This window comes from Lynx canadensis, chromosome D2 (genome assembly GCF_007474595.2).
Source record: "Lynx canadensis isolate LIC74 chromosome D2, mLynCan4.pri.v2, whole genome shotgun sequence".
NCBI lineage: Eukaryota > Metazoa > Chordata > Mammalia > Carnivora > Felidae > Lynx > Lynx canadensis.
The window spans coordinates 38,772,855-38,843,702 of record NC_044313.2 but is presented as its reverse complement, the minus strand read 5'-3'; the positions used below and the strand labels follow the sequence as shown (position 1 = coordinate 38,843,702).

Here is a 70,848-nt window from a genome sequence, read left to right as displayed (position 1 = left end):
CAATGAACAACAGTAACTACTCAATAAAAGGTGCCCCTGTTTTCTGTCATTAAGATGATGGTGAGGGTGGAGAGAGAAATCAGAGACCCTCTGTAGGGAGTCCTCATGGTAATTCAACCCCAGGGGACACTTAGCCCTCTCTCCCTGGTGCCAGAGGGGAGCTCTGGAGTCCAAGAGAATGTGTGTGGACTGTTTGGAAAGCAGTATACCCTGAGAGACCAGAGGTGACTGTCCTGAACCCCAACGGAACCCCACTCCTTTGTCCTGCCTGGTTTGTCAGGCAGGTGCCCAGGCTCCATCTAGGTAACAGTCAAGCCCACGCTGGTAGCTCCATGGGGTAGGCATCTCGAAAGAAGTGAAAGAGAGAGAGGTGACTGGAAGCGAGCTCACAAAAGGATCCAGTGAGTGGGATGGGGGAGCATGAAGTTTTGAAGTAAAGAGGGTTTGGGGAAGGAAGAGAAAGCAAGGCACCCAAGCAACTGTGCGCTGACTCTGAAGCTTTTATTTGGATATCTTTGGAAATGTCTGCGGGAGGCCCACAAAGCACAATAAACTGCCCAGTGTCTTTGAGAACTGGGAGGTCCTTATTTTAATTCCAGTGGGAATTTTTATTGGCCTCGGGAGGTCTTTAAGCCTGATGTCATGAACCAGATGCTGAAGGACGTGACTCTAGTCCTGCCCTGGCATTCTGTAGCTGACTGATCTCGATCAGCACCTCCACCTTAGGGGTTCCAGCCCCTTCTCTGTGAGGGGTAGGTTGGAGAATTGGGTCTCTTGGCTTCCTGGTGACATTTTGTAACGTTTAATTTCAGATTCCCGATCTCCCGTTCCGATTTTTTTTTTTTTTAGTTGGAAACTACAACTTAGAAAAGAATATTCTTGCCTTCACTTTCTACATCATTTCCTAGATACCAGGCTCTGCATCACAAAATTGCCCAGGAAGCCGATTAAAAACATCCTCCAGTGGGAGGGGACCCAGGAACATCTGTCAGTTTAACAAGTTCCATAGGTGATTTTTTATGATCACACAACATTAACCTATACCGTCTGAAAATATAACCTCATAAGGCAGCTGCTGAAAATTGAACGTGATTCAATCCTCAAAAGGTGTATCATTAAGCTGTGCTAAATGCCAAGGTCTGTGCTAGCAAAGTGAAGTCAAAACTTGAGAGACAGGACCTGGGTGGCTCAGTCGGTTCAGCATCCAACTCTTGGTTTCGGTTCAGGTCATGATCTCCAGATTCATGGGTTTGAGCCCCGCCTCGGGCTCTAGGCTGACAGTGTGGAGAATGCTTGGGATTCTCTCTCTCTTCCTCTCTGTCTGCCCCTCCCTTGCTCGTGCTCTCTCTCTCCCTCTGTCTCTCAAAAATAAATAAATAAACATGAAAAAATTAAAAAAACAAAAAAAACACAAAACTTGAGAGACAAATACCAGCCTTCACCAGTGGGGTCTGAAGATGTCTGTGAACCACTGAGGCTGAGCAGTGTGTCTGGGCCACAAGGGTGCAGCTTGTCAAAATGGCCTCTGGACTTGGACAAATTCTCCTCTCATTGTGCACCTGATGTGGCCATCCACGCTATAGGCCACACGGCCTTTGGCTTGGGCTCAACACACAGGGCACGTATGTTGAGTTGCTTTAGAAGAACAGGAAAGAATTTGTGCAGCTACCACCATTTCATAGCCCTCGTGGGAAGGCGTGTGGTCGTGGGATCTGGGTGTCCTCTGTGGCCATGGTTACAGCAACACCAAGGGGCTCACCATAGATCTGACCTTCAACCATGGCTGCCCAAGAAGAAGCTCTACTGTGACTGGCTCCCGGGAGGCCACAGGCTAGACAGAGGGCAGAAGCTCAGACCCCGGTGGCCCCCTTTGAAGAAGTGGAGGCAGGAAGTACAGGTCCTTTCATCTACTGGGGCTGCTACAGGGGTCCTGACATTTGGCTCAGATTGCACAGGAGGCAGCACTGGCCCCTTGGTAGGTTTGGTTGGCCTCTTTTACTTCTGGGGACTTACAGGCTCACCCACCCCATCCTCCGCCAGGATAGGGCCCTTCCCCAACAGCACCAGGACGACAGGCAGATGTTGCCAGTTGAAAACATATGCTGGCTTGTGCTTCTTTAGTTGAGAAATTTTCCATTGAAAGAAAAGGCAGTTGAATACGATTTACATTTTAAAGAGCAGTGGCATTAAGTAGCATACAATTCCTTTTGCCTTCACTCTTACAGTCCACGTTCATTTCTGACGTTGCTGAGGTCAGCACCACTTTCCTCTATCGTGTTCAGTGAATTTAACTAATACATTTTTAATACAGTTACGTTAGTTACATTTTTATTTGCCATAATGTACAGTCCATCCTGACATCCACTGACCTCCTAGTTGATTTCTTACAATTTACTTACATTAAAGTCCACTTTTAATTCTGTAAAGTTCTATGGGTTTTGATAAATGCATCGTGTTGTATACCCCTCAATCATTATGGTATCATAAAGAGTAGTTTCACTACCCTACAAATTCCCCTATGTTCCATCTATTCAATCCTCCTGCCTCCCCAAACTCTGGCACTTAACTGATCTTTGTCTCCACTCTTATCATCTTTCCTGTCCCAGAATGTCATAAAAATGGAAATGAAACATTGCAGACAATAATAGAGAGAAACTGTGGCCAAACATGGGTTATACCCAGAGCCTTACCCATGCCTGATTTAGATGAGAAGGTTGGAGAATGTTGATTTGATGAGACTTGAGTGAAGTTTTGTACTTGAGGGCTGTAATGGATTGAGACTGTGGGGACTTGGCATGGGGCGCCTGTATTTTGCATGTGGGATGGAGATGATTTGGAGCCAGAGGGTAGACTGATAGGCAAAAATAGTATCTCCTGAAGACCCTGGAATCTGTAAATATGTTACCTGGCATGGAATTAGGGACTTTGTGGGTGTGGTTGGGTGAAGGACCTTGCGATGGGGAGATTATTACGGATTATCAGGCTATCAGGGTGGGCCTACTGTAATCTCAATGGTTCTTATAAGTGAAAGAAGGAAGCAGGAGAATCAGATCAGAGTGATGCGATACAAGGATAACTATTGCTGGCCTTGAAGACAGAAGAGGGCCATGAGCCAAAGAATTAGGGCAATCCAGAAAGCTGGAAACGGAAAAAATAAAATTCTCCCCCAGAGCCTCTAGAAAGGAATGAAGCTCTGCCAGCACCTTGATTTTATCCCAAGAAGTCTCCTTTTGGGTTTCTAACATCCAGAACTGTAAGGTCATAAATTTGCATGTGTTAAGTTTGTGGTAATTTGCTACAGCAGCGATAAAAAGTAATACAAGATCTCCGATCCGTTTGAGTTCGTTCTTATTCAAGGCATAAGGTGTGCGTCTAGGTTCATTCTTCACATACAGACATTTGATTGCATCAAATGTCAGGATCGGTTGTTAAAAAGACTACCCTTTTCCACTGAACTGCCTTCATCGAAGATCTGTTGACTGTATTTGTCGGATCTGTTTCTGGGCTCTTTACCATGTTCCTCTATGTGTGCTTGTTTTGCCAATATTGAATTGTCTTGATTGCTGTAGCTTTAGAGTAAGGCTTGAAATAAGGTAGCACGAGCCCCAAGTTTGCTCTTCTGTAATACTGTCTTGGCTCTCTTGAATCTTCTGTCTTTCTACGTTTCAGAATTAGTTTGTTGACATCTACAAAATAGATGGCTGGAATTTGCGTGCAGATTATGCTGAATCTAAACACCCAGTCGGGAAGAATTGACAATCTTCACCATATCAAGTCTCCCAAATCATGAACTTGGACTATTCCTCCCTTACGTACATCTTCTTTTATTTCTTTCGTAAAAGTTTTATGGTTTTCCACATACAGATTCTGCGCATATTTGCTAGAATACTTCACATTTTATGTTATTGTAAAGAGTACTTTTATTTCAAGTTCCAGTTGTTCATTGCTGGTATATAGGAAAGAAATTGACTTTTGTATATTGGCCTCATATTCTGCTTCCCTCTTACGCTTACTTTTTCATTCCAAGGCCTTTTTCATTTTGTTTCTGGAGATTCTTTGGTGATGTCTACCTAGACAACTCACCATGTATGAAGAGAGCTTGTTTTATTTCTACTTTTCAAACCTGTGTACAATGTGCTTATTTTCCTTGTCTTACTGCACTAGCTGGAAATTCTCATATGATAATTGAACAGGAATGTTGAGACATTTTGCCTTGTTTCCAATCTTGGAGGAAAACATCAGGCTCTCCACAATCAGTATGGTATTAGATGTAGGTTTTTCTTTCTTTTTAATGTGTATTTGTTTATTTATTTATTCATTCATTCATTTATTTATTTTTGAGAGAGAGAGAGAGAGAGAGCATGCATGAGCACATGAGAGGGGGGAGGGACAAAGAGAGAGAGAGAGACAGAGAATTTGAAGCGGGCTCCGTGCTGTCAGCACAGAGCCCAAGGCTGGGCTTGAACTCACAGACTGTGAGCTCATGACCTGACCCAAAGTTGAACGCTTAACTGACTGAGCCACCCAGGTACCCCTAGATGTAGATTTTTCATATATACCCTCTAAGTTTCTTCTATTCCTAGTTTTCTGAGAGTATTTTTTTTTTTAATCATGAATGGCTATTGAATTTTGTCATATGATTTTTTTGCTTTGTTTTTCTAGAGAGAGAGAGAGAAAAAGAGAGAGTGAGAGTGGGGGAAGGGCAGAGGGAGAGGGAGAGAGAGAATCTGAAGCAGGCTCCGTGCCCAGCATGGAGCCCACCATGGGGTTCAGTCTCACAACTGTGAGATCATAACGTGAGCCAAAATCAGGAGTCGGATACTTAACCAATTGAGCCACCCAGGCACCCATGTCACATGGATTTCTGCATCAGTCGATATGCTTACATGTTTCTCTTATTCAGTCTGTTAATATCATTAACTCCACTGATGGATTGATTGATTGATGAATATCAGACCAGCCTTGCATCTACTAAGTGGCTCACACTTTGGCCGCCACTTGAAAAGCTTTGGCACTCAAGGCATTTGTAGATTGGGGGGAGAAGAAAATGTAATGTTTTCGTATCATCATAAAACAGTGGACGGATGCCCCTAAAATATGTACTGGGAAGTGACTAATATTTCCCCTAATGGACTAAAAGAGTAGTGATACTAGGGAAGCTGTTGCTTATTAGCTGTGTGGCTTGCGATGCTCTGGAATATTCTGATACCTTATTCATTTAGTTAGTTATTTTACAAGGTTATTTTGTACTCAGTCGAGGAGGCACTGAGGTATTGAGATTGTGGTCTTGGGAGAAAAGCAGACAGTGATGAGAGGGGGCGGGAGGAATGGGGAGAAGGCGGCAAGGTTCCACACAGCCCTTCAGCTGCTGCACGGGCCCCCAGGTAAGGGCAGGCAGGGGTACTTGGTAGTGTGCTGGGGCTCATGAGCAACTGGGCTGAGACCTGCCTGGCATCTGAGACTGTCCTATGTCCTGTCTGTGGGTCCTCGAGGGCCCCCTCCATCCCACACATCCAGCATCCAAGAGGTGCAGACTGCCTGCTGTCTCCCAGGCATCGCTGGACAGCCCCCCAGGCTGGTTCAAGGTGCCAGGTACAGCCCTTGGATGGACCTTCCATGCAGGGCTGGGATTCCTGCCTCATGGGTGGTCTAATAAATTGTGATAAGTTGTCCCCCGGCTGCTGTTTGAGCCAACTGCACCTACTTCCATCTGATGTTTCTGGCAGAGGAATTCTTGAGACCTCTGGACGTCATTAGCTCTCAGAACGGGAAGCGCTAGGCCCAAATACGGGTTATTACTTGGATCCATGAGATGGTTGCTGAGGCCCTGGGACCCCCACCCAGGTGGCTCAGATGCAGGGAGCTTGGAAAGCTCCAGGCCTGGCAGGAGGCTGGAGCTGGGACTCTCTGCTCCTCCCCTGATTGGAAGGGATATGATAGCAATTATTTCAAGCCTGCTGCACGAGGAGAGGCACAGCGTCAGATTCTGGAGGTAGGCAGGCTGGCTGCAGGTCTCATCTTTTCCAAAAGTCTGTGGCCTTGGCAAGACCTCCGCGAGCCTCAGTCTCCTTGATCACGTGAGGATAGAGCCTAAGTCAACGGAAAGGCCCGAGGACTCACTGAGCACCACGCCAGACAAAACTGAATCCTTGGTAAATCAGAGCTCATATGAGGGGTTACTGTGGAATCAGAGCATAGAAAACAGGACAGACGCATTCGTGAATTTGAGCCTAGCAAACTAAAAACGCACAGACAGCGACAACAAATAGCCCCTGTTTTGCCAACCAGACCGTATTTTTCCTGTTGTAAACCATGTGTCATAGGCCCCTCACTGAGACATTTACTGCCCCGGAGGGGTGGGTTGTTTTATTTACTGAGCATTTGCTATGTGCCGGGCACTGTGCTGAGTACTCCTTCAATGTCCTGGGGTTCTGGCAATCTTGGTCCCTATCAGTTATATGACCCAGGGAGCGAATTCAACTTCTCTAAGCCTCAGTTTCGTCTTCTGTCAAAGAGATGTCATGATTGGCTGTCAGAGCTGCTGCGAGAATTCAAATAATATTGCACGTGCAGCGCACTTTGCACAGTGCCTGGCACAGGCTGGGCCTGAAGGGACAGGACAGAAGAGTTGAGAATATCCTGTTATGAGCCCCCCGCACTGCACACAAACCAGTAGGGTGTTATAGGAACGTGGACTCGGGTTATTGAAAGACGTGTATCGTAACCTCCGGGGAAGTCATAAGAAGAAATTTCAAAAAGTAGCATTGATGATATGGTAAGAAAAGATTTTAAGTGGACTCATAGGAAATGCACAATTAAGAACAACGGAGCGAGGAGACACCTTGATAATACTAACCAGAAGGCAGATGGAGTCGCTGAGTCGATTTCCGATGAAACTAAACTCAAAACAAGGAAGTTTATAGGAATAAAGAGGGAATTTAAATAATTATACAGGGGCCAGTTATCCAAGAAGACATAATAGTCCTGAATGTGCATGCACCTAAAAAGAGCCTGCCTGAGATTCTTTCTGTCCCTCTCTCTCTTGCCCTCCCCAACTCGCACACGCACTCTCTCTCTCTCTAAAAAAGAAAAAAGGCTGCTCTGTTGAAAGTATCAAGAAGATTGATAAGCCTCTAGCCAAGCTAACCAAGAAATAAATAGAGAAGTTGCAAATTATAAATGTCAGAAATTAAAGAGAGGCCATCACTCTCCCTGGGATCCCCTTGTCTTGACTCAGAAAGATAGAAATGAAAGGAGGTGTAGGCCCAAGTGCTTTGCCCACTCAAGGCCAAGGCAGGAGGGCCTCCCCCATGGGCTCCGGAGAGTCCCAACCACCCACTCATCACGCTCCTGCCAAGACCAGCCACACCCACAAGACAACTCTGACATTGGGGTGCCCCCCAGGGCCACTCTGACTGCCTTCCCCTACTATTCCCACCACCCCAGTCTGGGAGGCAGCTGGGTGTCCCTGGGACAGGGGGCAGGGCCAGCCTGGGGGTGGGGGCTCTCAGAGGAGGTCCACATGGTCTGGAAAAGACACACAAATCAGACACCCAAGAGGATGGACGATGTGAGCACAGGAAGAAGGGGCTGGCTAGAGGTGAATGCCAGGAAGGGAGGCTGGCATTTATCTGCACTTCCTGCGTGCCAGAACTGTGCTGGGCGGCACGTTTAACCCCTGCGTCCTCTTCAGGGTGGGCAACGCCCCCGCCCTGTTCCTGCAGGAGTTTGAATGCCTTGCCCAAGAGCATTCATCTGATAAGAAGCCGTGGCTCACCACCCCCTGCCCCCACCCCTGCACACAGCCACAAGGCCTCCGGCCACCTTCCTCTCCCCCCACCTCACATGCCCGATGAGGGGCCCTGCCCTTTGTGGCCTTACTGGGTGGAGTGATCCCCCTTTTCACATCCCTGGGAAACCCTCTGTGTGCTGTCGTGTTCAGTCTGGGGGAGGGCCCTCCCCTGGGACACCGTCTCGGGGGACGGAGGGGGCCACATAAACCTCTCTCGCGGTGTCCTTTCCGAGCCCTGTGAAAGGAGAGTTCAGGTCTGCAACCAGGTTCTTTTGTGTCTACAGTGTCCCTTTTATCAAGCTGCAGCATCTAGGGTGAAGAAGTAATAACAGACTTGGGCCTGTGGCCTGTTCCTGGACAAAAGCCATATTTGTCACTGGGCTTTTGGCCAAAGTAATAATTTTTTTTTTTTTTAACTGACCCTGATGGAGGGGAGCAGCCGAGGGCCACCAAGGCAGTGGTGGGCGTGCTGAAGAATTCCTCCTCGGCCGATCCGTCAGCACCAAAGCCTGACGGATTCTCCATTCCTGACACGGACACCCAGGCGCCGTGTGCAGCCGACGCCCAGCCTTGTTTTCTTAATAAGCAGTGAGGTCACAATAATGGGTCCTGGGTAAACATTAGGGTCAGATGTCTCAGGGGTCTTTATTGTCAAAATATGAAAGAAAATTGTCTGGGGAGCACAACCAACACAGAGAACTCTTCACTAGCCCTATAGAAGCCGCACTTTATTTAATCATGCCTTCGACGGCGGGCTTTCAAGAGAAGAGAATTTAGAAGACTAAATGAGTTCCCAAAGCAAAGATTCTTCCTCTGTCTCTGTCGCTTGCAATATGCATGTTGAGTGTCCCCCATATCCTGGTCATTTGGGGGCACGTGCAGGGGGCGGCTGGGCTGGTCAAGGGCGGGAAAAGGACATGTAGAGATTTGGGAAGCCCACCTCTCCCCCCCCCAGCTCATGACAGGAGGCAAGAACCAAAGGTGGAAATTTCTAAATCAGCAGCAAAAAAAACACCTAAGGATGAGACAAAATCCAGGAGCCAGGAGGACGGGGCCAAGTGCAGATAAGCAAGAAGGTGTTCTTGTGGCGAGGGGCAGGTCGTCAGGTGAGCCTGAGACAGAAGACCACCTTCCACCAGATGTACTTCCGGAAGGGTGGTGGCATGGGCCGTGGGCGCTGTGGCAGCCTGCTCAGTCCCACCTGACGCCTGCAGCCAGGGCAGTGCGGACCATCCTCCAGGTCTCTCACCAAGTAAGGAGCAAGTCCCTGTCTCCCACCACCTCGTGGGGCCCCAGGTCGGCTTCTTCCCCAGGCCTTTGTTCAGCTGCCACCCCCCAGTGCCCTGTCCCCAGTCTCTTTCTTAGGCAAAACCCAGGTGCCTCATACTGGAGACCTCCAAACAAGCTCCCAGCCCCCTCCCCATGCTCCCTGAGACCTGTGCTTCCCGCCTGGGTACCTTTATCCCAACACGGGGCGGTTGTCTGTCCAGCGGACTTCTGTCCATTCCGCTGAGAGCGCCTCTCGTGGACAGGCATTAATTCGTATTAATTTCTAGATGCGTAGCACTGGGTTCAGGGTAAGTAAGCTCTCAGTCACGCTTGCGGAATGAATGGACTAATGAATGAAGGAGAAAGGAGCGGTGGCTGGAGAGCTGGCCCCAGCAGCTCAGAGGGAGGGTAGCTGTGGGCTCTGACATATGTAACGCCCCCGCCACATCCTCAGAGTCTGATTCGCAACCTCGGAATTAAAGGAAAACAAAGACTTCCAGGTTCCACGTAAACGCTGTCCTGAACTGGCTTAATACATGCATCAGAGGGAAAACAGGCTCAGTGTCTCCCACGTGGAAGGGCAGAGAGAGAAGACAAGCGACAGGAAACGTGAACGTGCCCTTGGATGGGACTTGCACACTGGCGAGTGGAAGATGAGCCCGTCCTCAGCCGGCCCCGCTGCCTTCGCTGGCTGCTAACAAAAATCCTGCAGCAGCCCCTCTGCGGCTCAAGAAGGGAGGATACAGGAGTCCTTGGAAGATTACTCATTAGGGGGAAAAAACCCTTTATTTAAACTTGGTAATGGCTTAGGTTTTAAAACTCAGACAAAAGCTACTGAACTTGAGAAGGTGAACTTTCAACAGACTGTTTGGAGACACGTGATGGGCTTTGCCGTGGGCATGAACCATGCACAGACTTGACGGAAGCATTGGCCTGAGCCCAAGGTCGTCCCACCTCTGGGGGCTCCCCCACCCCCCCACCCACGTGGCAGCCTTTTCAGAACCACAGCAACCCCCTAAGGGGCTGGACTCTGAAAGCCAAGTCCATTTTACTCCTCACAAACCAGGGAAGCACCCGATTATTATCTCTCAAATGTGTAAACCTCTCAGCTGCCTGTTTCCACGCTCCTGTGTGTGTTTGCTAGACTGATGATTTTATTCACTGGGTTACGGCTTTCTGGATTTTCTCTTCCTTTGTAAGGCACTGAGACAGTGACTTATAAATATGCATATCCTTGTGTGTATCCCAGCCAGGAGCAGTGAGAGGGGCAGAATCATATTCCCAAAAGGCCGGCAGAAGAAGGCCGGCAGAAGGGCAAGCACATTTGGCTGATGTGCTCTTCAGGGAATCCTCAACAAACATGACCGAGGGGACCTAGAGCACCTGGGGTTTGGGCTGATTGGCATCTAGAAGGGAAGGGCTTATTCGAACATGAGTGCCTTGACCTATAGGGCAAGTTTTCAAGCAGAAGATCCCAAGGAGCTGTCCAGGTTACTGTCAAAGGTGGGCAGTTATGGGATGTTTTCAGAGGGAAAAGCTGTGTCCTGTGTCCTCAAGGGAGAATGTTCTGAGAGAAACTCAGATAAACAAAGGAAATGCAAAGAGACACAGCCAAGCCTGGAGCACAGAAGTTATTGTGGTCAGGGAGCCAAGCCTGGGCTCTGCAGGGTATCCCGAGGTGTGGACTCTGAGGCCAGTCTACCGACTGGGACTGACTCTTTAGATGCACTGGGCTTGCCTGAGGGCAGGTGACTGGTGAGGCGCTGATAGCTTAGGCTCCAGCTCTGTTATGAAATCCGAAACTGCCTGATATTTTAACTAAACCCAGGTTGGCCCAGGCAGAAGTATTTCTCTTTTCTGACTGTCTTACATGATCAGCTGTCCCAAAGACTGGAAAGCCAGTGGTAGCTTCGTGTCAAACAGCACACATCTATTTTTCTTTATCTTTATCATATCAAGCCAAATCTAACCACATAGACAAGATGTATATACATAAGACATATTAATACATTTTTGTTTTAACATTTTTTAATGTTTATTTATTTTTGAGAGAGAGAGAGAGAGAGAGACAGAGCATGAGCAGGGGAGGGGCACAGAGAGAGGGAGACGCAGAATCTGAAGCAGGCTCCAGGCTCTGAGCTGTCAGCACAGAGCCCGACGTGGGGCTTGAACCCACAAACTGCGACTTCAGGACCTGAGCCCAAGCGGGACGCTCAAGTGACTGAGCCACCCAGGCGCCCCGACATATTAATACATTTTCAAAAGGTAGCTATACTGCAGACAACAGTGGTCCCACCAGTGCAACCAATCAGATAAACTAATCCGTGGAAAGTCAATGTGGAGTTCACATGCCTCCCACTTGGGGATGACCAATGACTGAGGCACACAAAACACACCTGTGTCTCCTAAGAGACGGAGGTGCTCATGGGGGGGCTTGGGTGACCAGCTGTGTGATTCTAAGAAGGTGCTGGTGTTTTTCTGGATGGAGGTGGGTGGCGGGCAGCTTCTCACGGCCACGGAGACCATAGACCAGAAGGGCAGAGGAGACGTCCGGCATCTATAACACAGGGCTTCAAAGCCTCCTGTATCCCAGCATGTGTGTCCTCACCGTGTGTACGGGCACAAATGGAACACTTAACCGTGCGCTTAGGTAATCGGATCCCCGAATCTGTTCTCCCCAGCTCTGCAGAGGGCCAGGCACGGCAGTCATCTGGTTTTGAAACACTGTAGCGCTCTGCACTCTCAAGTCCGTGATTAAATAATCTCTTTCCTTAAAGCTGAGATGGCAGGGGCATTTCTCCGTGTGCACCCCCACCAGCCCTCAGCAACAGCCCTGTGTGGTACCGAGAGAGAGCTCCATGATTATCAGGGCTGGTGGGGAGAGCAGATCCAGCCTGGGCACAAGCCCTAGTTCTGCCAATCACTTAGTAGCTGTGTGATGCCGGGTAACTTGCTTAGCCTCTCTGAGCCTCCGTTTCCTCATCTATAGCATGGGGATAACGCTAGCGCCTATAGTAAAGGGCTACTCCGAGAATTAAGATGATGCACCTAAACGTCACACAGGGTCCACCAAATGGTAGTTTTCGTTAAATGGTAGTCACGCTGACATGCTGACCACACGACACATGTTGACAGGGAACAGTTGGCTTAACAAGTCTGAAAAGACATTCTGGAGAAAACGGAGGCTTCCAGAAAAGCACCAGTGAGTAAGAGGCATGGGAACTGATCGCACCGAAATGGAGTACTGTGTACCTCGGACCCACCTCCCAGATACAGGCACGCTCCGGGGAACACAGCAGTGGATGCAGTTTTCATTAACCCCCACCCTGTGATAGCTATTTTATGTACTGTCGCAAGATGGGACGTGGTCACGAACACCAACGCTCTATCTCCTTGAGAACGTCTGACCGACAGAATAGAGACGCCTCCTGCGCAGTTAGAACGATTGACCACCAGGTACAAGGTGCTACATAATACAGATAGGAAACATTAAATATTTAGGCTTCAGAGTAACTCAACCTCGAGCTGCTCACTTCACCTGAAATCATTTGTCCTTTTCCTCAACAGAAGCATGAACTTCTCTGTGACACCCCTGGCTGTCCCCACAACCCCCACTGTGCCCCCACCCCCCCTCCCCCCGCCGGCCTACTCCACTCTGTTGCACGGGGCAATGAGACGCAGACAGGAGCTCCCACTGCACCGTCTTGGTGAAGCCTAATCTTTCTGCTTCTTCAGATGTATGGGCTGTGGCTTCCTCTCTGCCAGCCTTCCAGAAGCTTCCAACCAAGCCCCACTATCGTTGCCCTTCAACACAAGCCAAGGAGGCAGGGAGTGGCAGGGACCCTCCCCACCTTAGCTGGTGGCCTCTCTCTCAACCACCTCAGCTCTGTTTTTCTAGAACAGAGAGACAGGGGCCTCGGTCACCTCTCCGGTCCCATGTGCACCTGCCCAGACTGTCTCTCTTCATCTACAGAAGAGGTGTTTCCCTGGCCTACACGGCCATGATGCAAGCACCAGTGCCTAGAGCCCCATAACCCCAAAGCAAATTAGCCAGATGTACCTGCCCCATAAGGCAGCCTAAGCAAAACCAGCCTTCTCCAAACCCATGGAAAATTCCTTCCACACCAAACCAACAGTATGCAGCCCAGTCTGAACACGGTAATGCACATCTATCCATGAGGCCACTGGCTTAACTGGCCAGTGACCTACAGACGGGTCCCAGAGGCCTGGTGCTGCTCCCAGAAGCACACAGTGAGACGGGACACAAGGGCCTGTGTCACAGCCCGTGCTCACGGCCCACAGCTCATGGGCTCACCCCTGGAGAGCAAGGCTGCGCCAGCATCGAAGGACAAGGAAGGGGGCCGGAGAACATCTCCTGGCCCGAAGGGGGGGGGGGGGGGCACAGGAAAGGGAAGTTGGCACTTAGACAAGAAGAGGACAAGCACGCTTTGCTCATCCTGTGCTATGTGGCCCCTTCCCCTGGGACCAAGGAGCTGATGCTTGCCTTATTTGGAAATAGGGTCTTTGTGGATGTAATTAGTTAAGGGAACATGAAGAGTAAGATAGGCCCTAATCCAGGGTGTCTAGTGTTCTTACAAAAAGGGGAATCTGGGGGCACCTGGGTGGCTCAGTTGGTTGAGCGTCTGACTTCAGTGCAGCTCATGATCTCACAGTCCGTGAGTTCGAGCCCCTCGTCAGGCTCTGTGCTGACAGCTCGGAGCCCGGAGCCTGCTTCGGATTGTGTCTCCCTCTCTCTCTGCCCCTCCCCTGCTCATGCTCTGTCTCTCTCTGTCTCAAAAATAAATTAAAAAAAAAAAAAAACATTAAAAAATGTTTTTAAAAAAGGGGAATTTGGACACAAATTCAAGGTGATATGAGGACACAGGGAGAAGACAGCCATCTTGAAGCCAGAGAGAGACCTAGAACAGAACCTTCCCTCACAGCCCTGTGAAGGATGACATCTCAATTTCCAACTTATATCCTCCAGAACTACGAGGCAATAAGTTCCTGTTGTCTAAACCACCTAGACTGTACTTTGTCACTGCAGCCTTAGCAAATTAATACAAGGATGTATAAGATGATATCCAAATTGGTCTCCTAGGACCACCCCCCCCCCATCCCATTCCCCTAGATCTAATGGGAAGGGTACTTTCTATCACACCCTTGGGTAGGGTACGTGGCAAACAGTCTCAGATCCCTTCCTGAGCCGCCTTGTTTAACTCTTTAGCAACTGGACATTTTCACTTCCCTCAGGTGAGATTAAATTCCTTGGCTGGACAGCATCCTAATATCCCCACACTGTTCCTTAAATAATATTTGTTCTACCATTCCCTACAAACAACTTGGCTGAGGGAGTTTACAACAGGTCTTAAAAGAGGAAGCTTTTACTTCCTCCCTCAAGCCACTCTGACAAGACCTTCTTCAGGGAGCTTTGAGCCCTTGCCCCAGGGCACTTACAAGTCCCCCCAGGGCTTACCGTGACCGTCCCAAAGGTAAAGCTCGGTTTTGGCCTTGACCGCATTCCATCCATAACGATTCTTCCAGCAGGCACCTCTCACATCAGGATCCATAAGCCCTAGTTAGAGCACAACTCAATCTTCATTCTTACTTTCCAAAGCTTTTTCCAAAAATGGGAAAACTATAGTACTCAGGAGACTCTGGCTGAACAACTTGAGGTTTCTGGCGAACACAAATATGCACAGATGTGTTTTTCAAAACAAGAGCAGGGCCTCACACGCCAGTTCACATGGGTCTCCTCTCCAGGAAAAAGAGGGAATCAGTAGTTCTGGCACACATATCTGAGGGAGTGCTGCTTTCTACATGTTTAGATCTGAGAAAAGGTCCTCCAGTTCCAGCTCAAGAGACAAGGAGAGCTGAAAAAATATCCTCACAACAAGAAAAAAAGCTGGACAAATGGCAAATTAATGGCATCTTTTGAACGGATAAATTGCACATTAATGATATTTCTTGAACTGAGACCATTAAAGAGTGGCGATTACAGATCAACCAACTAGCCCAACATCTGGGGAGAGACAGATGCCTGCAAGGAGACCCGGGATTTGAGTGCTGGCTTGTCCGGGGCAGACACTATCAGGTGTCATGTCAGCTGGTCAGCAGATTCAACTAAAACTTTTTAGTGAATTGGTAAATGCCACATGTGGTCTAGCATGACAAGCTGAAACCCTGGGACGGGGGAAGTGAGTGGCGATCCAGGGGCGTTGGCAGCCTCTTGTGGACTTTTTCTCCACCAGCCCCATGAGAGACTCAAAGGGAAGATTAAGAGAATCGGGGTAGTCACACTCATTGTACCCGAGAGGGAAAGGGGACGGACAACAGACTTAATCTTCAGAACAAGAGCAACCAACAAGTGTTGCCCGGGAGCATTAGTGGAAACCCACTGCAGCCGGGAGAAGCGAACAGCAAGAGTGCATCTGTCTCCCTGGAGAAGGGCAGGAAAATGTGCCGGACCCACCGTGACAGCTGAAGGAGGTAAAGGAGCACTTACTAATGCCAGGCCCCCAGTAGCACTTTCACTCCTCCTGCCTGAGACTGAGCCTTTCCCCTTTCCCTAACACCGGGCTGATAAACACCAAGTGAAAGTAACATTGGACCGTCGCTGGGACAGTTACAGCAGACGGATTCTCTCTGGAGAACGACACAAAGATCTTGCAACAACCAGCTAGATCCCAAGTCAAGCAGAGTGCGGACAGTGGGAAAAACCCTGGGAAAATTAGCCCACACCCTAAACACAAGGCATTACCAGGGGAATCTGAAGTCTCTGGTATACTGCGGTAACCAGAGCAACAACAAACTTCAGTGAAACCCAACTCTTGACTACATTAATACAAACCGCCCCCCTCCCCCCCCCCACACACACTACAGGCTTAGCAGAAGGAAAGGCATGCTCATAGCCAAGCGCAAAATATATATCTCAATATCTACCACCCTGCATAACATGTCCAACCTCAAAAGCAATAACAAAAATAGGAGGCATATGAAAATGTAAGAAAAACACACTGCAGGAGACAAAGCAAGCGTTAGAACCAGAGTCAGATACGACAGGGAAGCTGGAAGCATCAGACAAATTTACAGTAACTATGATCAATATTTTAAAGGTTCTACTGGGAAAAACACAACATGTAACAACAGATGGGTAATTGCAGCAAAGAGAAATTCTAAGAAAGATGGGGCGGGGCACCTGGGTGACTCAGCAGGTTGAAGGTCCGACTTCAGCTCAGGTCATGATTTCATGGTTCGTGAGTTCGAGCCCCACATTGGGCTCACAGCTGTCATCACAGAGCCCACTTCGGATCTTCTGGCCCTCCCCAGCTCATCTCTCTCTCTCTCAAAGAAAATAAAACAAACTTAAAAAAAAAAGAAATTCTGGGGCGCCTGGGTGGCGCAGTCGGTTAAGCGTCCGACTTCAGCCAGGTCATGATCTCGCGGTCCGTGAGTTCGAGCCCCGCGTCGGGCTCTGGGCTGATGGCTCAGAGCCTGGAGCCTGTTTCCGATTCTGTGTCTCCCTCTCTCTCTGCCCCTCCCCCGTTCATGCTCTGTCTCTCTCTGTCCCAAAAATAAATAAACGTTGAAAAAAAAAATTAAAAAAAAAAAAAGAAATTCTAAGAAATAATCCATTAGAAATGATAGAAATGAAAAACACAGTAACAGGCGAAAACTGCCTGCAAAATAGGTATGCAATCAATAGGTATGACACAGATGAAGAAAGAATTAATGAATTTGAAGATGGGTTGGTAGAAGTTAGCTAAACTGAAATGCAAAGTGAAATAGGGGTGAGCATAGTGTAATGTATAGAATTGTTGAATCACTATATTGTACTGATATAACATTGTAGGTCAATTTTACTTCAATTTTTAAAAACTAGAGCTAAAAAATAACTAAAAACTTATAAAAAGAAAGTTCCAGCTAAAAAAAAAGTACATCCAACAGCTGTGGGACAATATCAAATATTGTAAGACTCACATGGATAATTTTCCCAGGGTTTTTCCCACTGTCCGCACTCTGCTTGACTTGGGATCTAGCTGGTTGTTGCAAGGTCTTTGTGTCGTTCTCCAGAGAGAATCCGTCTGTTGTAACTGTCCCAGCGACGGTCCAGTGTTACTTTCACTTGGTGTTTATCAGCCCGGTGTTAGGGAAAGGGGAAAGGCTCAGTCTCAGGCGGGCAGAATGAAAGTGCTACTGGGGGCCTGGCATTAGTAAGTGCTCCTTTACCTCCTTCAGCTGTCACGCTGGGTCTGGCACATGGTCGGGATTCCAGAAAAGAGAAACAATCGAGTAGAAGAAATATTTGAGGAAATAGCATCCAAGAACAAAAATTTTCCAAATTCATGACAGATACTAAACTACAGATCCAAGAATCTCACAGAACACCAAGCAGGATAAATAGAAAACACACACACACACACACACACACACACACACACACGCACACACGCACACACACCAAACAAAAAATATACAACATATATTTAAATCATTGAAAGCCCAAAGAGAAAATCTTTGAGGCAATCAGAGAAAAAAGGCACATTAGCTACAGAAGAACATGGATAAGAATTACAATAGACTTCACATCAGAAACTATTAACAAAAGAGGGATATTTTCTAAATACTGAAAGAAAGAAAAACAAAAACTGTCAGCACAAAATTCTTTAGCCAGTGAAAATAACCCTTCACAAATGAAGAAAAAAAATAAAGACTTTCTTAGATAGAAACTGAGATAAACTGAGATAATTCACCATAGCAGACCTCCTCCATAAGCAATGTTAAAGGAATTTCTTTAGGGAGAAGGAATATGATATAAGTTAGAAAAATGGATCTGCACAAAGAAATTAAGACGTTGAGAATGAAATTAATTCAGGTAAAATAAAATTTAGTTTTTCTTATTTTTAAGTACTCTGAAGATAATGGACTATTTAAAACAGTAATAGTAACAACGTACTGTGCATTTATAGTTTATGTAAAAGTAAAATATGTGACAATAGTAGCATAAAAGATGAAAGAAAAAATTGGAAATAAAGATTTTTATCCAACATGTGAAGTGGCACAATATTATTTGAAAGTGAAGTTGGAAAATTTTAAAATGTGTATTGTAAACCCTAATGCAACCACTAAAATATTTTTAAAGCACACACACACACACACAGATACACACACACACACACACACACACATTTTATTTATTTATTTATTTATTTATTTTTCAATATATGAAACTTATTGTCAGATTGGTTTCCATACATCACCCAGTGCTCATCCCAAAAGGTGCCCTCCTCAATACTCATCACCCACCCTCCCCTCCCTCCCACCCCCCATCAACCCTCAGTTTGTTCTCAGTTTTTAAGAGTCTCTTATGCTTTGGCTCTCTTCCACTGTAACCTCTTTTTTTTTTTTTCCTTCCCCTCCCCCATGGGTTTGTGTTAAGTTTCTCAGGATCCACATAAGAGTGAAACCATATGGTATCTGTCTTTCTCTGTATGGCTTATTTCACTTAGCATCACACTCTCCAGTTCCCTCCACGTTGCTACAAAAGGCCATATTTCATTCTTTCTCATTGCCACGTAGTATTCCATTGTGTATATAAACCACAATTTCTTTATCCATTCATCAGTTGATGGACATTTAGGCTCTTTCCATAATTTGGCTATTGTTGAGGGTGCTACTATAAACATTGGGGTACAAGTGCCCCTATGCATCAGCACTCCTGTATCCCTTGGGTAAATGCCTAGCAGTGCTATTGCTGGGTCATAAGGTAGGTCTATTTTTAATTTTTTGAGGAACCTCCACACTGTTTTCCAGAGTGGCTGCAACCAATCTGCATTCTCACCAACAGTGCAAGAGGGTTCCCGTTTCTCCACATCCTCGCCAGCATCTATAGTCTCCTGATTTGTTCATTTGGGCCACTCTGACTGGCATGAGGTGATATCTGAATGCACACACACACATTTTAATAGGAGAGATAAAATAGAAAAATAGACGAGGTGAAGGTTTCTTTCAACTCAGTCTCAAAAGGCATGGGAGGAACCAGAAGTAGGAGGGAACCACTTGGTTAAATGCAAGTGTGTCCCTTAAAGATCAGTGTCCACGACCACCTTTTTTCCCTTAGCTTATATAAAAATCAGTACTTACTTTTTTTTACTACAGAAGTCATCTACTGATAGAATACTTTTTCTGAACAATTTCCGTGATCTTTCTGTTCTGTAGCTGGTCCTTCAAGTCTATCATGGCCAAGTGCTTATAAAATGCCTGACGTGCTGGGTAAAACTCTGTTGACCAAAACAAACCCTACATGCTGTAGGAGGTTTATTAACAATAAATTAAATCATTCTTAATATTATATGTTAGTTGGTGGCATTTATATTTTTAATCCATCTTTTGCTTCTCATAAATGAAAAACGATAAAACAGGGAAATAGACGTGGACAAAATTATCTTCTTACTGATGCAACATTAAATCCTGTAAATTCATGAACTCATTGATGGTTCATGACCACAGAGAGAGAAGAAAAAGAAAGTTCTTTCTTTGGCAGCGTTTTTCAGGATTATTGAAATAGAATTTAAAAGTCGTCTCTCAAGGGGCGCCTGGGTGGCGCAGTCGGTTAAGCGTCCGACTTCGGCCAGGTCACGATCTCGCGGTCTGTGAGTTCGAGCCCCGCGTCAGGCTCTGGGCTGATGGCTCAGAGCCTGGAGCCTGTTTCCGATTCTGTGTCTCCCTCTCTCTCTGCCCCTCCCCCGTTCATGCTCTGTCTCTCTCTGTCCCAAAAATAAATAAACGTTGAAAAAAAAATTAAAAAAAAATAAATAAATAAAAGTCGTCTCTCAAATGGAGACCATCAATTTATTTTAGAAAAAAATAGATATCCATTTTCAGGAGATTAAATACCATCAAAAGGATGGACCATTTACATGCAGCCAAGACATTGACTGTATCATAATGAGAATCTGGAACTCTGGTCACCATGAAAGCCATACTGAAATTTAAATAACTTCACCAAAAGAAGGAAAGTTCTCATGAGAAACCAAACTGGAAGCACTAAAATACAATCATGCAACTGTAAATTTTCACATGGAAACCACTTCTCCAGATGGTTGAGGCTCTTGAGGACAGCATTATGGCTCCAGAGGCTAATTTACTGTCTATATGAACTTGAAAATGGTTCTTCTTCAGTGAAAGTTAAACTTTCCATTCTGAACATCGGCCATTAATTACTTCTCCCAAGGAATTCCTGGACTTTTTCATAATAAAATCAAGATCACAAGAAAACACACCCTAAATGTTTTTAAATGTTTGTTTTAAAGAAGAAAAACTTTCCTTTTTTTGGAAAAAAAAAAAAAAGCTTTCTTTCTATAGTGAGGTATTTTTAAATTTTTTATTAGTTTTAAATAAACATGATATATATTTAAGGTGTACAACATGATGTTTTAATATACATATACATAATGAAATGATATAGTCACAATAATTAAACACATCCAACTTCTTCGCAGTTACCACTTATTGGATATGTGTGCTAGGAACATCTGAGACCCACGCTCAGTAAATTTCAGGTATACAAGACTGCGATATTGTCACCATGTTGTACATTACATCTCTAAAACTCATTCATCCTACATAACTTGAACGCTGTACCCTTTGACCTAGTTTCCCATTGCCCCCACCTCCCCTGTTCCTGGCAACCACCGTTCTACTCTTGACTTCTACAAATTCAACGATTTAAAAAGATTCCACATACAAGTGAGATCATGCCTGTGTCTCTCTGTGTCTGGCTTATTTCATTTAACATAATGTCCTCCAGGTTCTTTTCCCCAAACAGTACTATTGGCTACAATAAAGATGAAAGTTAAACAAAGGGTCAGAGGGTCCAAATGGGGCATTTATAACAAAGAAAGTGCATGCGGACTGGCAGGTAACAAGTGTGACGGGGATTCAGAACCTGACCGTCAGTTGTCTGTGCTATGGATCAGACAGAGGCTTCCATTTACGAGTCCATCCTGCACCCCAGTGAGGTTTGTACCCCACTAACACTCCTGGCGCCCTTCCTGCCTTGACGGGCACTAGGGCAGGTGCTAGAGCCCCAGACATGAAAAAGACACTCCTCTTGCTTCAAAGAGTCCCATCTTGGAGAAGAAGACTGATTCAGAGGTAATTAAAGATGGCATTTTAAGGAAATTTTGCCAAGCCTCTGGCACCATATTTTTCAAATGAACCAAAGAACCCGATCTAGAAAAAAAGGGGAAATAATCATCCACACAGGACTAGGCAAGTCTCATTTCATTCCACAGTCTCTGCAGACTAGCCCTCAGATACAGCACGGTTGGGACTGAGCTCAGGGACAGAGGGCATCACAAAACAAGCCACCCCAGGATAGCGCTTGTCTGCACAAGGGAAAAGCGCTGTCAACGTCCCTAGTGCTGGAGGCCACAAGGACCGACAGCTGGTGCTCCTTTGAGACTGGAGGGTCAACCCCATTTTGGCTTCTCTTATCTAATGCCAATCTGCGTGGGCAGAGAGGGGCTAAAGACAAACTTGTTACCAAGGAGGGTTTTTATTTTCTGTCATCAGATTTCACAGGAGGGGTGAGGTCAGGAGACACCTAATTTTATAACAATAGATCACAGTTGACTTGCTGGAGAAAAAAAAAAAAAATGCTGAAGTCAAATCATAGAAAGTTCTCGAGCCACAAGGCATTTTTCTAATTTGACTTCACATTGTTTTGAGTCTTATATCATGATAATATATCTACTTTATTATTTTAAATTATACCGTAAGACTAAAAACTAACTATATCCCTTCCTAATTCCTGGCATTGGTTTTGAGGTGGAAGAACACAGACCATTGTTCAAAAGAGAGGAAAAATTAAAAACACCCAGGAAACATTTAAACTGACCACCAAAGTTTTGTCTTACAGCAATAAATAAAATGTATAGACCTAACTCATAAAATAAAAGCTATCAGCACAGAGCCCACTTCAAATCCTGTCTTCCTCTCTCTGCCCCTCCCCTACTTGTTCTCAATCTCTCTCTCTCTCAAAACAAATAAATAAAAACTTCAAAAAAGAAAAAGAAAAAGAAAAGGAAAAGGAAAGAAAAGAAAAGAAAAAGAGAAGAAAAGCTATAAGTCAGGGCCAAAACAAAATAATTCAAAATCACATGCATTCTACAAAAATATATAATTAAAATAAAAGAACTTAGAAAGATTGAAAGTAAAAAGAAGAGCAAAAATATTCCAGTTCAGTGCCCATAAATAGAAATCTGAGTGTTAGCATCATACATAGTTACACTCAGAGGATTATGTCATAGAAATATTGAATTGTATTCAATAAAAAAATGCTGTACTCAACATATGTATTCAACATAAAAATATAAAATATTTTATAATGCTTGGTTGTCCATTTGATTTACAGTAAAAACAGAGCTGTCAAAAACTTACATTTATTAAATATTTAATATTAATAGAAATTAAAATTAAATTAAATTTTAAAATTAAATTAAAAGAGGGGCACCTGGGTGGCGAGTCGGTTAAGCGTCCGACTTCAGCCAGGTCACGATCTCGCGGTCCGTGAGTTCGAGCCCCGCGTCGGGCTCTGGGCTGATGGCTCAGAGCCTGGAGCCTGTTTCCGATTCTGTGTCTCCCTCTCTCTCTGCCCCTCCCCCGTTCATGCTCTGTCTCTCTCTGTCCCAAAAATCAATAAACGTTGAAAAAAAAATTTAATAGAAAACATAAAAAAAATTTAAATTAAATTAAATGAAAAAAAATAATTAAAAGAAATTAAAAGAAAAAGCCAGAATAAACAAAAGAATAAATTTGGCAAAACACAAAATCATTAGAAGACTTTACCGTTGCTCTTACTTAATTCTGTATGTCCAGAAACTAAGGATGAGTAAAATATAGAGAATCCAAATAATGTAATTTATTTAATTGATTATGTGTAACACACATATATTTACATAAACCCACGTACTTAATTTATATATGGCCGTGTCTCCATACCTTGTAAACAGAAAGTTTACCGCCTTTTCTATGGCCCATTTTTCCTATATTATTTCACAAAGAAAATCTCAAATAAAAAATGAAAACTAGCAAAAGCCACCTGCCATAACATCAATAGAGTTGAATTAGAAACACCTATAATGAACATTTAGTCATTACCTGTAACAAGGAACAATTTTGTAATTTTAAAAGCCCCTCCCTAAAATAATACTGTGCTCAAAATAGAACTTAAGGTAGATCAAGAACTTCCTAAAACTAGCACCCCTTGTTAAAATATTTGGGATACAGTTAAAACTGTATCGTAGAAAAACCTGTAGCCATTAACATGTGTAGTAATAAACATGACAATAGAAACAAGTGAATGAAGAATTCTATTTAAAAAATTCCAAAAAAATTAAAGTCGCTAAAAAGAATATTAAACATAGCATCGTAAGCAAATTAAGAAGTTAAAACATAAAAGCAGCATACAATTGATCCTGGTACAAAAGGTGGATCTTTGGGAGAAAGAAGAATAGAAATAGAATAGAATAGGATAGAGTAGAATAGAATAGAATAGAATAGAATAGAATATTGACTAACCCTGTTAAGAAAAACAAAAACTAATTAAAGAAAAGGGAAGAAGGAGGCAAGGGAGGAAAAAGGGCAAGAAACAGTAAGACAAAGCACAAATAACCAACTTTGGGAGTAAAAATGCGCTGCTGTTTCATGCACTGAAGGTATCCCACCTATGGGAAAAGATGGTGGTAAACGAAAAAAAATGGTTATTTCGTAGACTTGCTGCCATGTCTGTATGAGTGCAGGCAACACAGAATTATACAAACATATTCATGACTTGAAAACCTGGATAAAATGTCCTCTTTCCTAGAAAAATACAAGTGATCAACATGGACTCCAGAAGAGATAAGAAAAGCCTAAAGAGCAAACCAGAACAATTGTCAAAGAACCGCACCCTGTAGAGTACCTGGTCCAAACATTTTTCTGGATGCACTGAATTTAAACTGATCCAGAGTTTAGATAGAGGGGGGAAAAAGTCTCTCAATTATTTTCTGGGAAGCTAACATAATTCTGACATCAAAACCTAAAGGAGACAGCCCCAAGAAAGAACACTGCAGAAAATCCCCACAATATTAACGCATAAGCCCTAAATGAAGTATTCATTTAAGTAAGAATGTGTACATGAGAAACGGAACGACACACTAATGCCCAGCCAATTTTGTGAGCATCTTGCTTGGTCATTGGGTCCAAGTCTGTTTCTGATGCTGAGGGCAGGATCTCATCTGAAGGGACTGGGAGGTCGCGCTCACCATCATGAAGCAAGAGTGAGTACTCAAGAGAAGCCCAGGACCGAGGGCCTTCGGGGACAAAACGACAAAGTGTGGCCAAGCTTGGCATGCTTGCAGAGGGTGGGCTGGGAGCAAGAGTTAGGTGCCTAGGCAGGGTCTCTAGGCTAGCGTGGGTCTGAGAGGTTGGATGCCCCTGTGGAGTGGTTTTGGGACTCTGCAGTAAGGCAGAGGTAAGGGCTGAGGCCCTGTCTCAGGTGCAGCGGGGAATGAGGAACGGAGGTACAGGAGGATGTTGGGGACCACAGTGGCCTGGGGTAGACAGAACCCTCCTCCAAGCAGGAAGAGCCAGGGGGCTGGCTCACAGCTCCTGAGCACGCAGATTTATCTTAGACAGCTGCAGGGCACTTGGGAGGGAAAAAAAAAAAAGTATAAAAGGTGAAAACATCAAAGTAGCCTCAAAGGACAAAAAGAACTGTGCCATGTTTCACGGGTTACCAAGTCTCTTTGCAGCTTTCAGTCTGTTTCTTATCAAGGTTTGGACAATGACCGCCCCCAGGGACAGGCCTCAGGCAGGCTGGGAAGTTACTGGAGTACACATCTCCCCTTCTCTGCTTCCTGGCCTTCTCCCCCAAAACCTCCACTATGCCCCCCACGCTGTGACGGGTCACAAAATAAGCCACATGCCAGACCCCAGCCTCCCATCCAGGCCAAGCTGTCCCTGCTGTTGGGGCTTCCCACCCCAAAGTCCAGCCCAGCCTGAGCGCATCCGGCTCAGGAACACCCCAGGGTCCCCCAAACCTATCAAAGCTGTGGTATTGCCTCCCCTCTTTGTCCCTCTGCTTTTTGCCACATTTAACTCCATGGATTCCGCATCCTCCTCAAGGCCCTGGAGAAAGTGATTTGTGTGAATGAAGAGGTAAACCAAGAAGGTTATATGGCAGAGCATGATTGATTCCCTGGGGCTTTATTGTAATAACTTTAATCTTCTGGAACTCATCTGGTATGAATTTAGGAACCGTGCGGCATTTCGCTAAAATTCCCCCTTAATGCAGCCCTCGCTCTGCGAGCCTTGGTGGTTAGAGTTTGCCATGTTTATGATTTGGCCCCAGGCCCCCTTATTAATGGGCCTTGAAAAGAGGGTGTGGAATGTGTAGGCGTCTTTAGTTGTGCTTTTCTTGGGGAGGAAACAAACAGAAATATCTACCTTGAAGCACTTCTGGGCTCTGCCTTCCTTGAAAGAGAAGTAAATCAACTTGTGTTTCCCAGGCCCCATTGGGTAGAAAAGTGTCTGGCACCTGAAAGGTCTCTGAGCTCCTGGTGTTTGCAGATCAGAAGAGGGGGCGAGATTTCTGAAGTCTTTATGGCAAGAAACTTAGGTACTTCCACTGGTTGGTTAAAAAAAAAAAGGCCATAGGTTTTGGGGACCAGTTGCCTCTACTTTATGTATTTCTCGTGGTCAAATCTGACCCAGAAAGGACATCAGGAGATCTGGGTCAGATCCTGTCCCCCAGCAAATCTGTCACCCCATCTCTCTCCCTACATCCATCCCTAAGTCAATTCAACAATGGCCTTACAGAAGGGTCCCCTGTGCAGTGTATCCACTGGGTATTGAGGTATCAAGATCGGGAAAGCAGAGCTGTACCCCGGTAATTGCAAGGTACCTTCTGAGCTTCACATGCAACGCCTCCTCTCCAAAACCGCCTGCCTGCGAATGACAATAGGCGCTGCATTCGTGGGATGAGGGGTCCACGACTTGTTACCCTCTCCAGCCAGAGGGCATTTGTAAATAAGTAGAAAACAAACAAATGAGACCTGCCCTTGTAACCTTGATGAAGCTGTGTGGTGGTCAGCCAAGATGGTAAGAATCGTGACAGCTCAAGGCGCAGCGTGCACACCATTTCACAGTTTACAGGGCACTTTCACATCTACCTACCTATTCCCTGCAGGGAACAGCTTCGGTCAGCTCTGTTTGTGAGGACATGGGCTCAGCACTGTGCAGTGACCTTCCCCGGCACACAGGAGAAGCTGCTGCCTCATAGAGGCAGGGAGTGGGACCCTCACAGGCTTCAGTCAGACAGCCCAGATTTTAATCCCGGCCACTCACCAGCTCTAGGGTCGGGCAAGTTACTAATGTCTCCTAAGCCCGTTTCTTTCTGGGGTTAACAAGTGGCCATAAAATTGCCTGCTTTGTGGAGCTCATGTGTCAATTAAAGTAGATAACGTATGTCTATTTCCCAGGAGGGCGCCCGCCCGCATGTAATAGATGCTCAATAAACCTACAATCAACTCCTCACTTCTTCCCACTGCTGTCTCATGCACTGAAGGTATCCCACCTATGGGAAAAGACAGCGGTGACCGCAAGAAAATGGTTATTTCGTAGACTTGCTGGCCGTGTCGGTATGAGTGCCGGAAACACTCAGAGCTGGCTCTTGGGGCGCCTGGTGGCTGGTGTCATCCGTGCCCTCCTTGTCTGGCACTGTCTCCTGTGTGCTCAGAATTAAGTGGCCCTTTGGAAACTGGAGCTTCCAAACTCCGCAAAGCATACAGGTGAGCTTCTCCCCAACACCACTCTACTCACCCTGGGTCTTGCCAGGCCATTTGGCCCAGAGGAAGGGCATTATTGTCTCTGACCAGACGTGCTGAGTATCCTGTTAGGTTTTGAAGAAATCCAGCAGTGAGGCAACGGGATGGGGGAAAACCAGCGGGGAAAGCCTAAGTCAGATTCTGAACCCGGCCAGCTCTCTGCTTCTGCTTTTGCTGGTGCCTTCTCAGGGCCTGGGTCTCATCTGCTTTGCAGCAGCCGGGGCAGAAAGGGAGTGGGAGGGAGCTAAGAGGCAAGGACCCTCCAGCAGGATCAGGACAGCAGCCACACAACCCGATCTGTTGCTCCCTGGCTGAACCGCTGTCACCGGGATCCCCGGGATCCCCAGGGGCCTGGACCTCCCTCGAGCAGCTGGGGTGGGACCTCAGCAGCTCTCCAGGGGCAACAGAGGCCAATGAGCACTCCCAGCCCGTTCTCCTTGCTGCTACTTACCTCTCCCTGCCCAGACTGTGCTCCAAGACCAGACCCAGGGGCAAAACATGGGAGGGGGACCAAATCCCCTTCTATTGAGTTACTGCTTCTCTTGCACTTCAAATAGGAGGAAGGGGAGAGAAAGGGAGAGAGGGACATCTAGTCTTCCCTGGGGCAAGTCCACCCCTCCCTTCCTTGGTCTATTTACAAGAACCAGTAAATTCCCCCACCTTGGCCTGAGTTAATTCATTTGGGTTTTAGTCACTTGTGACTCTAAAAATGACTAATACAAAAACCCTTGCAGAAGGTTTGACATTCTGCTTTAACGAGCTGGTGGAATTTTTACATCCCTGCTGTGTTCTTTTCTTTCTTTCTTTCTTTTCTTTTTCTTAAAGTAGGCTTCATGCCCAGCGCAGAGCCCAGCGCAGGGCTTGAATTCAGGACCCTGAGATCAAGACCTGAGCTGAGATCAAGAGTCAGATGCTTAACCCACTGAGCCACCGAATTCCCCCCCTGCTGTTTTCATTATAAAAGTTTCAACTTACATTTCATCGTAAACCCCACCAAACCAATAGCCTGAAAGGTGTCCCATAAAACTCCACTGGTACCCTGAGGTTTCACCGAGGACCTATCTCCCTGGCTGGTCCTAGGTGGCTGCCACCCCCAGGAGCCACCTGTGGGCCTGGATGGATTCCTCCCCCAGCCCCCATCCAGTGACTTAACTGGCTAGGTTCCTCTTCTAACACAAAACTCTTCCTAGATGTGGCTTGGCGAGGCGAAGGGACGGACTATAATAAATGCCGTGATGGGACAGCAGGTCCCCCTTTGGACCTGAAGGACTTGTTTCTCTCAAGTGCTGGGAGTGCCACTGGCTGATGGCCACCTGTCAGCCACCCCATCAGAAGCTGCCCTCTGCTGGAGAAAAGCAGCCTTGCCCAGGGTTCTGCCTCTTCCCATAAGGAGCACTCGCTGCAATGCTGAGTGCCTCTCATCCCCCCTTGGCCGTGATCTGAGCTGAACTTACCATCTGTTAAGTAGTTCCCTTGGTCGTGCAGTGGTCCTCGTAGTGCCAGGCCAGGCCGGAGACATGGAGGGGACCAGCACGGGAGGTCAAGGTTCTTTCCTGGGGCACACTCCATGTTGCTACCCACTGGTGGTGCTCTCCTCTGCGGAGCCTGGGGTGGAGAGCAGGCACCGGGAGGTGTGACTGGTGGACGGCCATCGACTCCAGCTCCTTCTTTTTGCTTATCTGCAAACTAAACACATCTACCATCTGTCAACCTGGGGAGGTGGAGGTCAAACGTTGCACACATGAAGCATTTCAGCCTGAATAAACAAGTTCCTTTTGTGTGTTGGTCCCCTGTCATTCCCAGAATCAATCCGGCTGTTGACAGCCGGGGCTACCTCCCGGCCCCAGGTGTACTCTGGGGCAAGGGCAGGCACACACCTGGGCTGGGTGAGTGAGGCCTTGGAGGGAGGTCCCTGCACTTGCTGGGGGATGGAGGGCAGAACAGGTGGCCGGCTGGCCTCCCCCAGCCTGGCCCTGCCCTCACTGCTCTCCCTGGGATGCTGGGATTGGAAGGAAGATTGTTCCCGGGAGGCCGACTGATGGACACACACACAGGCACCCTCTTCCTCCTACTGTGATGAGGTTCCCAGAAAACGCACTCCCTCCCTGGACCTCAGCAGGGGCTCCATGCCCCTAAGCTTCCTCCTGTCCCCACTACTTCCCCTCCCCCTTCCCTAATGCTCCTGGATAGAGACAATGTACCTTCATTTCCATCTCCCATCACATCCTAGGTGGGCAGACAGGCGTTCTCACTAAAATTGCATTTGCCCAAACCCCAGGGGTTGACGCTTACGGGAAAATAAGCTCCCATTTAAAAGCCTGTTAAGGGGCCAAGCTGAGAACAGCAAAGGGTGGAAGTGAGCAGTGTGGGCTCAGAATCTGTTTTCCTTGACATCAGACCTGGGGACGGGGTGTATGCAGTCACCTGTGTAGGGGCGCCTGGGCAGCTCAGTCGGTTAAGCGTCTGACTTCGGCTCAGGTCATGATCTCCCAGGTCCTGAGTTCGAGCCCCACGTCGGGCTCTGCGCTGACAGCTCGGAGCCTGGAGCCTGCTTCGGATTTTGTGTCTCCCTCTCTCTCTGCCCCTCCCCAGCTCATGCTCTCTCTCTCTCTCTCAAAAATAAATACACATTAAAAATATTTTTTTAAAAAGCTGCCTGGGTTAAGAGTGACGCGGTAGGCAGTGACTGTTGGGGGTGAATTGTTTTTCCAGTGTCTTGTTAAGGACAAATCTACTGGGGGACCCAGCAAGTGCACCTTCACCCTTGAATGAGCCGCTGTTCCTGACAGCACCCCTAGCCCTTTAGAGGTCATGCAGACGACAGAACGACAGGCCCCAGGACACCTGAGCAATGTCCCTTGAGTCTTCGTGTCCTGGACTCCTCCATAAAATGAGGAAGAGAGCCCCTGCCTGGCCACAGTTCAGTGGGAGAGACAAATGCACCTGAGTGCTGCTTTGTAAACCAACAAGAGCTATAAACTGGGAAAGACGTAAAATAATAATACTAGTAAAGTATTATTAGTGCAGTGCTTTTGAATTATTCTGTTCTAAGAACCTGGCATCTGGGTTCATGACCTCAGTCATGAGGATTCCAGGTCTGCTAAGGCACGGTCAAGGGAGCCCATCTTCAGGAGCCCAGAAAGCCATGCCTGGAGCCGCCGGGGAAGGTGCTGGTAAGCATGGAACAGTGGGAGCCTTCCAGGATGCCTGGCCTATGACCCCCACTGTAGCTCCCAGCCAGTCTGAACCTCTGATGCTCTGCAGACCCCAGAGCAGACCGTGGACATAGTTCCAAGGGACCCAGTCCTCATTCTGGTCTTTATAGTCCGCTGTTCTATAGATTGATTAAACTGCCTCTTCTTGGCTCTCCAGAGAGCCAAAGAGAGACTTTACAGACCACTATTGCACACCAGCAGATGCACCCCGCAGAGGGCCAGGGGGTCGGGAGGGAGCAGGCCCTTCTGCATCCAAAGCGAGCAAAGGCCAAGCACTTCCACGCCTAGATCGGGGGCGGGGGGGGGGGGGGAGAAGGGGAACATGCAGGCCATGTCTTGAGCTCTGGCAAGTCCCTTCACTCTCCAGTTTGGTGCTTCGTCCCTGGGAAAGGATGCCTGTTCTCCTAAATTAGAGCTCTGATTTCCCTTCAGACTTTGAGATCTTTGCCAGGGCTCACGGACTCCATCTACCGAAGTTGCATGAGACAGTCATCCAGCCAAGCCTACCATCACCGCATAGGGGTATATCAAACAGGATGGGTGTCCCGAGAGCTCTGGGACAAAATACAGCTGACAACTGCACAAACCGGTGGCGTGGTTGGACCAGGTACAAACGGAGGCCATCAGTCTCTGCGGACAGTGGCCTGGGTGTGTGCAGACCCTCACCCCATCCGGCCAAGACGGTACAATGTGCTTTTCTTGGCGCGCACGGGGCAGGGGTGCCTGACTCCTCCTGAGTTATGAGCGCTCAGGGTTTGGACTTCCTGCTCAAAAGCTCAACTCCAGTCAACTGGTAGACAGAATTATACCCACACTGACCTGCTGAAGAAGCCGCAGAAGTAAATATTGCCTCGGGTCAGAGCCGCTCCTGGAATCTCAGAAGTTTGGTGAAAGCTGCGGAGGCAGGGGTAATACATCACCACCGCCCGCCTCTGTTTACAACCGGGTAATGCCTTTTATGACTGCCTCTCTCTAGCCTGAATATTTGTTTTATTGCCCCTGTAGGGAGATTTTTCCATTTGGCAAAAATCTTCAGATGGTTTTAGTCATGTTAACAACCGCTCATTAAATGCAGAGGAGTAAACAGAGAAGTAAAGGCTCATTTCTTTGCTATTTTGTCTTTCTTCTCCTTTTCTTTCTTTCTTTCATTTTTTTTTTTTTTTGCAACCTTATGGAAGAAAATTATGAAATGAACGCTAGGAGGTAAAGAGTGTTCACATGTTGCTCTCGGCTCCTTCCTGGGTGGGCATTCCCCAGGAAGCCCGCCCTGCCTTTCCCAGAGGTCATGCCTTCAGCGAGGGGAAAGCAAAGGTTTCAATCTGTTTCAAGGTGAGGGCTTGCTGGGTGATCTCTCGATTTGGGGCCCTCGATGCTTGATTATTCTTCCCCTGTGGCCCAGGAAGCAGGAGGCGCATCTGCTTCTAGCAGAAAAGGCATCTCAGGGCTAGAGCACCTGGAAAGGATCGGTGGGGAGTGGTTGAAGGGGAGAGCCAGGTGGATGGGGGGGGTGGACATTTGGCTGGCTGGCTGGCTGGAGAGATGGATGGATGGATTGGTGGGTGGATGGGTGAATGGATGGGTGGGTGGATGTTGGACAGAGGAAGGGATAGATGAGTAGGTGGTGAAAGGGTAGATGATGGATGGATGGATGGATGGAAGGAAAGTTGGATTACAGATTTATGAAGGAAGTATAGTACCCCTTGGTGGCACAGCCTAGGGCTCTGAGGCAAAACTTGGGTACTCTCCAGAGAAAAAAGGAGCATAAGTGATCAGACAACCTGGCTGCAAACATAGAAACTTCAGTCTGGGACCCTAAGAAGAAAAAGATTTCTAGAAGAGGGAAGCCAGTGAGACTTCATGGATGAAGCCAGAGCTCCCAGCGGACATCCTGGATTTGCACTGCCAAAGAAAAAAAGAACCAAATTTACAAATTCTTTGTTGGATAAACTGTCCCCAACAAAACTACCTTTTAACCTCCCCAGTGGGCTTCTGAGCAGTGGGTCTGAAGGACGGGCACCTCTAAGGTGCCGGGCCATTCTCCCCAGCTGAGTCCAGCCCCCACTTGCAACCCCTGGGCCTGGCTGCCAGCAGGGCCTGCCTTCGCACTTGGCCTTGAAAGCCACTCTGAGCAGCCTCCGTGTGCGGTCTTGTCCGGTTCATCTGTGCTGCGAGACTACAGCCTCCAAGCCACGGGGAGGTAAGGTGGAGAAAAAAGTACAAGTCCCTCCAATGGACAAGGAGGGCCAGCGAGACTGGAATCCTGGCTTCTCCGACCAGGGGACCAGCTGTGCAGGCAGCAGGCCCAGAGCCTCCTCCATGACCCACAGCGGGGCTCGACCTCTTTCCCCATCTGCACATCCCCCCAGAGCAGGATACCGCTCATGTGATGCTCGCTCCTGAGATGACGGCTCCTCACAGTCCCCCACCCTCTCCCCATGCCACCGAAAACAGAAGGAGCTGGGCTTCACATACCTGTGCCTGGGCCAGTGGAAGAGGAGGGCTGGTGATGCTGGGGAGAAAGCTTGTCTCTTTTCGCCTCGGGCATGACCAGACTGTCTCTGGAAAATCAGGGTTGGGGCTAATGTGGTATTAAAATACTCATGGCAGGGGCGCCTGGGTGGCTCAGTCAGTTAAAGCGTCCGACTCCTGATTTCCGCTCAGGTCACGATCTCATGGTTGTGAGATCGAGCCCCTGCTCGGGATTCTCTCTCTCCCTCTCTCTCTGCCCCACCCCGCCATTGTGCACACAGAGTACGCTCGCACTCTCTCTCAAAATAAATAAAAACAAACTTTAAAAAAATAAAATAAAATAAAATTCTCATGGCAGAAAGGAGAGAGATATGGAAAAGAAAGATCATCCCCATACTGCTTTAATGTACCATTTCACACATAATAAGATTCTGTAGTAATAAAACTCAAGAAATCCCCTCACTGAGAAAGTGGGTGATTCCAGAACTTGCCTTCCCAATACCCACCCCCCTCTGCCCACATGTCCTTGAAGGCCCAGGGAGAGAGCTCACAAAGAGGGGCTCCATTGTGTCCTGAGCAGTATAGACTCTGGAGTAGGGTTACCAGGCTCAGCAAATAAAAATCCCGGACACCTAGTTAAACTTGAACTTCAGATGAACAATGAATGATTCTTTTCGGTATAAGTATGTCCTATGCAATACTTGGAACATATGTACAAAGGAAAAAAAAAAAAAGGAAAAGACTCGTTGCTTATCTGAAATTTAAAGTTAACTGGGCTTTCTTCCACTCTTCTTCAAACCTACTGTTCTATCCTTCACCAAGAACAGTCCCACTCCAGAGCCAGGCTAAGTTGATTTAAATCCCAGCTCTGCCAAAGACTGGCTGTGATCTTAGCTCCCAAATCTGGGGAATGGGGTTAACACTGAACCCACCTCAAAGGTAGGTGTGAGCATACAGGGAGCGAAAGATGTATAGCACTAACTCACATGTAAGTGTCATTTATCCCAAAGGGCTCACACCTCCCATCACCCAGGGGTTTGTGGTAGAAGCTGGTGCACATTCCCAATTCTAGCCACTGCTGGAGTTCCAGGTGCTGGGACCAGTCTGCCTAGAGGCAAGGGTAACAGGAGAGAGGGGTGGGGCTGGAAACAGCAGAATTAATCTAGATGTGATTAGATTAATCCAGTGATTTTGGTGATGGGTGCAGGCAGAATTGGGTGGGTATGTGAGAGCTAGTGTGGCTGCTGAGAGCACAGACGTGAACCCTCAGAGCCCTTGGGTCTGGCTTTTCCTAGAACACTAGCTCCACTCGTCCAGTGCTCCTGGAGGATGTCCCAGAAAATATTACCCCTGATTTAGGAGTGTCCATGAGACAGAGTCTTTGGCTTGCTGGATGGGCACATCCACTATGGTAAGCCCTGCCTGCGTATGTGGCCCCGAACCAGCCAGGACCCTGCTACAGAGCCCTTCATCCACGAGCCCTGACTCAGCCTCCCTGGGGTCCTTCCCTCTAGGAGGAAACGAGACTCTGGGAAGAGCCTTTGGGATCCAGCTGAGGAAAACATGGCCAGCCTGACAGATCCTAAGCCCTGGCCCTGGGTACAGGACTCCAAGAGGATCCTTAGATGTCTGCCGTGAAAGAGACTCACATCCCTGTGCAGACTCCCATGGCCTTGCTGTTGTTCCAGAATCCAGAAATGCTGGTCCAGAGAGTTGTGCCTTTGCCCCTGACCAGCTGTTTCATGTTGGTCAAGGCCTTCAACCACTCTGAGCTTTGGGCTTCTTGTCTTCGAAGCTGAGATCAGTAAGGCTTATTCCGCGAGTTCCGTCTTTGTGAGAACAAAATGTAACAAATTCAGAGAAAGTAAGCTGAAGTCCGATCTTCCTGAGGGCCTTCTCACACTTGGTAAATTCCAATCCCAACCTTGAGAGTTAGTGTACCTATTCCACAGACGCCAGCATCCAGGCTCTGAGGATTTGTCCTTCTCCCTGGGCCTCTTGGTTCCCAGCGTAGGGCACCTACTTGTGAACCCCAATGTGAGGTGTCAAAGGTGTGAGAGCCGAGGTGGGGGCGGGGTGTAGCACATGCAGCCGTCTTCTGGTTGTGGCCCTCCAGGTCTACACTAGAAGCTGGGAGGAAGAAGACTCATTGGTTGGGATGGGAAAGCCATGGGTGCCCAGAGCAAGCAGGGGCAGGATCTCAAACATCCCCACACCCTGCCTAGGACCTAAGCACTCCTGGTTGAGCATTCTCTAGCCTCTCCTGGATGGCAAAGGTGAGAGAGATGTCATACCCTCCTTGTGTGATTTTGTTTTACCACTTTGGGGCCAAATGGTTTGTTTTAAGGGAGAGGGGGGTAGTATTAAATAATACCCCAAAAATGCTCTGTATTTAGGCAGCGTTTTCAAACTTCAGGTCCTTTTGTATCACTGTCTCGATTTGTGCTGTGTCTCCAACCCCCCATACTATTGCATACTACGTTGGTTTAAATTTACTTGCTTTTTTAAAATGAAACCATATCTTTTAAAAAAATGAAATCCATCTTGAACAATATCTTAAATGTCTGCTTTAATGTGCTAGCTATAACTTTTGTCTTGCTTCTTTTAAAAGCAAATATATAAATCCGTATGTTTTTACAAATAATGTTTTCAGAGTACCACCTAAAGTCATCTGATCGTTTACACGCTGGAAACCAATGATTTGGTGCAAACCCTCCACCTTGTACTAAGGTCCTTCCCTGAAAGGCCAACCGTTGAACTCTGAAGGAATGAACAATCCAGGCCGAGGGGCGGAGGGCCGTGGGCAGGCACCTGGACTGGTCACTGGGGTCTAGGGATCGTCACGGCATAATTAGGCCAGGGAGTTGCACCTCAACAGCCAGACCCCTGCCTGCCTCCCACCTTGAACTCCACATGACTGTGGTGTTTCTGAAGAGCAGCGACTCCGAGTGTTGAGTGGGGAGAGATCTGGAAGATCTCACAGGGAGGGGGAGCTGGCGTTGGGCCCTGCTGGAAAATGGAGTTCCCTGGCAGAGAAAGAAAAGTGGAGCCTTATAACTGGAGGCAGTGGCATAAGCAGAGGACACAAGAGAAAAAGTGATGGGCCCTGCTGTCTTGAATTTGGGAGCCCCCCCCCCCACCATGGCTGAACACGGGACTCAGGGGAAAAGGCACAGTCTAGTAGCCCCTGGCCTCCAACAGCATTGGCAGGGAACATTTGAAAATTCAAATAGCTTGCCAACTGAAACCCTGGAGATTTTACCTAAAATGCAGATTCTTGGTGTCTCTATTTAAAATCCTAACTCGCTTCCCTTCCCTCTGCTCCATTTTCCCATAGCATCTAAGTAAGAACCTTCTATAGAATATGTGGTTAATTACTTACGTTTTGTGCAGTTTTCTTCTCCCCTCCATCCCCTCTCCCCCTGGGGATGTACCCGGACTGGAGGTTGGGGTTTTTGTTTTTATTTTGTTTTGCTTCCTTTACTAAAGTACTTCAAACACTTATCCAGTGTCTGGCACATAGTAGGCGTTCAAGAAGTATTTTAATAAATTGATAAAGAAAGTGGCCGGTTCTAATGTGTCCCACACTAATGTCTATCCTGGGGTCGGGGGACGGGGGCAGGGCCAGGCAGGAGGCCTCGGTTTTCCTTTGTCCCAGCCCAGGGGAGCCCCTCCGGTGACTGGCTTGGCTGCGGGGACAAAACCAGATTTGAGGCAAAAAAAGAAGCAAACGAGAAACTGGAATTTGCTTTCGCAGGTAGGCTCCACGCGGCTCCCGGCAGGCTCTGAGTTCCGGGCTCCAAGTCATGCCAACTCCCGCCTTCTCGATTTTCCACGCAACACTTTAGTTTCACCTCCCTGCGCAGGGATCAGGGGAGAGCCTGAGCTTTGGTCAACCCGGACCTGGGGGCGGGGTAGGGGTGGGGGTGGGAGGTGCCAGGGTGAAGCGGGGGTGGGATGGAGAGGATGTTGGAGACTTCTCCACCAGAGGGCGCCGGAGCTCAGCCGGCGCGCTCTTTCTCCTCCCGCAGCCAGCCAAGGCTCACCAGTTCCGCGATTACCCGCCCGGCTCTCCTGAAAAGAAGTGGGGTCCCAGGAATGCCTGAGGACTGGCTTGCCCACTGGAATGTTAGTTCCTTAAGGGCAGGGACCAAGCCACTGCGTTTCCCGGCTCTACGCCCAGTGCCCAGCAGTGGGCTCGGCTTGGAGTGAATGAATGAATAAATGTTAAGTTCACGGTGCATCTAATCGGGCGTGAAAGTAGTTTCGGAAAGACACTCATCCTCACCACCGGAGTCCAGCAGTTCTTGCAACTTCCTGCTGACTGCGGCCCTTGGCTGGAGCTGCTGAGCCCAGGCCCCGCCGGCCCCTGCCCATGCCCCCGTGGCCCTGACTACCTGACTGCCCAGGGAGACAGACCTGTCCCCGCCACAGCTCCTTGGATGCGTGCGAGGATAGAATCCACTCCAAGGTCTAGCCATGCCAGTAAGCGGGAGGTGGCTGGAGCGTCCTGTGGTCACTAATGAAGTCCCAAATCGTGCTCCTCTCACCCCTGGGCCGCCTGCCTGCACCCCTCCCTGGCTAGGCTAGGGCGGTTTCAAGATTGGGACGCGGCCTGCCAGGAGTTCAGACACCAACCAGGGACGACTCTGTGGGTGTCGTTTTCTGGACCAGAAAGGCCCACGCCAGGAGGGCTGCCCTGGGGTAGAAGGGAGAGGGGGAAAGGGGGAGTTCTCACAACACTTTGGGTCAACACTTTGGGTCGCGCAGGGCATTCATTGGGGGAGGGAGAAAATGCAGAAGCTTAAACAATTATTCTAGCTTCCATTTATTGAGTACAATGTGCCAGACTCAAGGGTGAGCACTTCACACCTGAGTGAGGAGTGCCAATCGTTTCCCCCAGTTACACTGTGATCAGCCCATTTCACAGTTGAGAGAACAGAGGACAGAGACCTAAGTCGATTCACGTTTGCTTAGAATTCACGTTGAATCCACGCAGCCGGCAGAGCAGACTATTTTCCTGCCGCGGCGCATCATTCTATTTTAGAGTCGCAATTTTACAAGTGAGGAAACTGAGGCTTGGCTACCAATGATGGCGTTGGCTTGAGATGGCAGTCGCGCGGACTGCCCGGACTGGTCTCCTTCCCTTAGGCCTAGTTTGCGGGGGACCCAGCGCAACACGAGCCTGGCCCGGTGGTCACCTCGAGCTTCTAGACTCCGAAAACGGGACGCTCTTGGCTACCTCGGGCCTCGGCACACATCGACTCGTTTGCTTCTCTTTGGTCCCCCTTCAGTTGCCGCCTCTGGGACTCCATCTCTCCACCTGCTCAGTGGGCACAATAACCAACGTTTAGCCGAGCCTCCCTGCGCGGCTGCGTTCCTCGCTGCAGGTCGAGCCCTACGGAGCAGGGCCCAGCGGAGAGGAGAAGGTCAGAGGCCCAGGCACACCGCAGCCCCTGGAGCATCCCGGGCGCGGAGAGGGCGGGAGGGGACGGGACGGGCGGCGGTGTGGGAGGGGGACGCGCGCCGGAGCCCCCCGCGGCCTCCCGGCGGCAGCTCCAGGCCCGCCCCTCGCCGCGCGCCCCGCCCCGCCCCGCCCCGCTCTCGCCTCTAAAGTGCCCGGCGCTCGCCTCCCGCCGCCGCACTTTCACTCTCCGCCGCCGCGTTCGCTCCGAGTCCCGCCTGCGTCCGCCCGCCGTCCGCCGGTGCCATGGATGCCAAGGTCGTCGCCGTGCTGGCCCTCGTGCTGGCTGCGCTCTGCCTCAGCGACGGTGAGTGCGCTCGGCTCCTCTGCCCACGCCCGCCCCGCCCCGCCCCGCGCTAACCCAGCTCGCGCCGCCTGGCACCGGGGAGGTCGAGGCAGGCCCCCTTCGCGGGGCGCGCCGCTCGAAGCCCCGAGCGGAGCAGCCACCACCCGCCCTGAAGCTTCGCACTCTGCATCTGGGCTCGGGGTCCCGAACGGTGGGCGGCCGCCAGACCCGAGCGGCTGCCCGGGGTCGGACCGGACAGGATAACTGGCTGGGAGCGCGCCGGGGGGTTGGGGAGTGGAGCGGGGTCGGGAGCCTTCGGCGCCGGGCTCTGTCCCCCCTCATCCCACCTCTCACCCCCACCCAGCCAGTGTCGTCCAGCGCGCGACTCGGTGTCTCCAAGCAGAGGGACTCCGAGGCCCCGCTGCGCCGGGTGCTGGAGAGGCGTGTGCGAGAGAGCGCGTCGCGAAGCGGGTCTCGCATCGCGACGCGCTCGTGGTGGCGGTGCGGTCGGGTGCTGCTGCGCGGCGTCCCCTTTAGGCGAGGCTGGCCCTCTCTCTGCACCCACCCTAGCTCGGTTTCGCGGGCGAGCCAAACAGAGCAGCTGTCGGGTTTGCGCCACCCGCGCGGTCGCGCTTCTGCACAGCTCCGCGGTCCGCAACGACGCGGCTAACCCGGGCGCGCGTCCAGCCACTGCTTCCTTGCCTCTTCCCGGGGTCACCGAAGAGAGGCCCAGGGGCCGCCGGGGTGGCTCGTGCCCCTCCCCTGTCCCCCAAACACACCTGCAGACAGGCGCCTTTGTCACCGGCCAAGCCATCGCTCTTCCCTCAGAATGAGCGCTGCAACAAAGTTCAATCGCCAAGGCCTTAGGCCACTGGGAAAGGTGGTGTCCTGTTTCACTGGGAGAGGGAGAGAGCTTTTTTTTTTTTTTTCTTCTGAAGCTTAAGAGAAACCTCGCTGTCCTGTCACAGGACACCACTGCTGCAAAACAAAATAAACTGTTGGCTTGAAACACACGAAACAAGCCGTGTTAGTCAGGCCACGCTGTCCTTTCTTGGCTGCGAAGTTGCCAACAAAGCCTGCACAGGCTTGAAGGACACTTGGTGTGTTCCGTGGGGCAGCTGCGGGGCCTGAGCGCCTGCAGCCCTAGGCTGGGCTGCAGCCCTAGGCTGGGCTCCAGCCGCTCGCTGACCCTTTGCATCGTCCCAGGCAGTGGCCTGGGAGCCGGTGTGGGTAAGGTGGGCATGACTGCAGCCTCCAGGCAAGAGGGCCAGGGCTAACAGGAGTTCATAGCTGACTGCCTGGAAAGTGTTCTTTAAACGTGTGGCAAGTTGCTGGACAGAGCTGCAGAGGGACTGGATGGAAGGCAATTTAGATTTTACCTCCTAAGCCGAAAGAAAAAGTATGTGAGGCTGAGTCTCCTTGCCGAAGCCCTGGGTCATGGGGGACACTCTGGCTTGAGCATTAACAATTTGAGTGTCTGGTGAGAGTGGAGGTGTCATTCTGTGCCTCTCAGGGAAATGGTGCTTCCCCAAGCTGTCCCACTCCCCTGGGGAGCTGCAGAAAGGACAGGAATGCAGGGACCCAGGTGTAGCTGGCCTGGAAGGAGCACAGAGGGAGCAGGGGCCCCCACTGACAGACTCATCTTGGCCCTGGGAAGGGCTGGTTGTTTGTCCCTCTGAGTTGCCCTCTTAGCAGCCAAGTGGCCAGATCAGGGTCTCGGGCTCTAGGTCTGTCTGGTTCTCCTTGCATGTATAGGCTTGAATGTACCTCTTGACCTCCTGGAGCCTGTGGACCTATACCGACTTCAGAACTGCACTTGGAGATACCCTTGTTCAGGGTCAGGCTCACTCTCCTGCCCTCCCTCCACCTGACTTCAGCCAATCAGCTGGGCCCCTAGATGCCCTGGACTTTCAGGGGTTATATGCATCCAGGCCAGGCTCCATTCTGAGGCCCGGTTGGAGAGGCTGGCCAGGGCTCCTGTCTCTGCATTGGAGTGGAAGCTTCTCTTGGAACTGCTCCTGAACAGAGCCAAGTTCACCGGGTCCCAAGCCGTAACATCTAGGCCAATCAGGTGTCAGGCCTATATGCAGAGTCACATCCAAACCAGTTGGAAAAGTTAGTAATGTTGACAAAAAGCTGGAGGAGAGGACCCCAGGTGAGTTCTCTAGTAAGAGCCCTGGGCGCTCTGTCCCTTTAAAAAACCTATTGAAATTCCCCACTTGATAGACAGGCAACTGGGTCCTGGGAGCAGGAATAAGAATTGCCTTTGAAGGAAATGGATAATCCCAGGGGGTAAAAGGGGGGGAAAGGAGAGAAGAGAAAGCCTGTGTTTTGAGCTCTGATTCAGCTCTGATTTCTGGCCTGATCTCCACTACTTGGTTAGTGGAGCCAGAAAAGCTTCCCAGACATGGGAGAGCAGCAGCCCCCACCAGCAGCCCCCCACCGGCTAAAGCACTCACACTGTGTCCCTTTCAGCCTGCTGCGCTGGGGTTGGGACCCTTCCTGTGTCACCACCCAGCCCCAGTTCCCCAGTCCCTAGCCAGCTCAGGAGGACACATGAGCATTCCAGGGAGACTGGAGACAGGACACTCCGAGGGGGAGACTTTGGCTTCTCCTTTACCCAGACCACCTAGCCCCCAGCCCCGGGATGGCTTTCCCAGGCGATCTGGTTACAGGGCAGCATGCGCAGTATGGTAACATGTGCTACACCCAGCATCTACCACAGGGATTGGGTGTAGTTGCTGAAAGCCAGGCCCCAGCAGTGACTTTCTGGAGTAAGTTCGGGTATACATTTGAAGGCTGCTCCAGGGACCCTTCCAGGGCCCTGAGTCACTGAGCACCCTGAAGTCAGGCTTTCTCCTTACTGGAGTTTAAGGATTCGACTTTGATCCTAGGGGGCCGGGTGGTCTGCTTTTCCCCTGACTGGGCTATATGGGCTGCTGTTTGCAGGCCATGCCATCTCTCAACTGAACACAGCTTCTGGAAAAATTAAGTCCCTTACAAGGTGTCCTGCAGCTTCCCCAGGTCCCTTGCCCCAAAATGCAGAACTTCAGAACCACCGGGAGGCCTCTAGGAGCTCTGTAAACAGGGAAACTTTTTTTTTTTTTTAATCTCTGGACTAAATATTCTGAGACATACATTTAATCCCTGATGAAAGGATCCACAAATTCAAATAATTTGGGGTATTAAGTAGGGCTTGGATAAAATCTGCAGAAAAGAAAAAAAAAAAACCCACAAAGATCCCAGCCCCCCAGGGCTTGCAATTCTAGACTTAGAGGGTGAGTGGTGGGTTCTGCAGGAGCCCTTTGCTTATTTAAACTAATGAGTGTCAATTATGGCATTTTGCAAATTGGTGAATTGGCAAACAAAGAGGTAATACAACCCAGGAGGCTGGAGCATCCCTGCACAATGAAAGCCACTTTTGACTCCAGTCCTGATAATCTCCCTGCCTTCAGGGGAGTGCCTAGGAGAAGGTGGACCCTTGGCCGGCCCTCTGGGGACTCCCAGGTAGGAAGCCTGCCAGGATTCTTTTGTGGTTGCCTGGGTTTAAGGTGAATGTGAGGAGAGGAGATTGCAGGTGGGGGAGGGCAGCATTCCCAGGGGAACTGCTGCTTCTGGAGCCTTCTGCTTCCCCCTCCTCCTTCCCTGAGGGAGAGGAGGGGGAGGGGGGTGGGGTGGGGGGAGGCTTTTCTAGTTGGCCCTGGAAGAGTTTATTTTGCAAAGAATAACTGGGAACCCCAGTACCTTGGACTGAAACAGTTGTCTCCTGGGATTAATATATTTTAAGACACCGAGCAGGGGGCTTCTTTTAATTCCCCTGCCCCCTAGGATCCAGCTCTCTGAAGGTCCATTTGCCCTCTGGCCCTATGGAGGCTCGGGCCTTCGCCCACCCAGAGCTCACTGTGCTGCCCAAGAGGTCTTAGCAAGGATGCACCCGTGACCTGTCCCATAGCTCTGGATCCTGACATCATTCCACCACCTTAACCCTTGGCCGCAGACACATCCACACATATATCCCCAAGGTCTGGCAGGATCATAACAAACTGCGTTGCTTCCATCACCTCTTCTAGGGAAACCGGTCAGCCTGAGCTACAGATGTCCTTGCCGATTCTTCGAGAGCCACGTTGCCAGAGCCAACGTCAAGCATCTTAAAATCCTCAACACTCCCAACTGTGCCCTTCAGATCGTGTAAGTCTCAACATCATCTTCCAGGAGTGTTGCCTCTAATGGGCATAGTAGCACCTAGCTCAAAACTTGTAAACGCTGGAGAGCCAACACATGCTGAGCCACCAGCCTTGAACTTGGCATAATTAGAGGCAGCTGTGATTACCACCAGGCCTGTGAGTAAGCTACCAGGCAGGAGTTTCAAAAGCCACTCTTACCCTTGGCACCCCGCTGTGCCCCTAGCCTTTCTTGTTTCTTTTTTTCCAAGTTTCCTCCTTTAGCACAGGAAATGGCAGTACAGTTGGGTGCCTCCAGACTAGAGAAACACGGGCTTCACCAGAGTTTCCTCTGAAGTCCAGTAAATTAGCCAGCCCTTTGCTAGGAACAGTTGTCTGTCCTGCCAGTCTCCAGGCTTTGGTGATCTAAATCCATCCTTTAACACACAGCAAAATCTCACGAGACCCAAATTCAGGCCAAGCCTCTAACCACTGGGTGAAACTCAACATTTTCAGCTCACTTAACGGCGTTTTCTCCCACACAACCCACGAGTTTTTGCTTTGCTGGCGTTGAGGGCAGCTGTTGATATTGGATTTCATTCATGTGCGGAACGAGGCAGACTGAAGTGACACCTATACAACACACAAAAATCGCTTGCCTGGGCTGCAGGAGGCGGGGCGGGGTTCGGGGAAGAGAGCCGCTCGCGCCATTGATTGCTTGGCCCTCGGGCACTCAGACGCACCCATGCTTGCACACAGCGCCTTGTGGTCATGTGGCTAGACGCCGAGGTGCTGAGGCTCAGGGTCTCTCGTGGGGAGCTCACCTCCCGGAAATCCCCAGTGCTGAGAACGGGGCGGGGGCACAGCAGTTGGAATGAAGGCTGCAACTGCCACAAGCCTTTTCCACCCGATACCAACTGTTTTTAAGTTTGGTTTTGTCATTTTTTGCTAGCCTTTGCTGCCTCGGACGTGTTTGTCATTTACAGGATGTTTTAGACCCACTAGAAGATGGATTTTTTTTCACTTACTTTCTTAAAATCAATACTGCCTCCCCTTTGAGAAGTGTTGTATCAGACATTGAATTTAGCGCCATAGACCTGCTTTGCGGTTCAGATTACACAGGTCCACCTGCTAGGAATGCACCTTGAAGTTGAAGAAGCCAGACATGATTCGCTGGTCTGGGCAAACACAGGATTAATTCATAAGCAGTGGCAGCCAAATTCAAACTCCTTGCTCTGAACCGCACTCTTCCTCCGCGTATGTCAGTCACTTGACAGGCAGGCTGCGTGACGTCCGGCGGTGTCCCCAAGCCACTGTGCTGGCCTTAGTTGTCCACACAGAGCCGTGTGTGGCTGGGCAGGGAGTCCTCGGACTGCTTGAGATTGCCTGGTACCCAGGGCTTTAGGGAGGGGGACCTGGAGAGGGAAGTGTGAGTGGGGCAGAGACCTGGGAGGAAGATGCCCTTTGAATTTGTAAAAAAAACAAATGTGACCATGGAACATTGAGGGAACTTATAAACCCTCCCTGGAAACCATTTTCTGGCAAACTACCTGCACCGTCCCTCCCTCACTGCCCTGTCACCTCTCTTCCCCAGACTACCGCAGTACCTCTTTGCAGGCCTCCTACCTCCAGGCTTACTCTTAAGTCTGTCCACCACGTACTTTCAAGATGATCCATCCAAATAAGAATCAGCCTTTATCGCTTTCCAACGTAAGCCCGCACGATCTTACAGAGAAAGTCCCACTCTTTTGCCCTTTACACCTGGCCGCCCGCTTCTTCCTCCACATCCTCTAAGCAGGTGCCCCTTTGGTGCCTTTGCTCTTGCTTTTCTCTCCCCCTTGATTTCACTTGCCCAGCTCCCTCTCCTCCTTCAAAGGCCAACTCAGATGTTCCCTGTGGTGCATTCTCCCTGGACTCCCCTGGAAAGCCTCTTCTCGCCTTCCCCTAGCTCTGCGGCAGGACTTGCCACAATGCTAGGAACATGTGTCCCCGGCGCACCCTGAGTTCCTCCCGAACCCGAGCCCGCCGAGTGGGACACGTGGCACCGGGGAGGGCCCTGACGCGGGCGTCAGAGGAGCGGGTGCCCAGATCCCAGCGGCGCCTTCTCCGTTCAGCCACACACTGTCGCCTCTTCTGTTTTGGCAGGGCGAGGCTGAAGAACAACAATAGACAAGTGTGCATTGACCCGAAATTGAAGTGGATTCAGGAATACCTGGAGAAAGCTTTAAACAAGTAAGCACAACAGCCAAAAAGGACTTTCCGGTAGACCCACTTGAGGAAAGCTAAGACCCGTGTGGCAGATGGAAAGGCAAGGTTGGGGGAGGAAGGCCTGCATGGGGGGGACCAGGCGTGCCTTGGGGGTAGCGCACTGACCTGGGAACAGGCTTGAGGTCGGCCCGGCACGTAGACACCCGCATTTATAGCCTATGGTACGATACCGCAGCTTATGTCCACCCGAGCCCCATACCCTTGCGCACTGGCTGTTCTATAACTGGGGTTTTTCTAAGAAATTCTATTGTACCAGCAGCATTTCCCGCTGTCGGTTCTCTCATAATCCTCATAATCACATCATTCCCATTATCTTTTTTTTAATCAATGATGACTTCACGATCTGTATTTGGTTTTGTTGTGGAGCTTTTCTTCCTTTGCCCCTGGGGCATCTGGGCACAGTCAGGTGACAGGCCAAGCATGGAGCTCAGAAAAGCGTCCTTCCTCCAGACTCAGAGGAAGACCGTGCGCGGCTCCCGCAGTGGGTGCCCGTCCTAGAATGACAGCCCAAGGTGACCCTCTGATACTGACCGGTGCTAGGCCACGGCCACCACCTCCACCCTCTCCTTCCAGCTCAGTGATCGGATCTGTAGGCTCCATGTAGAGGCTACTGTCGCTGGGGACTGTGCTCAGAAACCCTGTCCCGGTCATTCCCAGGCCTCTCCCTGCCTCCGGCAGCATGCTTTTATCTTGCTCTGCTTCCCGTTTCTGTACATGCTCAGTGGGAGGAGAGGGATTGCTGGGGCCCCCGCCCTGCAGCCCTCTCCTCTCTTCACCCTCCCCTCCTGCTCAGGCCCTCTGTGAGAATCTTCTTTGGCCTCTGCCTCCAGAACGGGGCTGGCCCTCTCCGGGGGTGGGTGGGAGATCCTGTCTCCGCCTTCCCTGAAAGGCAGGTCTTTGCAGAGTCCGATGCAATTTTCAATCTGAACTTGTTTCGAGGAATTTGGTTCTGTGATTGCCTCCGAAGCTTATATATGCCACGGAGGCTCTGTACACCCTGAGGTGTCTGAAATCCGAAGTGGAAAAACAAATGAATAAATGAGCCTCTTGCCACTAACCCCTCCTCCTGAAACCACAGCATGGTTTCAGGCTCCAATCAGAAATGTTGGCAAGGTGACATTTCCATGGTAAATGTGATCCACAGATGGGCCTAGTGGTATTTGTAACTTTCTGCAAGGCATTTTTTATATATTTTTTGTGCACATTTTTTTATGTTTCTTTAGAAAACAATTGTATTTCAGAATATATTTATAGTCGAACAATTCATATATTTGAAAGTGGAGCCATATGAACGTCAGTAGGTTACCTTTCTCTATTATCTTAAACTACTGGCAATTTGTAAAGAAATATATATGATCTATAAATGTGATTGCAGCTTTTTAATGTTTAGCCACAGTGTATTTTTTCACTTGTACTAAAATTGTATCCAATGTGACATTATATGCACTAGCAATAAAAATGCTAATTGTTTCATGGCATCAGCCTCCTACTGGATGTGGGAATTTCTTTACCTGAAATAAAATCCATTAGTGGTTAGACACGGGGCTCTGATACCTTTCTGGAGTTTATGAAGATAAGGTGGCCTGCTGGTCAGGTGCCTTGAATCTCTCTTGCCGAGTTCACATGTGAGCACGGGCCTGGCTCAGGAGCAAATGAGAGCTGCAACTTAAGTTTTTGAGCCTTTTGGTTTTTTTCTTTCTTTCTTTTTTTTTTTTTTTAAACCCAATGGAAACAACAGTGCTAGTTTTCTGAAGAATAATATTTGACTCACTAATTCCTCTTCCCCTTCCTCCTCTTCCTCGGTTCTCCTAACACCCCCACGTAATCTCCAGAGACTCAACTCTCATAATATCCAGCTTTCACATTCTCCCATGTAAAAATCCCATAATTCCAGGCCATGGTTAATAGAAAGCCTGCCCAGGAGCAGGTGGCCTTACCCCATAAATCATTAAATACCATTCAGCTTGAATCATTTTAATGTGACAGTCATGAGCCAGTTGTTCTAATCAAATTCTGCTAACCAGCTCTCTCCCTTGCTCTCCAGAACAATCCCAGTCATTCCCTGGGGGGAGTCCCCCAAGCATCCAGAAAGGAGAAAGTGGCATCAGGCTGCCTTTTTTCTCCTCTCCTGGATGGCCATCTGAATGTTGGGTCTCTAACCTCCAAAGCAGGATTCAGTTTGAAGCGCAGGGTTTTTTTTAGCTCGAGCAGAGAGTTCAGCTCTGCACTGAGAAGGAAGGAAGGCTGAGTAGATGGGATTGAGGTGAGTTAGAAGGCCAAGTCCAGCCTGGCCCTGGACTTCACACCCTTCACAGCCTATCAGATGTGAGTGCCTTTCCAGGTTGGAAACCTCAGGCCATAGCTGGAACCAGGGCCAGGTTGGCAGGTTGGCCATGGCGATAGCGAGGTCACAGATGTTCTGGAAGGCTGGCCAATATTTCTCTTGGAGTCAGGGGGAAAATGTCTGCTTTATTTTAAGGAAGTACTGGTGGGCCGTGCTTTGCCCGGGGGCCTCCAGGCCTAAGACAGAAGACAGGGTTGAGACTGATCCCCAGGCCAGCGTGAAATAGTGTGCAGACTGAGACAGACCCCGGTCCCTTTCAACGTCATTAATGGTTCTACTGATTTTATCTAAGGGGGCGCAGAGAAGAAAAAATGGGGAAAAGAGAAAAGATAGGAAAAAAGAAGCGACAGAAGAAGAGAAAGGCTGCCCAGAAAAGGAAAAACTAGTTCTCTGCCACTTCGAGATGGACCGCAGTGCGCGCTGCTCTTGTCTCTCCGGCGCTTTGTAAATTTGCTCTAACCCTCCTCCAGGGCACACGCCTTGCCTTCCGTGCAGGTGCTCAGACCTTCCTCGGAGGAGCGGCGCTCCTCTGGCCACACTGGCTCCCGTGTTTAGGCGCTTTTTAAGGCCCTTCCTGGTCTGCTAAGTTATGAAGAAAGTAGTTGTGCCGAGACTGGGGTTGTGGTCTGGGATGAGGACACTATGCTCAGGACTGTCTCGAGCGGCCCCGGGGTCTCCGGCCTTGCCCTGGGCTGCTGAACCCCCACCCGGCCCTCCACTCCCTCTCCCAGAAGGGCCGGTTCACCGGCACACCGGCTCACACACTCACAGCGTGACTTCCTGCTGAGGCCAGAGTGCAGGCCTGGCCCGCACAGGGCCATCTGCTAGCACAGCAGCGGCGCCTCGGCCGGCGAGGGCCTTCTGCCCTCCCCTTGACCACGGCGGGTGCTGCCCGGCACAGCCTTCGTGGGGCCCAGCTAGCTATGGCCGTGCCTTTTACAGGTGGTAACTGACTCTTTCCCAAGGGGCCCTCCACCCCTCTGCCACCTGGGATGGGACTTCTCCAGCACCCCCGTCCTAGCCCTGGGGCTGTGAGAGCGGCTTTACCTCCGAGCAGGGCTGGTTTCCGGACACCGAGGGGGTAGCAGCTCCGCATTCCCGGGGAGCAGCTGTGGAAAATACTTCTCAGGGAGCCTCTTGTCCAGGCAGTTCACTTTATAGATTCTTTAAACGGGTCCTCGATGTGGAGGAACTGTGTGAAGGGCCTGTCCCCACCCACCTGCTGGGACAGTCTCTGTGACCTTGTGCGATTAGGTTCCGGGACACAGCTGCCTCAGTCCTCACTCATGGGAAATATGTGCTTAAAGTGAACATGGTGCTCTAGAAAGCTCTAGAACCTTCCTCATACCACCCACAGATTTATGTCTAAGATTTTTTGCCAAGTCTCTCTAATCTGGACCGGAAGGAGGGGGATCACATGGGAGAGCAAAACCCAGATTTCAGTAGTACTTCGAAAAAGGACACCTCGAATGTCTGGGCTGTGCTCCCCATCCTCCTGTCCCACATAAACACTCCCCCTGCACCCCAGGCCCCTGGTCATGATTCAGTCTGTGGATCCAGAAAGATGAAGTGGTTGGAGCACTGGACAGATGGAATCAGGAGAAGAAAACCCAAGGCGCCCACCTGTTAGACTCACCTGGAACACTGTGTCCCCTCACGCTTTAGCGTCCTCCTCTGGGATGGCAGCACAGAACCTTGTGGCCATTCCTTTTCCCCATCAGGGAAGCGTCCTGCTAGGGCGCTGCGGCCCAAGTCCTTTTATTCCCCATCCCTCTCCCTTTTATGTGGCTGACTCTCCAGCCTGCACCCCTCTTGCCAGCCCTGGGGATGGCAGGCCTGCTCCGGGGTGTACGGGATGCCCTCCCGCTCCCCACCTGCCCTGCCTCCTAAGGCATCAGGATGTTTGCTGGTCTGCCCGGGGCAGCGCAGGCCTGGGCTGGGGCACCTGCGCTGGGGTAGTCCTACCTTTCCTAATCCGCTCAGGAGCCGGTCAGGCCCGCGCCCCATGCTCTCTGTTCCTCGTACAGCAGGAAGGGCACGTCTCTGTGCCTCGAGAGGGGCAGTGGGTCCCTTCTGAAGACCACAGGGGGCTGTTTGCCATCTAGCAATGGTGGGTCAAGCTATTGCTGCCCTGAGGCGACAGACTGCTCTCTGCAGTGCTCAGCGAGACAGTGCCTTCCACTCCTGCTGGGGGAGCTGGGACCGTGGGGACTAAGACGGTTGGCCCCACATTCCGAAAAGCAAACACACTCCGTTTCTGTCCTCCTGTGACCTCACTGGCCCTGGGCCCTCGCTGTATCTGACAAGCTAATGTAGCGCCAGCCCCGCTGAAGACGGGAGGGGCGAGGGGGGGGGGGGGGGGTGGAAGAGTAGAGCCGGACTCCGTTCTGTTTTGGGTTGAAGCAAGTGAACGGTGCTAGCACTGTCCCGGGGCCAGTCGGGGTGGGGTGGGGGTGAGGGGGTAGGTGGAGGTGATCGGTGGTACCCCGGACGGCCAGGCAGCCTGCTCCGGGCCTGGTGCAGGACCGGGCCACACTGAGGTAAGGGGTTGCCAGCCCTCCATCCGCACTGGGGCTAAGGCAGTGCGCCCTGCCCTGTCACGTGACCACTGTGCCTCGCCGTCCGTCTGCGTGCCCTTGTTCGTCCGCCGTACCCCGTGCTGGCTGCGCCCGACTTTCCTCTCCGCTTCCCATCTTCCATCCATCCCTCCGCTTCAGCCCTGGCTGCCTCTCTCACCACCCTCCCCCTTCCCAGGGCCTCGGAAAGGAGGCACACGGCCGTGATTTGGAAGTCAGGAGTGGGGGCCCTGCTGCAGCAGGGCTCGGCGTCTTAAGGCTTGCGGCCTGGCCTCCGCCTTAACGGTGTCTCCCTCTGTTCTTGTTAACAGGAGGTTCAAGATGTGAGAGGCGCAGGTTGGGTCAGACGCCTGAGGAAACCTTACAGTAGGAGCCCAGGTCTGAAACCAGTGTTAGGAAGAGCCCGCGGCGGCTCCGCTGCACCCAGGCAGGGCCCGGTACATTTCCGAGGGCTTTGTTTTGCACAGTTTGCCTTTACTATCACCATTTGATTATGTAGCAAAATATATGGTGTTTATTCTTCATTTAGTTTGATTATCCAGTGTCACTGGTGACAGATAGGAACTTAGACTGAGGCCATTATTTTACTTGCTTTGTTATAATATCTTTCCCGTGGAGCCCCTCACCCAGTTGGAGGTTCCTGAGTTTTGTATCTCTCTGAGCTGTGCAGGCTGAGACCCCAGATCATCCTGTTGTGGGACGGAGAGCCCCTGGGACGTATCAGAACCAGGGCAGACCCTAGTGAAGGCTGCCCCGTGCATGGGCGGGGGCGGGGGGGGTGGCTGCAGGGTCAAGTTTAGAGAGTCAGACGGGAGCTTCACCCTTCCTCGGAGTGAGAGCTGGGGCCTTCCCCATTGGTGAGCATCGCAGGGCTTCCCCAAGTTGAGGCTTCCCCAAGTTGAGGCCAGGGCAGGGAGAGACGCACCCCTCATCCTGAGCTCTTCCCTACATCCCATCATGCTGTTGTCATTCTCTCTCTCATCCATCATCATGTATCTCCAAGACTGTCTCCATCGCCCTGGAAAAAGACTGTCTCAAGACCAAAGCTTTCATTTAAACTGGGCACCAAGAAGCAAATCAAAATGTCTCTCGTGTCACCCGGTGCTGCAAACACTGTGCACATCTGTGTCTTGTTTGGAATATTGTCCGTTGTCCAATCCTGTGTTCTTGTTCAAAGCCAACGTCCTCGGGGCACGCACTGTCCACCCCTTGGATGCAAAGGCTCAGGGTAAGGAGAGGTCTTTTGACCAGGTTTCTGATTAGGGGTGTGATCCTCTTGGGTGGACAACCTGGGTTTTTCCACTGATCACAAACCCAAGATGGATCCACAGAGCCCAAGGGAATTCGGTGCGCAGCAGAGTTGACCCATGAGGAGGCCAGGCCTTTATGCTCCTACAGTTGGTATCTCAGAGCCACGGGGAGTTTTTGCTCCATTGCATCAAGCGCGTGATTGTTTTGGCAAGAACGTGAAAAGAATCCTCAACCCTTTTTTTTTGGTTTTTGAAAAGCTGATCCGTGAAATAATGAGTCCTGGACGTGAAGATTCCTTCCCAACTAAAATCTAACCTCCCCTTTTTCCCCACTTGGCAAGCCCATCATCCACCACCTTGTACAGTGGCGTCTGGACTTCTCCACTGCTGTTACCTTGTGCTTCCAGAATGTCCATCTTGGCTTTCACTCTTAGAAAAGGGGATATTTGGGAAAGTAGGTTAAAACCTTGACGTGTAGGGTGTTTTCCTTTACCGAGACCAGTTTGTAGAGTTGCATTAAACAGTTTAAGTGCAGCAGGTAGGCACTTGAGGGGTTTTTTGCTTGTTGTGTCGTTTCACATTTCATCTTACTAATACTTTGCTTTTGGTTCAGTGTCCCAGCAAACATTTTAAATTAAGAAAATGGAAGAAAAGCAGGGCAAAACAAGGAAATGTATCAGTTGAGAGGACACTGTAAACAACATGCAGAAAGTATATTCTAACAAAATAATCTGGAGTTGTAGGTGTTTTTAGATTCAATAATCTTTGTGTTATCGGTAACATGTTAATATTTGCGTAAATATTCCTTTATATCGGATCTTCGAGGTAGAAAGCCAACCCCTCCGCCAAACGAAAATTGGTGTTTTCAAATCAGCAATATTATATTGAATAAAATAGAGCACAGGGACCTTTATTAGTTAGAAGGAGTACCGAACTGGTTTCAAAACTGTCTTTTGAAATTAACCTGACACTACAGGGCTCCTGAATTACATGTGAAATGATTGCTTTTCAGTGGGATAGGCTTTTTCTAAGTCATCCAAGATATTTAAAACTCTCATGGAAAATGTGGAGCCATCTTCTCCTGGAATCCCTGAACCAGAGCCATTAAATCTCTTACTCCAAGAAAATAAACGTGGCCCTGAATCTTGACTACAGTTAAAGAATTGTTTGTTTCTCCCCAACAGGGGGGAAAATAGGTAAGAGTAGAAACTTCTAGGAAAATTATCTGCCTAACAATTACTCTACTTGCAATCTGCTTCTAAGTGGAGGCTGCCCAACTAAAGCAAATGTGCATTTAAATAGTCTATTTGCAAAGGAAAAGGCTCGCCCATCCCCTTTTGCTTTAAAAACAAGTCTAGTGCATCAGTTGATTAGGGGTCACCCAGCTGTTCCTCCTCGTCCAATGCTGCTCTACCTGACCTTCCCTTGGGCTCCGTGTAACCTCTAAGGCCATGCTCCCTTGCCAGCCTTTGCATCAGGACCTGGGCAGCTGTGGGGCCGGGGTGGGGACCGGGACCCCCAGAAGTGCTGTGTGTTTATATCTGAATCTGCGCCCTGTGTTGTTTGCACTGTTCTTTGTCCAGCCCCTCCAGGTGCTGAGACCCCAGCGAGGTGGCTCAGGAGTAGGGGAGCAGGTGGGGGGGGGGGGCCTCTGCCGGTGGGCCTGTCCTCCAGAGAAAGGAGGTTCAGCTTTGAGCAGAGGGCCTGAATAGCCAAAAGTTGCAGTTCCCCCCTGTGTGAAGACCAGAGAACTTCTAAGCTTTTTCACTGGATCCGATTTGACCTTCCTTTTCTGACTGCTGCCTGATGTTATGCCGACCCCGGGCAGGCAGTGTACCCTTCTGCAACTGGATGGGAATTGTGGGGTCCCTGTACACATCTTCCCTGTACCTATCTTCCCTGACCCATTCCCAGGGAGCCCTGTCCCCGGGAAATGCTCCCTGGAAACCTTCAAATCCCCTCAGCAGACCATTGACATTGATTGCCAAGTTGAAAAAACTACCACCCGGGAAACTTGTTAGTCTGCAACCTCGCTGGATTCTCAGTCTCTGAGCAGTGATGGGTTCAGTGTTAAATGTGATAAATACTGTATTTTGTGTTGTTTAAATTACATCTCCCAGATAATGTGAAAATGGTCCAGGAGAAGGCAGCTTCCTGTATGCAGTGTGCTTTTTTTTTTTTTTTTTTAAATAACAAATAACAACTCCTTCTGAGAAACAACAATTTCTACTTTGAAGTCATATCAATGAAAAGATGTATATGCACTTACAATTTTTCTAATAAAGACATGTATTCAAACGTAGCGGCCAACGGTTTGGAATTAGTGTTGCCATTTGGAGTCTTCCAGACTTGGTTTTTCTTCCTCAAACCCAACACAGAGGGGTTGTGTAATCCTAGCTGCACTGGTTAGTGGAAAACAGGCCATCGTAATCACGCTAATCATAAGTAAGAATTCTGCGGGCATGCTGGCCTCCACTGGTCAACTGATCCTTAGTGGGGGGTGGGGAAAGACACTCCGTTTTCTCTGAATGCCCTTGGTTTTGCTGGAATCCCTTCCCACAGGCAAGCCAGTCCTCTACTCCAGAAGAGATGGTTTCCTGCAAGGGCCCTCATATTTGCCTGTCAGCTGGGGGAAGGAAGCCTCCACTTTGTACTTCCCGCGTCTAGTGGAAGACAAGAGCAGCCCATCCCTAAAGGCGCTGCCAAGGACCCAGAATATAACCTGCGTTATTTTCTGTCCTGCCCTGGGGCCCTTCCTGGAAGCTTACTGAATCTCTCCATGGCTGCCTGCCAGCACTGTCCATGATACTGTGACTAGACGGTGAGCCGGATAGGGTTCTGTCCCCACAGAGGTCAGCCTTGCACACTTTCTCTTACGTTCTTTCTCATCTACGGCCAACCACACTGGCAAAGAAGAGCCAGCGCAAAAGCCCCAAATGTCCTCTAGGTCCTCTTGCCCATCGGCCCAGACGTGACCACGTTATCTCTGTGCTCGGAACCGCCCGGTTATTTATAGGGTGAACGTGATACGGTTGCTCAGTTGCGGATGGACTGGAGGAAGAAAGAAGGATTCGAGGAGCCCACGGCAAGAGGCAGCATGGCGTCCTGGGCCGAGCGTGGGTTTGCAGATTTGCAGAGCAGCGCTGGAACCCTGGGCTCTCTGCTCACTCCGCGACTTCAGACACATCACGTGTCCCTGACTCCCAGCCCCGCAGCTGTAACCCCAGAAGCTTAGTATCCCCAGGAGCTGTGCAGACTAGACATTAGACAGGGGTAGTGTATGTTTCCTTCCCTCTCTCCATGTGCTGTTTCCTGGGGGCCACCTGCCTCTACTTAGACCTCCCCAAAGCTCAGATACTGGAAGCGATCTTGAAAGGGGAGCTTCTTCCTCTTAGCTGACAGATGGGGAGAAGCCTCTTGGTTGGGTCTTGTAGGTTCCCTGAATGCCTGTGAATGCTGGTTCCAGCACACTCCACGACTCTTCTCCACTGGGAACTAACACCCTCTGGGGTTAAGTATTGAAGTATTCGGAATGATGGAGTGTAAAAAAAAGGAAAAAGTCCACGGCCTACCGTGTTTCACAGGGCTGACGGCCCCCCGACAACACCTGCCCTAAGCCCCGTATTAGGTGGTGTGGATGCCGTGCTCCCTGACTTCATGGAGCCTGCATTTTGAGGGATTGACTCGCAATTACATGAACATCTTCAGAATACACGGTAAACGTGTATTACGGGACACGTATACCAAGGGCAGGTAACATGGGACAAGGTGCATCTGTGCTTCAAGGAAGCTCAGAGCACCATCAAAGTCTCTGAACAGAAGTGCTGGTGAAGCCAAGACCTCGAAGATTCTTTTGGGGTGATCTACTGGCCCCTGAGGACTGCCGCTGAGAGCCCATGGGGTGGAATGGGAGCTTATTCTCCCGCAGGTGCAGCTCCCCTAGGGGGGCCTGGCATGCACGCAGGGGGAGCTGGATTTCAGCCCCCTCACTCCCCTCGCTGCATCCTTGCGTGGAGCACAAGCCACTCAGTGCAGCTGAGAAGAGCTGGGCCCCCCACGGAGGTTGGGACCCGGCAGCTGGGAAGCCTCCTGAGTGGGGACCTCGGCACAACTGATGGATGACCGATCCAATGTTCTGTCCCAGGGGTGCAGAGCTGTGTTCTCGGGGTTCCTCTGTGCCTGGGACTGAGAGCCTTGTACTTGGGAGGGAGAGTGTGGCTAGCCAGGAGTTAGTGAAGCAGAGGGAAGCCACGATGGGTGAAACAGACTCAGAGAGAAGTGGGGATGAGAGCCAGGTAGTCGTACACGGAGGTGAGATGCGGCCATCCACAGAGGGGCGGAAGTGGCTGTGAAGTTCCCTCGTGAGGTCCAGCCACACACCCTGCCCCCCTTGGGTTCCATCACCTAAATCCCGCTGGAGACCTAGAAAGGATTTCTGCTAATTATGCCCATCACTGGGGGCAGTTAGGCTGGCATAGTGGGCAAGGCAGGCTGGGAACAAGGAGGACCGGGACATGGGCGGGTGCTTGCACAGGAGCTACGTTGGAGATCGCCTCGCCAGGTGTCTTCCCTGAACCCTCTCCCTGGCCTCAGCTGGCACTCCAAGGAAGGACCATTTAAGCTTGTGCGTGCTGCCATATTGGGATTGGTAAATGACCCAGAGGCATCCCCTAAGCCCCACCCCCATCCAAAAGGTGCACAGATTCTGTTTAGAGCCTATACTCTTCCACCCAGAAGGCACCCACCAGCGCCAATCCAACTAACCAGGAGTGGGTCCTCTGTGCTGCCGGGACCCTACCTCACTTCCCGGTCCCATCAGCCCCCCCTCTTCTTGGGTGCTCATTCCACACTTTCTTCTCTCCCTTTAACTATTCATCCTCTCCCACCCTCCGCACTCGGCTGATGGTCTGGCTTCTAGATCAGAAGGAAAGACAACAATGAGGGAATCCATGAGCTCCACCTCTTGTCCACCGCCTGCCCAATCTGTTTCCACAGCCACCGCTCTCACCTCGCAGGAAGCCCCCTGCTCCCTGGCCACCACGCACCTGGCCGTGGAGCCCAGCGCTTCTCACCTGCCCAAGGACACCGATCCCAACCCCCCCAACACACACCATGAATCTTTCCTACACCATGAATCTTTCATTCTACATCGGCACACCAACATGCTGTAAGATCTCCCATCGAGGCAAAACAAAACAAAAATAAAACCAACCCTTACGTGGTATTTTTTAGACCCCTTAGTCTCCTACAGCTTCTGTAATATTTCTCTGCTTCTCCTCCCACGGAAGTTCCCAGAAAAGTCGTCTGTATTTCCTGGGTCCGCTTTCTCTCCTCTCTTTCTTACCTTTCTTGGACTCACTCCCAACTAGAATTCGGATGCCGCCATTCATTCCACTACAACTGCTCTTTGTCAAGGTTGTCACTGGGCTTTTGGGAAACCCACAGGTCAGTTATCGGTTCTCAGTTTCCACGGTCTCGGCAACCTTGACGGCACTGATCACCCTCCCTGAAACACACTTTCTGGTTGGCTCTCAGGAGACCGTTCCTGACTATTTCTTCAGCTTCATACCTTCTCTCTTTTTTTTTTTTTTTTTTTTTTTTTTTCTGTTTCCTCCTCATCCTTTGGCCATCTAAACGCAAGAACACCCCTCGGCTCAGTCCTCAGATGCTCTGTTTTCACACCAGATGACCTCATTCACTCTCCTGGCCTTGAACTCCATGCAACAGCTAAGGAATTCAGACGGATCTCTCCCCTGGGCTCCAGGTTTGTACACCTGCTCCTCCTCTGAAAATAATCATATGAGAAATGAAACTCCTGATATCCACATTTACCCCAACCGGCTCACCACCATTTCTGCAAAGGACCACTCTATTCCTTCCAGTTGCTCAGGCCAAAACCCTAGAGCCATCTTTGATTCATTCTATTCTCTTACAACCCCTAACTAAACCATCAACAAACCCGGGTAGTGACCCTTCAAAACACATCCAACATCCGGTCACTTCTCACTGCTAACATCTTGGTCCAGGGCCCCACTGCCCCACCCTTGTGGCCTGCAGTGTCCCCTCGAAGCAGCAAGAAGGGCCTGCCATGGTGCCTGTCCATGGTGCCCCTAGACCAACCCTCCAGTATTTTTGTGTTTTCTTTCAAGTTTATTTATTTTGAAAGAGAGAGAGAGCATGAGCATGGGGAGGGGCAGAGAAAGAGACAGAAAGAGAATCCCAAGCAGGCTCCACACTATCAGCACAGAGCCTGAGGCAGGGCCCACGAGCAGTGAGATCGTGACCTGAGCCGAAATCAAGAGTCAGACGCTTAACCGACTGAGCCACCCAGGTGCCCCCCAAACCTCCAGTTTTTAACCAACAGAGGTTTATACCCACTGGCCCCTGTCACCTCTCTGACCACACCCCCTCTCTGCTCCAGCCACACTGGGTCCCTCTCCCTTGAACAGGCCAGGACTGCCCCCTGGCAGGAGACTTTTGTGCTAGGTGGCCCCTGCCCAGGTACCCCATGGCTTACCCTTCCCTTCATTCAGTCTCTGCTCACCATCCCCTTGTCAAAAAGCCTTCCCAGACTGCCCCAGCCTGCACAGCGGCCCCTCCCTGAGCGAGGCCCCTGTATCCTGCTCGGCCTCCCCGCAGCCCGGTACCTTCCGCCATGGTTACCTGGGCACTGCCTGCTTCTCCACACGAGAAGGTGAATACCATGCGGGAAGAGAGGCACTTGGTCTGTTTTGCTTTGTGGCTGACACAAGGAAGATGCTAAAGACATAGTTTGGGGATGACTGCCTGATAAATCAACAGGATGTTAACACATTGGAGTCTTTCTTTGTGTGTCTCTGAAATGAAGATGGCCGTACTCACCTTACAAGGTTGTGCGTTCGTTCGCACACTCAAGGGCACACGGTGAAGGCATTCTTTAGACCCAAATTCACCTCACTCCAATGTGCATATATCAGTGGTCACACACACACGTTACCTGTGCCTGTCCCTTCCACCTGGAGTCGTGAAAAACTATAATGGTTCATTTCCTGTGACCCAGGTTAAAGAATCATCCCTGTCCCCAGGGGCACCTCCTTCTGGGTGCTCCTCCCTCCTGTGGCGACCTGCACACACTTCCTGTGCAGACTGTAGGGGTGTCAGTGCTGCCTGGGGTTCACTGAGCCTGGACTTTGCAGCCAGGGGCCCAGGAGGAGGACAGCTACAGCTGGTGTGGTTCCCGGGAACAGGATCTCTGCTGTTAGTGCTTTATCCCAGGCCTGGCTTGGGACAACAGATGGATGGCCAGACCTCGGGACACAGCCAGGGCCCTAGAGGAGCATGAATCCAGAGACCCCACCAAGTGGGAAAGAACAATCAATAGGCCTCAACTACCGGAAGCCGAGGCTGTGTCTTTCCACCAAAGGACCCAGCTTGGAAATGACAGAATGGGGATTCTGACCTAGGTCTGTTCGGTTCTGGGAGTGAGCCCTTAGCCATTGGGGTTCCATGCTTCTCTTCTAGGCTTCTCCATGCCTTTCCCACTGGTCTGCCCAAGGGGAGGCTTCAGTCCAACCTGGGCATGGCTGGTTTGGCCTAAAGGCAGATGCTCACAGAAGGATGGCCGGCCCTCTGGGGAGGAGGTCAGGGGAGAACTCAGGAAAGGCTGGGGCAGCAGAGGCAGTGTTCCCCTTTCTCAAGCACCATCCAGGCTCTGCCACGCAGCTGGGGAAGTTGCTCCGGAGGAGAAATGACCGGTCTTGGTCAGTCTGGAAGGCCCCAGAGGCAGCCACAGACTCACCTTGTCCTGGCCTCTTCCCAGGCATTTCCTTGAGCATCAGCCCAGGTCACATGGGCTTGTAGGCCGTGAGGAAACAATCATTTGGGGCATTCCTGAGCTCCGGGGGAGGCAGCTCTCCTTCCGGCCGCTCTGGGAACCCTCGCACGCCATGTCCAAACGTTGGCTCTTGGGAATGAGGCCTGCCAGGGACCAGCTCTTTCCAGTTCTTCCTCCCTGTGGGCCTGCCCCCCGTGCTCAGGCGGCCAAGGGGAACTGGAGGCTAATGCATTCACTGCGCTCCTCCTCAAGTAGGTAGGACAGAGTTCCCAGTGAAGACAAACAAACACCTTGGTCAGGTGCTTTCCATCCAGCTGACATTTCTGGAGCCCACAGAGGTGCTTTTCAGATACCTTCTTCTTCAGTGGTCCCCACGATCACAAGACAACAGCCCTCTCCCGTGTGATGGACACAGAGACAGAAGTCCAAAGCAGCCATGGAGTCACCACATCTCAAAGCTGGGACATGACAGGCTGGATCCGATCCTCGGCTGTTTGGCTCCGGGGTCCCTGGCAACCCCTTCTTACAGTTTGCAGAGCCCCCCAGGGAGAGGTGGTGGGCAGGGGTTGCTGGGCTCAGGTTGGGGTCTGCTCTGTAAGGCCCAAGGGTACGTGTGGGGTTTAAATGACAGGAAAAACTTGGTCATCTCAGGCTGCGAAATCGGCATAGACTGTCAGAAGCAGCGATTTTTTAAAGAGTGGAATAGCATCAAATAGCAAAAAAAGAGAAGAGAATAGTATGGAAAACATCAGCATAGGTCGTACCTACTAGAAAAATTTGCACACATGTATGTGTGTACATGTGTGTGTTTTATAACGTCAAATCCAACTTTTCTGTGGGTTATGCTCAAAGAAGTGCACTGCCCTTGTGCACATAAAACTCAATAAAGAATGTGGCCTTGCCTCCCTGAGTGGTAGGAAAGAAGTTGGAAGAGGACACCAGATTTCTTTGATTCAATAAACATTTTTTGAAAGTGTGAATGTTTCTAAAATCAGCGTATATTTTACAACCACTGTGTATACACCTAACGGCATTTTTTTCTTCCTTAGCTTTAGGCTTTCCAGGTAAATGACGGTATTTCAGAACCAAAGCCCCATGACCATAATTGCTACCCTGTACTGAGCCTCCCGCTCTGTGCTTCTAAGTGGATACGGAAGGTAGTCCTTCACAAGTAAAGCACCTGACTGACACGCGTTACAAAGGTGTCGCTGTTCCCAGACGCGGACAAGGGCAGGGAGGCCCCCACGGGGCAGGGGAGCACCTGCCGTCTACGTGCATGTGCTGGGCCGCAGCCCTGGAGTCCAGGCACAGGTGTGCCTGACCCCAAAGCTCATTCTGTGTGCCCTCTGGAAATGGCTGGGTATGACCCATCCCAGGAAAGGCATCCTCGCTCTGTGCTTTTCTAGAACAACAAAGCAAGATTTCGCCCACCTACAGCACTTTCCCTGTAGCTGCCAAGGCCCATGTTCTCAAGTGGCCTCATGAGAGAGCCCGGTTCCAGTGTGGCAGGGCTCACGAGGCCCCTGCTGACCTCCTCAGGCCTGGCCCCTGTGGGCCTGCATGCTGGGTCTGCACCCGGGCCACAAGGAGCAAGGGCCTGGAGCCTGGAGTCCTAGGAATGAAGGACTTGAACCCCAAAATTCTCAAAGAGAGGAGCCTGAGCGGGTCATTCCTTGGACAATCAGGCGTATCTGTGATACTCTTCAGATGCCCTTTCAAAGTCCTTAAGGAGTGGAGTGACCATGCAGCCGGATGTGCCTGGACAGCCCCAGAGGGTGCCTGTCGTCCCAGCAAAATGACCAACAGTGCCCTTTCCCTCTCCGAATGAACTAGTTTGAAGGATAAATTCTATAGCCACCCGTATCTAATAAGGAATAAGCGTGTGGAGTCCGCTTGCTAGGCTCGTGCCAGAAAGGGAATGTGTCCTGCTCCTCCCAGCCCTCTTCCTCCTCTGTATCCTCCTGTCCCTCCAGGAAAGCCTGCACCAGCCTTGGGTACATGTCGCCACCTCCCGCCCAGCCTTCCCCTCTTTGCCTGAACCTGAAGCTGCTTTCTGGGGCATGCGAATCCCCAGCCTCGCCCGGGGGGGCCTCATCCTCTCTGGAGGCCAAGCATGAGACAGGGAGGCCAGCCCAGGAGAAGAAGGATCACTGGGCCAACAGTCCGTGCCCCCACCCCCATCGCAGACCACACAGGAGATCGGGGGACATCACCGCGCAGAGAGAAGGGACAGCTCTGGACTGTCCCGGAAGTGGGCGGGGCTGCTGCCTGAGGGCAGGGAAGGGTGGCATCACCAGCTTGGCATCCCTTGCATCCCTCCGTGTGCCAGGCATGCACACACTGAATGGGGTGAGGTACGTATATAAAAGCAGACGACACTTGAGTCTCCACATTTTTTACTGAACCCTCCCTCCTACTGCTTCTCCTTCCTTCCTGTGGGTCTCAGACTTACTACAGAGGGGTAGACAGGAGGTGTCAGGGGAGGGAGTCACCTCCCCAGGGGAGGGGCCGGGGGCTGCCCCGGGGTACCCGGGTGACGTGACCCAGCCTGGGGTCCGGCACACAAGGCATGCAGAAGTGACCCTTGGCTGTGACAGTGCTGGTGACAGGCCTCCATCAGGAGCAGCCAGGGGCGGGTGTAAAAAGAGCATTCCTGAGTTGCGGAAAGAGAGTTAGACTCGGCCCTGACCAGCCGGCCTCAAGGAGAGTGCCAGAGGCTGATAGAAAGTGACGGGAATAACAACCACGAAGATGGTGCCAGGTAATGCTCCCCAAGTGCCAGACTCAGGGCTGGCCGCTCCAGATCCGTGACATCATTCAACTCGACCTACTCGGGAGAAAGCGAGTGACTTCTTAGGGCCCCCCAGGACCAATATCACAGGGGTACAGACCCCATCCTCTCCATCTGCCTGGCTTCTTGGGTTTGAAGGCTAGCAACCGGGACTTTGCGGCTAGGTCAGCTGGGTGGCCAGGGAGGACAGCACTGACTTGGGCTTTGCGGTCAAAGCGCGCAAGCGCGCAGGACTTCCCCTCCTTTCTCAGGGCTGCCGCCTAAGCTCTCCATTTGCAATCAGACCCGTGTCTTGGTGAGGTGGCTGTTGCTCCCGGGGATGTCCGTCCCTTCAGCTGTCTGTGCGGAGGATGCTTCTTTGCTGGAGGCCAGGCCAGGATCAAGGATCTCCTCTCCATTCCTGGCTTCAGCTTTCCCCCAGGCCCATCTCCCATGGCGCTCCTGCCCCGGGTGGCCGGAACTGCCTGAAGCGCCCAAACGTAGGACATTGTCATGAAGTCAGAGCTCAGGAGCCATTCCGAGTTCAGGTGCTTAGGGACAGTCTATGCCCAGACTGCGGGCATAGTCTGTCTTACCTGTGAACTGAAAACCTTACGTCTGGATCTCACCATGTCCTGATTTTGCTGATGGCTCACAAACCACAGGCCTCCACAGCCCTGAACGTATGTGTCCTTGGGAGTTCAGATCCCCAGTCGTCCTCCCTTCCCAATTTCTCCAGCTTCAGCAAATCCGTTCCACCAGCTGTCCTGCCAGGGGGGCCCCGGCACCGGCAATGCCAGTGCGGCGAAGAGGGACCCCTTCTCAGAGCAGCCAGATGGCCTCCTATCCAAAAATAAATTAATAAATAAATAAGGTTTCCAAGTAAAATAAGGCGGACAAGCGCCCATCCGCTAGGGTCCCTGCACACCCACCCCTCAACCTGGTCCCCCCGCCGGAGGGTGTTTAGAAGGATGTCCAGAGATGTCCAGCGTGGCTTGGAAATGATTTCCATTTCCTCTTCTCCCCCCACACACCGTGGGCTGTTTTACAGAAATCAGATCAAAGTGGAACAAATTTGTGAGGTTCCCAGCACCACAAGGCACCTTCCTCATAGGTTTTGTTCACATATTCACACCCTTCAGCATCAAAGTAAAGCAAAACATCGGGGCGCCTGGGTGGCGCAGTCGTTTAAGTGTCTGACTTCAGCCAGGTCACGATCTCGCGGTCTGTGAGTTCGAGCCCCGCGTCAGGCTCTGGGCTGATGGCTCAGAGCCTGGAGCCTGTTTCCGATTCTGTGTCTCCCTCTCTCTCTGCCCCTCCCCCGTTCATGCTCTGTCTCTCTCTGTCCCAAAAATAAATAAAAAAACGTTGAAAAAAATTTTTTTTCAAAGTAAAGCAAAACAAGACCAAAAAAGGCATCTTCGGCGGGTTTGGGCATGGAATTACGGCGGGAACGAAAGACATTGATGAGAAATCTCACCTTAGGGACTTGGCCCAACCCAAACACTCGATTAGCCAGGAGGCCGTTGCCAGCCATTGGGAACGGCGTCAGCCTCGATTTGTGACTCTTTGGGTGTGCCCCCCACGCTTAGTGCAGTGAGGGCAGGTTCACGGACCCTTGCATTTCCCAGAACCCAGAAATGGAAACACAGAGACTAACTGGCCCTCTGGACACAGCGAGTGGAGGTCATCCATGGGGAGAAAAGCTACGCAGTTTTCATGAGAGTCTGGAAGTAACAAACAAACAAGCAAACAAAAGAAATGAATGGGAAACAGAATGCATAAAATAATATCACACAAGTAAATGTAAACCGTGTGCGAAGGGCCTTGATAATGGCCTTCAATTATTTAGGATTTTAGAGTCAACCCACTGTTTTCCTCACAGAAGATTGGAAAGTACCTCAAAGAGAGCAAAGTGTTAGATTCTGGAGCAAAACATCAGTCTCACCTTGCTTTGGGGGTTCCGCTCCTGTGCCCGGTAAACAGTGAGGTTTCTGTAGGCACTAAATAAAAATGTTCTGCACGCATCGCACCCCTCTTTTATTTGAAACCCTCCAAGAACTTCCCAGGGCACCCCTCTCGGCCCCTGAGTCCCCCCCCCCACCCTCCATCACATGGGCTCCTTCCTGCCTCCCCCAGGGACCTGGGGCCTCTTTCCTTTGTCCAAGGCCTCTTCCCAGACCTTCTTTCCACCCCACGATGCCACCTAGCCTTCAGTTGGAACCTCCCCCGCCCAACCCCGGTATGCTTCCCTCATAACTACTTTTTTCCACCCAGTTACTTCACAAACCACAGACTTCTGTGCCCCCCGTGAGTCTCCCGCTTGCCTCTCAGCCGTCCCTGCTAGGACATCCCCTGAGAGCAGCTGGCCATTCGAGTCTCTGAAAGCCTTTGCCCATCATGCAGCCCGTTTTAAGTTTGTTTACCTTCTCTTTGGCCAAAACCTAACTCACTATACCAAGAAGGAAGACAGCAAAACTGTCACATGTTAGCTGTTTATGTTAGTGCCCCGTTTCGGTTACTGTTACCCACATGCCCTGAGGAGTTTTCATTGGTCCAATTAGCATGAATAGGGTGGCAAGCTCATATTTCTCTAAACACTTTCATGTGGGTTACATTTGCAGTATATGTTAATATATGACATAAGGCATAGTACTCATTGTATTAAAAAATGAAACCGTTTAGTGTAGCAAGTTTAATAGAGAACACTGTAACTCCCCAGGACTACAGACTGAAGCGTGAGGAGAAATGGAATACAGCGATTTTAGCACACTTGTGCAAAACCCCCACGGGACTTGCTCACAAGTATCTATCTTGTTTAGCACTTCCTTCCCCATAAATGTTTGGAAAGGAAATCATTGCCTTAGCACGTTTTCAGCGATTATATGAAAGAAAAGAGAAGGCAAATCCGAGAAGGGGATTTAGCAAAAGAAACAGAGAAGCAGACATGAAAAGCAAGCGTAGAGGCAGCAGAGGACTCCTGGGGGACAGCCTGGGCCAGGGGCCCTCAGCCCAAGCTGCACATCCCAGGCTGTGACCAGAGAAACCAGTCTTGGAGATGAGACGTAGGCAGCAGCCATTTTTTATTCTGTAGGTAATCTCATGCTGGGAGATCACTGCTCTGGACCAGTGGTTCTCAAATTGAAGAGATTAAGAGAATTGCCCCCAAAGCTTCTTAGGACACGGATTTCTTGACTGTACCCCCAGAGCTTCAGATTCAGCAGGTCCGGGTGGTGCCGACACAGGTGCGTCTCTAACAAGTCCCAGGGGACATGATGCTGTGGGTCCAGGACCACAGGGTGAGGGACAGCCTGTGCTCTGGAGCTTGGGGCATTCAGTCTTAAACGTTAAAAGTACCAGATGATACGCAGGCAATGACCACGTACTGTCCTGGGGGTGGTTGGGCAAGAGAACCGTGAGATTTCAAGATTGAAAGACACTCCTCCTCTGGAGTGTTAACCCTGCCTCTCCTTCTCCCCCTCCACACGCACCCTTCCCCTCCAGTGCAGGGAGCTCCCTGTCTCCCAGGGGAGTCCAGGATATTTCTTCCAGATTGGGTTGTTGTGAAATTCTCCCTTAGGTGGAACTGAGTTTTGTGTGCTGTGTCTTTTATTCATTGGTCTCAGCACATCTGAGAGTGAAGGCAACATCATCCAGGTGATGGGAAGCCCAGGGGAGTTATCGTCTTGATTTCTCATTCAAGTGTCCGCCCAGTATCTTTTTGGATGGGGTGCAGTGCCCTTCCTGGTTCACGGCCCATACCAACCCATGTCGTGCACGCTTTAAGGCTTCCAGAGCCCGGCTCCCCTCCAGTACCTCTTCTCCTTGAACTCTGTTTTTGTCCCCAAGGAGGGAAGTCCCTGGGACACCTTCACTTCTAACTAGCCCTCCACAAAACCAAACAGGATGGGCAGGAAGGGGAGGGAGGGTCATGAATTTGGGCACCAGAGGACATGTAAAATTTGGCCCCATTTCTGTCACTAGCTGTGAGGCCCTAAAAAAAGCCCCTCCGTGCCCCTGAACTCCAGGGGCCTTTGTGGCCGAATTTGAGGTAGGGGCTGTACCACCAAAGGAAACCTCTCTCGATTTTGGACTCACTGGCTCCTTGAAGCATTTTTTGTTGTTGTTTTTCGTTTTTTTTCCTCACCATGTATAATAAAAGGCTTTGTGGGGCTGGGTGGGGTTGACCCTGTGCTTTTCTCCAGGCTGGCCTGAGAGGTCCTGGTGAGGGGCCCTGGTCAGACTGCCCTTCCTGGGGCCAGGCAGTGAGCACTGACTCCAAATGCCCAAAAGCCAGGCATCCTGGACCCATCTGGTGTGTTTTCCCCTCCCAGGCTTCCCATTCCATCTGCCTTGGGACCTTGAGAATAAGATGGATAGATAGATAGATGATAGATAGATAGATAGATAGATAAGGAATGATTCCACTCGATGAGGCAGAAGGTGAATCTACCCAAGCCCCGGGCACTAAAATCCTCAGGGTTGGGCAGTACTGAGATCCCAATGCTGACATCAAGATGCTAAGAGGGGCACCTGCACAATGAGCATGGCGCCTGCTTGAGATTCTCTCTCTCTCTCTCTCTCTCTCTCTCTCTGCCCCTCTCGCCCACTCACACTCTCTCTTCCTCAATCAAAAAAGAAAAGAAAGGAAAAGAAAAGAAAAGAAAGGAAAAGAAAAGAAAAGAAAAGAAAAGAAAAGAAAAGAAAAGAAAAGAAAAGAAAAACAAGATGCTGAGAATCCCATATGCATGCACACCCTCTATGCTGATTTCTCAGCTAAGCTGCAAACTCATTCAATTGCTTGCATGCCTGTCAAAGGCATCTCAAAGTTGGCAGAGACAAAACTGAAGTCTTGATTTTCACATCTACCTTCCTGGTCAAGTAATTCCCCTCCCAGTTTTCCTAGCTCAATAAGCCACGAGGCGTCACCCCCAAACCCAGAAACACCAGCGATTCCTCAGCAGCAACCCCACCCACCCACCCCCACTCCCATCCAATGCATCAGCAAAGCCAGAGGGATGGTTTAAAAGCCAACTCAAACTCAAATTCTCGAAGCGTTTCCCATAGCTCTCGGCCTCCACACCTGATCACACCTGCCCTTGCCTGTCGCCTCACCTGGCTGCGCAGAGAGTTCTCAGTGCATGGGCAAAGAGAGCAAGGAGCAACCTGGGAGGGGCAGGAGGGGCATCCAAAGGTGGAGTTCTGGAATCAGTGCTGGAGCCTTGATGGAACCAGCCTCCTGTCCATTCCATTTCCAGGCTGTGGACCCAGCCTCCGTGTTCCAGCCTCCTCTTACCCCTCATTAATGTCTCCATTGCTCTCCTTCCATTAATGGGACCCCCCAAGTGTATCCAGAACATTGCATTCTACTCAGTTCCCCACAGAACCGAGGGCAGCCAGCTGCAGGGGCTTCGGTCCAAAGGAACAATCTGGCTTTAGTGAGTGTCCCGGAGACTCAATCCCTAAGCCTGTGTCTAGAGACATTGCCACCAAAGGAGGTTACTTTATGGGAGGGGGTTCAGGGGGACTGTGTGGAATATCTTCTGTCACCACCGCCCCCCCAGACCCAATCCCACTCTCTTGCACCTGATCTCTGCCCTGGGGTCCCACGTGACCAGCACGGCCACCTGCATCACCAGCAGGAGATGAGGACGGTGGGAGAGGCGAGGTCAGGATATTTATTCCCTAGAACCTTCCCACCAGGTCACCCCCATTTCTGCAGTTGGAGTTCTGTCCAGGGCTACATCTAGTGCATCTAGTGACTGCTCCCCCTCCCTTCTCTTGGAGCACGGGGGGGGGGGGGCGCGCATGGGGGAGGAGGTGACACTGTGTCCTGTCACACCTTTGTAAGGAGTCTCCTTATTAAACTCTTCTGAAGTGACCCTAACTTGACCATGCCATCTGTTTTCGGCCGGGACCCTGACCGCTACATTCACTTTCACATTGTATTTTCCCATGATGCCTGCATTTCATATAATAAGCCCGTGTCACTTTTATAGTAAAAGCAAAGAAGCAAAAAAGACAAAGAAGAAGAAGGAAAGACGGCACTCAGCGCGCTGCACGGTCAGGGGGCTGCTCCCTGACCTGGCTGACTCTGGCCCCAAGTGTCAGCCCCCACGGGGACACGGGGCTGACGCAGCCCCTGCATCCGTGCCTAAAAACACCCAGCAGGGATTCTAACTCAGTACTTACGATGCCACCAAAAGGGTTTGTTGAGCACAGCTCACTTCCCGCCCTGGAGTGAGATTCTTATGACTTTAGTCTGCGTTAGTTGCACAGTTAGACCTGGGCAGACCTGGGCTCTGGTCCCAGCTTAGCCTGTGTGACTCCAGACACGTCCCCTAAACTCTCCATGTCCCAACCTTGTCATTGGCAGTGTACTGCCTGTGGGGAGAAATAAATAAGATAACATATTTAAAACGTTTCGTATGATAAGCACCCAAGGAGTGCTCAATGACGTGGGGATGTCATTATAATTATAAATGCTGCTCCGTATATAGAGCGATCAATGAGCACAGGAGAGTGGGTTATGATGTACCTACTTCCAGTCTCCTTTTCACAGGGCGACTGGGGCAAGGAGGCATTTTTGTCCCAGTCTGGCCTGGGCCCTTCCTTGCTCTGCCTTGGTGTGGCAAAGCCCTCCTACCCGGACCTTTGTCACCATTGGCAGAAAATCTGCAGTCTGTGTATCTGCCATCAATGCTCACTCCATGTACAGAGACACTACCTCTTGACGTCTGAGGAAGAAAGATCCCTTATTGGGTCAAATTGGGACAAGCATCTTGCCGTAGGTCGCCTGAGCGTTCTGTGACTGGCTCAGGGGGGTATGGGGACCCTTTTCAATGTTTGCTATTCAGGAAGAGTCTTTTCCTGAGTGAGATTCAAGCTGAGTCCCCCCCACTGGGCCCCTACAAGAACAAGTCCCCTATTCCAGTCCCTGTCCTTGCTGGCAACCTGACCCTCCATTAGAGGCGCCACGGGAGTCTTCGTGAGTCAGCACGGTGAGTTGGATGCCCGCTGGGAGGGCATCACCCAGATGTGAAGTTAGGAAAGTAGACCTGAAGCTGTATGCGTCCCCACCGGAAAGGCGGAAGACACTTCCTCGTCCGTCCCAGGTGGGCCAGGAGCAAATGCTCGCAAGGGAAGTTTTCAGGATGGCGCTCAAGGGACAGCTGGGATTCTGCAGCCTTTGTGTCTCGCTCTCACATCGGTCCTCTCCCTTCTGCTCATCTGCGGTTCCACGTCTGCGGGAAGATCAAGATCATGTTTGCAACATCTGCGTAGCTCGGGGGAACAGCGGGTTCCCTGTGGCACCAGACCCTCTACCCCCTCTGATGGGTGTTCAACTGCTCCTGCCAGCCAGTTTGATCTTTAAAACATAGATGAGTTCAATCTCTTCTCCTTGAGTGAAGTTCTTGATGTGTGTGTGTGTGTGTGTGTGCGCGCGCACCTTTAGAATAAAATCCAAACACCTCTCCAGAGCCCACAGGCAGAAGGACTTCTGCCTCTGGTTACCTTCCAATGTTCACCAAAACCACCCCTCTAGCCACTTCCTGCCATCCAATCTCCCCAGCTGCTTCTCTGTCCTTTGACCATGCCCAGCTTGCGCCCTCCTCAGGACATTTGCACTGTTCTCTTTGCCTGAGGCACCGGCCCCTCCGTCTTCCCACAGCTGCCCCCTCCTTACCCTCAACTTAAGGAAACTCCCTCAAAGAGGCCTCCCCAGATCACCGCAGGCAGACCACCCCTCCACATAAGCCTCTGCCCCCATGCCATTTAGGCAATTAGGGGCCAGAGGCATTTCCTTGGTAATTTGTTTTTGTATTCGTTGTCTGGGAACGTAAGTACATGAGGCAGAGCCTTATCGTTTTCCACAGGCGTCACCAGGGCCCTACAGGGACAGAGCACATAGTAGGTGTGTAATGAATATGAGAGGACCGGCTGGATGAATGATCCCCAGGTGCCTTTCCAGTTTAGAGACACGGGGGTCCTAGTTCCAGGACAGAGGGGCCAGGAGCAGCCTAGGGCTGCTAAGGGAGGCAGGGCTCCCTTACAACAGGGCTAAGGGAGGCAGAAATGCCGACACATCCTCGTGCTGAGTGCAGGCCCGGGGCACCCCTGACCAAGGAGCCTGGGGTTTGAAAGCAGCACACGCTCAGAGGCAGACATCCAGGTGTGGGGAGCGTGGGGGACGCACGGGCCCTGGGGACTCCAGCAGGCCCGGGATGGGACCGGGGCTAAGAGGCCGGGCTTGACACCAGCCGGTGGGATCCTGGGCTTTGCGGCTAGGCGGCTTGCCCAAGCCACAGCTGGCCGGCTCGGCTGGGCCTCCCCCGGGATGGAGAGCTGTGTAAACAGGAAGTCCACTGCCTTTGATAAGCCCTAAGTCCTTGTAGGTCTCTTTGTCCTGAAGGTTTTCTCTACTAGGTTGAGGTCGCATCTCTGGTACAGGAACATGGATTTCACACTTTTCCTCCTTCCTGACATAATCACCATGCAGGAGTGGGGCGGGGAGAGACAGAGGGAGAGAGAGAGAGAGAGAGGAGGAGGGGACGGAGGAGGGAGGGAACATGAATACAAGAGAGAAAAAGGCAAGAAACAGAAAGAAGGCGAGGGAAGGGAAGTAGAAGGTGAGACACGGAGGAAGAAGCAAAGAAAGAACTGAGTGGTTATATAATTGCTCTAAACTAAACCAACTGAACAGAAGGGAACTTTTGAAGGCACTAAACTACACAGTCTCAGGGGCTGGAACTTCTGTCCGCCGCTTGTTTGCAAAACGCCCAAGTCAGAAACAATCCGCTTCCAGAAACGGGTCTCATCAGAAATCCCCTCTTCTAGCACGTGTCCTTCTCCCCCAGGAAGGCGGCCAGAGCCGGAGGCAGTGAGGGGTAGGGGAGGTGGGTCTCATGTCCCTCGTCCCCGAGGAACCAGCGCGTGGTCCTCCGGGCACCCGCAGCGGGCCGCCCGTTGTTCCCTAGCGCACTGGGGCCTCAGAACACAGAGACCCGGTAGGGAGTTCGGTTGCTGCCGTGCTGGGCCGCTCATGCTGGAAAGAAACACTTTTTGGAAGGGACACCACATCGCTAGCAGCCAGTTGCACAGCCTTCAGTATTTTGAACCTCAGTTTTTCATCTGTGAAATGGGCGAGAATGAGAGTGCCAACCTCTCCGGGTCACTGACAAAGCTCAAGAGGAACAAGGCAAGGGCAAGTTATCTGTAAGCAGCATGGACGCACCCACAGGGAAATGGGGCAGCAAAGCTGTCTGCTGGTCACGCTCCTCTACTTTATGGGCACCTCCGAG

At 50.5% G+C, this 70,848-nt stretch overlaps 1 protein-coding gene across 2 annotated transcripts; it reads left to right on the top strand.

The window, feature by feature from the left end:
- The first annotated feature begins 38,262 nt into the window (after positions 1-38,262).
- CXCL12 (C-X-C motif chemokine ligand 12) lies at positions 38,263-53,265 on the top strand. Of its 2 annotated transcripts, none has more exons than XM_030334956.2 (4): positions 38,263-38,386; positions 42,436-42,553; positions 44,671-44,757; positions 50,025-53,265. In XM_030334956.2, exons 1-4 carry the CDS (start codon positions 38,326-38,328, stop codon positions 50,038-50,040), a joined length of 282 nt encoding a protein of 93 aa, XP_030190816.1. In that variant the 5' UTR covers positions 38,263-38,325; the 3' UTR covers positions 50,041-53,265. The 2 variants fall into 2 exon arrangements, with proteins under 2 accessions (XP_030190816.1, XP_030190815.1); XM_030334955.1 differs by lacking the exon at positions 50,025-53,265 and adding an exon at positions 47,430-50,016 and having other exon boundaries at positions 38,276-38,386.
- Positions 53,266-70,848: the final 17,583 nt, after the last annotated feature.

Excerpts from the sequence above, each read along its gene's own strand:
- CXCL12 (XM_030334955.1), top strand. The coding sequence starts at position 38,326 with ATGGATGCCAAGGTCGTCGCCGTGCTGGCCCTCGTGCTGGCTGCGCTC. Across the intron at positions 38,387-42,435 it reads TGCGCTCTGCCTCAGCGACG|GGAAACCGGTCAGCCTGAGC; the intron begins GTGAGTGCGCTC and ends CACCTCTTCTAG. Across the intron at positions 42,554-44,670 it reads AACTGTGCCCTTCAGATCGT|GGCGAGGCTGAAGAACAACA; the intron begins GTAAGTCTCAAC and ends CTGTTTTGGCAG.